General features: G+C 36.9%; 1 long non-coding RNA gene across 4 annotated transcripts; it reads right to left on the bottom strand.

Moving 5' to 3' along the window:
• Positions 1-38,096: 38,096 nt before the first annotated feature.
• LOC141609003 (uncharacterized) lies at positions 38,097-45,516 on the bottom strand. Of its 4 annotated transcripts, none has more exons than XR_012527120.1 (6): positions 45,223-45,516; positions 41,363-41,430; positions 40,899-40,990; positions 39,527-39,592; positions 39,353-39,418; positions 38,097-38,462 (listed from the first exon to the last, which is right to left on the bottom strand). It is a non-coding gene; the product is annotated as an uncharacterized LOC141609003 (long non-coding RNA). The 4 variants fall into 4 exon arrangements; XR_012527121.1 differs by having other exon boundaries at positions 39,527-39,598; positions 40,899-40,963; XR_012527122.1 differs by having other exon boundaries at positions 39,506-39,592; positions 40,899-40,963.
• Positions 45,517-72,089: the final 26,573 nt, after the last annotated feature.

Below are 72,089 nucleotides of genomic sequence, written 5' to 3'. Positions count from 1 at the left end.
GGTAGAGTAGTTCCCTTCATTCTCTATTGCATGAATTTCATCTTCGACTGGAGAAATGAGGTGTGAACAATCTATGGTAGATTCTTCACTTGTAATCACCAGAATTCCAAGAGGATTCTGAGTGTTGTTAGGCTTACCTCCAGGCGGTATTGGTAGGCGACCGTCTTCAATCATATCTTGAAGTACATTTTTCAGTTTGTAGCATTTCTCTGTATCATGTCCCTTGACTTTATGGTATTCGCAGTATGAATTCTCATCCCAGAACTTGGATTTCTTTTCTGGTTCGGGTGTAGGGCCTATGGGTTGAAGTTTACCCAGTTTCATCAATCTTTTTAGAGCGTTGGAATACGTGTCCCCTATATTTGTGAATTTCCTTGGTGGGGTACTCTTCTTAGATGGCTCGAGAAAGTTAACTTCATCAGTTTTGCTAGTAGATCCTTAAGAACGAGTTGTTGAGCCGTTATATCCACGACCTACCGTTTTGGACAAGAGTCCTTTACGGATGTCATCTTCGATCCTTGTTCCTAGTACGGTTAGGTCTTTGAAGGTCTTAATGTTTTGGTACCTCAAATGACTTGCATAGATGGGCTTTAGGTTGTCCACGAATTTCTCCACGAGAGTAGCTTCATCTGGACGTTCATTAAGTTGAGTACTAGTCTTCCTCCACCTACTTAGAAAGCCGGTGAAACCTTCTTTGTCATTTTGGGTAAGAACCTCTAAAGTGCGCATGTTGACTTGGATTTCAACATTATCCGCGTATTGTTTGGCAAACTCAATTGCGGCATCATCCCAGGTAGCGATCTTCTTATGTTCTAGAGAATAGAACCATTGTTTTGGGATGGTGTCAAGAGATGAAGGAAAGATCCTTAATAATATCTCGGGTTTAATGTCTTTGATAGACATATAATCCTTGAAAGCACAGATGTGGTTCAAAGGGTTTTCATGCCCCTTAAATTTAGGGATATCTGTCATGTTGAAGTTGGTTGGCAAGTTGGAACTCACGGCTTCATATTTGCGATTATTTTCCCTATAAATGTCATCCCCTTTGAGATACATCAATTGTTCTTCCAAGTATTGGAGTCGTTTCTCAGCTGTAGTTATACCTATGGAAGGGTTTTCATCCCCGAAGTAATTCACAAATTCATCAGACACTTCACTTTCTCGAGGAGGCATCCTTGTTTCCACGGCATATATTCGGCCCTCGATTGTGTCAAGGCGATCGTATACTTGGTCTTGAGTGACTTGGAGCGAGCTAGCACAGCTAGGATTTGTTCATTACCATTCTGGAGTTGGTTAAAGTTCACGTCGCTTGTTTCAGGCATCTTGGAAACTGAGTAAGAGATCGATGACGAATCAAAACACGATCGACCATTCTAGCACACTTACTTGAAAATAAATGTTTTGACTTGTGAAGTGGGAGTGTGCCACTTGTGTCAAGTGAGTTTTGAGGAAATGACGAAGTTTGAAAATGTTGGTCCTAGTCAACTTTAGTGTAGTTGTAGGAGTGGACTCGAACTGAGGTTTTGAAATGGGTTTTATGGCCCGAATTTTGACTCGACAATTGAAGAGAGTTTCGAGTGGTTTTGCGCTAATGTTAGACCTAAGTTTCGAAATTTTTACATTTTGAAAGAGGTTTTGATTTTACGAAAATCGTCATGGTTTTGTTTAGAAATAGTGATCACATATGGTACAAACATTATACAAGCATTATAACGGGATGCTGAGTGCATTTAGAAGGGTTATGGTTTAAAGGGTGGGTTGCCATACCGAACAATCAAACCCGAGGTCTGTGGAGAGGCTCGTACCAAACAAGAGTAAGGCCGATTCCTAGTCCATTTCCTCAAGTAGTGAAAGTCCTTGATACGAAAAAGAGTAAGTACCATGGTATGGATGACGTCAATCGCTATCCATCCTTAGGCCCAAATAAGAATTAGGACCGTTTAGACAGGACGATTGGTCGAATGGGTTGGGTTGGGCCTAAGAAGGCCGAATGAAACGATCTAGGAAGACCGAGTTATGAAAACCGACAATTGTCTTGTACAAACTATTCCCTAACCTTGTTCAAGTTTCACCCTTTTGGCTACACGTAAGTGTATTACCCCCAGTGGAGTCGCCAAACTGTGGACGCGGGCCCACGGGGGCAAAAAGCGAAGCAAGCTTTTCACTCTTTGGTTTATTTGCATTTGTGGAGTCGCCACCAATTTATTGTGGAAAATTGGAAACCGTTCGAATACCTCGTGTCATGTCAAGATACAAAGTAGTGACATGAATACTAAGCACTCGTTACCCTTAGCATTATATGTCTAGAATGACTCTCGTGGATGCCAATGAACACGGATGTTCACAGAGATCTGGAGTAAGGGGTGAAGGTACGTATTAGGAAGCTCTTTTGATCGAACACCTAATCCAGCCCGCCTCGATAGCGGCCACTACTAATGATTAGGGAAATTGTCTATACACGATATATTGTCGATTATATGCATGCAATGCAACATCAATTAGATTAATCCTAGCATGTGAGAATTAATACTAAGTCGGTGAACACGTAATTTAACATACAATTAATGTCGAGGTAGAAATTTAGGTTAATTGCATGTGAAAGCATACAAGCAATACAATAAAAGAAATACAATAATAATACAATAAAGGAAAATTACAATAATTACATCGGATTTATGATTCATGTCGAAAATACATTTAAACGGATGTTTTAGAAAAGAAAGAATTAATAAATAAACGAATAGATTATTAGGTGATAATGCGAATAATAGTTAATTAAATACGTAAGCTAATAACTAAGTCAAGGCAAAAATGGGAGTTCAGAGAAAGAGCTTAACCCGGAACAGGCGCAGCAGAGCTGCGTCCTTTGGAAGAGGCGCAGCAGTAGCTGCATCTGTTCCTGGGTTGAGTTATGGCTGTGAAGCCGGAACCGCAACTCGTTAGTGTTAATTGGTGAATTTAATGATCGATTATGAATAATTGACTCGGATAAAAGTGATTAACATATTCTTTACATGTGATTGAGGTCATAAAAACGATAAAGCATCAATGAAAACTGATTAGAACGAGTTATACAAGATTAAAAGGATAATTACGGATTAACAAACTAAACAAATTAATTATATTAATCAAATTAATTAGATTAAACAGGTTATTAATGACGAATTAATGATGGTGACGATATCAAACAGATGAAAATATACCAATGACGAATTTCAGAGACTCAATGTGGATAAATCGAACCTCGAAAAATCCGAGTTGATTTGATGACGAAAACCCGCAAATATGAATTATAAGGGATCTAAGTCGGGATTTAAAAGATGAATTATTTACATGTTAAAATTATCATACTCAAATTATTGTGTCGATGAAACAAAGAATAATTGAAAGACGAAACAAGAAACGAACAGACGATCAAAAGACGAAGGAAGAAGAAAGGAAGCAGGAACTACGGCACCCTCACAAAGAGGCGCAGCAGGTACTGCGTCCCTTCAAAGAGGCGCATCAGTTGCTACGTCCTTTCTCGACGGTTGTCTTCTGATAATCCGTAAAAAGGGTTTTTAAACCAGGTTTTACAAATCGATTTTAAGAATACTTTCGACATAAATATTACAATAATGATTACAAAAATAAAGAACAATAAATAAAAGAAGGATTTAAACCCTCCGACTTACATGTTTGACGAAACGAGATGAACTAAGTTAACGTTTAGTGATGCTCGACTCGAATGTACGAAGAAAGTGCCCTCTAAGAGGAAATTTAGCAAATTTGATTAAGTTGATTGATGTGGAGTTGGTCAAATTGGTCGGTCGGGCAAAACGAGGCTGGTACTCAGAAGGATCCGAGCTTACGTGGTCGAAAGTTCAAGCACGTAGACCCCAAAAATTAAGAACGTGGTCTAGAATGCAAAGGGAGAAGAGAAGGGCGGACACTCGCGTGAGAAATATGAGGAACGAAGGCTCCTATTTATACTAATCACACGGAGGAAATAGGGTTTTCGGAGAAACTTTGGAAGTGAATCTCGAAAAGATACGGAAAATACGCAGAAAAGGAATGAGGAAGAGGCGCGGCAGGCATTGCGTCCCTTGGAAGAGGCGCAGCACCTGCTGCGTCCTTTCCTCGGTGGTTTCCTCCTGCGGAAGAAAGATTTCCGCGTTTCTATTATGGAATAACGGATTAATCTCGTTTGCTTAATATTTTGAGTGAATATTACGGGAGATATTTTACCAACGATTAAAATATTGGAAAATATGAAATAGAAATATCCGGAACATTCCAGAACATTCTGACTCGGTTTTAGAAAATGAAGACGGTTTTTTGACCCGGACTCCAAATGTACTCTAATTACTGTCAAAACGACCGTATCGGCACGTAGATGACAATTAAGAGGTAGACACAAGTGTTTGAGAGACCACTTGACGATAAACTTACGAACTGTCACAAATCGTTCCGTATACCAAACATGCGGCGCAATCATCACCGGGTGGTTTGCGGGAGGTGCAGAAATGAGGTATCTACACAAGCATCGTGTAAAGACAAGACTAGAAGGCCTATATAAATAATAAAGTAATGGGAAATGTTGAGAAGATCCTTGCATCCTCAACAAAATCCTTGAGGATTGTTGGAGAAAGAAAAGAAGAAGAAGCTCACTGGCTTACAATCCGGGCGTCAAAGTGCACGGGACGAGTGTCCTGGCCTGCTTCAATCCGAGCGTCCTCTCGCCAATCCGCTCGTCCTGGACCCTCACAATCCGAGCGTCGCCCTCAGCAAGCCGCTCGGATTCCTCTCCAGTGCAGGTCGTCCCTCCCTCAAGCCGCTCGAGATGAGCATATTCTATGAAGACTAGCGAAGCGGAGATGAGCATCTCCTTCGAGAGGAGCACTTTCTCAACTTTTCTTAAGGGTCTTAATCGTCATTTAAGCCCTTAGTAACCCTAATTTATGTACCTAATACTTAGTATAAATACCTCATTGTACTAATTAGATTACACATCCTTCTTATGCTCTTTTTAGGTTCTAATCTCATCTTAATCTTGTAATCAACTTTTAATTAAGCATTAATACAAATCTCATTTCCTTAATTTCTCTATTGTTCATCATTTATTTTAGGTAATTAAAGATTATTTGGGTATTATTGGGAGATTGACAACCTTCCATCAATAATCAAGTACTTCTATTATTCTTTCTTATTATTTTGGAATCATCATTAGGTATAATTCTCTTAAGCCCTTTTTAATTATTGTTAATCATTTCCATTCATTCATCATGTTTTGCTTTGTTAATAAGATTGACAACCTTGTTAGCATGTTAAACTTGATAATGAGTGAGTAGTCTCTTAACTAGGGTTAATGGGGAATTAGGGGAAACCAACATGGGGGATGATTCATACTTAATCTAATATGTTCACATAATTTATTTGCTTGCTTGTTGTAATCTCAACTTATGCACATGTTATGTTTGATGAAATGCGAGCCTATGAATCCTTGCATTTTTTATCCATCACTTACCTATTCAATAAGACTTGTAAGACATAAACCAACTTGAGTCTCATTAGACCATGCATATAGTTGAGTAGGGAGGATTAAGTCAACTTGTAGCTGTTGTACAATCTAATCGATTCGGCTTCGGGACCCAAACCTTCCTAGGATTGTAAGATATAAACCAACTCGATCCTATCACAACAATAATTGGTTGCTTATAATTTGAGAACATGTTTGTATGATCAATTCCCATGTATCCCCTATGAACTCATGACACCCTAGTGCTTTTAATCAATTGTTTACATCTCATTTTAATCATCTTGCTTGTTTATTTCCATTGTTATTTAGTTTAGTGATCTCTTATCTCAACCCAAATTGTGACACCCTTAGACACGACCATTTGCAATCAAAAATCCTACATCGATACCCGTCCCTTGGGATCCGAACTTTACTGACCTCTTTACTAATAGTAGAGTAGTTTGTGAAGTTATAAATATTGTTTTGGTCTAGGAACTCCTAACGACAATTAACCGAAAACGATAGTCCGACCAGCAAACGAATCAAATCCTTCAAGAAAACTGTTACCTTAAGGTAGACTTAAGTAATAACAAACTAGGACATTAACGCCTCCCTGTGGATTCGACCCTTCTTACCGCTAGCTATCTGCCAGTAATAATTTAGAATTATTTTGATATAGGTGATACGACTTTAGCCTTTTCAAATTTGACGTCGTTGCTGGGGACGCAACTATTTTCTGTTTGTTTTTGTTTAGTTTGTCTTTTGTCTCAGGGAACTTCAGTTCCTTGAGACCGTTCATATTTTTCTTGTTAGTTTTGTGTATGCCCAGGTCGAATAGGTCAGAGATTGTACCTTTTGATCTCGAACCAGAGTAGAATTTTCGCTATAAACGAAATTTTCAGTGAGAAATGAGTCAGGTGGATGACTTGATTACACATGACGCAAACTACGAGCACTTTACATTCGGAGAAAATCCGTCCTTTGAAGAGGACAAGCTCGTTTCTACCACTGATATACCAGTTCCTATCCCAGACGAGATGCCTACTTTACCCAGTCATTTACAGCCTATTCTTACATCCATTCCTAAAGGATTCAAGCTACCCATTACGGATACCCACTATAGATAATGGCACATTCGAGATTCGTCCCTCCTACATCAAGCTGGTGGAGCGAAATATGTTTGGTGGAGGTGTTTTTGAAGATTCTACTAAGCAAATAAAGAAGTTTACTGATTATTGTTGCTCCATTCCGCTATCTGCTGGAGTAACTCAAGACCAAATGAAGTATGTACTCTTCCCTTTTTCCTTGCGAGAAGGTGCGACCGAGTGGTTAAGAGACTTGGATATGGAGGCTCACGCTGTTACTGTTATAGTAAGTGTCCTCAACAATAGTGCGATCACATGGTTAAATCTCAAATTAAGTATATGTAAGGGATGATTCATTTATATAGTCCACTGATCAAGATTAATCAGTAATGATTGGCTAACTAGAGTTTGACATTGCTGTCGTTTGACGGTGGTGATCAGTTGATCCCTTATGGTCACACCTATAGGACAATTCCCTTAATAGAAAAGTTGATTAATTGTATATCGATACAAGTTAATCAATTCCTTAAATTTGAACAATTCATTTTGTGTGAGAGAATATTTATATCTTATTGTAATTTGATTAAATAAGATTTATTTTAGTAATTAAAATATTTTATTACTAAAATTCGTTATTGTTTGTGAAACAATTATATAAAGAATGATTGATTGATTATAATGGCAAAATGTTGTGAATTATATTTATATGACCCATTTTATTTATGTGATCAAGAATTACTAGACATTTTGTTATATGTAATTTGATTAATGTATATAATGATATTTATTTGATAAATATGCATTAAATTAATTAATAACATGTTACATACTACATGTGACATATTGTGTGACAAATGACAAATTGACAAAATAAAATGGAAGTCCATTTTATAGAGGGGCACCGGTTTTTGTAGAGGAAATGAGTTTATTTGTGTTTGTCAATATTGTATGGCAAACATAATGATCACTCTATATAATAGCCATATTCACCTTGTTTTTGGAGTATAGAAAAGGAGAAAGGTGAAGGCCATGCATTGGCCTTCTTCACCTCTCCAAACCGGCTCCCCCCTCTCCATATAGAGAAAATTGTTTCTAATTTCATTCATACAATCTTTAATCATTCTTATCTTATTCTCCCACATCTCTCTAAAAAATAGTTTTGAAAACTTTAAAAATTGTTCATCTAAAATTCTAATTTCCATATATCAGATTACTAGTGTAGTAATAAAGATATTATTAGAATTATTTAAGGATATTAGTATATTAATCTAGTTAGTTAATATAAGGGTTTTGTTTTGGGTGCAACAAGAGGAGGATCTCTATATTTGGGATTTAGGAGGATCACCCATAATACTTGACCTCAAGAACAAATAAGGAAGGTGTCCTTATTTGTGCCCTTATTTTCGAACCAAAAACAATGTAAGAACCATTGTTTTCTTATTTTATCTCTTATTTAGTTATGCATGCACTAGATCTTTAGAACTCATATTAAAATGTTAATTAGTTCACCATTAAAAAAAGTCTGATAATAGGTATATGAACCTAACAATTGGTATAAGAGCATAGGGTGTATCATGCATAATCGATTTATAGTTTTTTCGAGTTATTACTTATTAGTAACTTAATTAAAACTAAACAATTTGTGATTTATTAGATAAAGCCACGAAATCTTGATGAATATTGTATATTATGGTCCTAAAATGTATTTAGGTCATTTTTATGATTTATGGTATTTTATTGCCCATTTTATTGATTTTTAATAATTTTATTACATTTTTGTGATTAAAATGGTATTTAAAATGCTAAAAATAGTTAAACGTAGTCACTGACCTTGAAATTTTTATATGACCTCACATGCATATTTACTCATTGTATATAAAATTTCGTATAAATTTGATTTATTTTGCATGATTTATGATTTTTATGAGATAAAAATGAATTAAATGGAGGTAAAATGGTTAAATATAGTTAAACTTCGAAACAGTCCATAAAATTTTAATATATTATCACATGCATATTTTACTCACTGTGTGTAAAACTTAAGATGAACTTGATTCATTTTGCATGATTTATGAATTTTTAGAGTAAAAATAACATAAATAGTGACTATTTTAGCATAAATAGCTAAAACAAATTACATGGCATGAAAAAAGTATTTTAGGTTGTATTTATATCCCACTTATCAGATCTAAAGTTGTAAAATTGATTAGATTAATTTTTGTATAATTTAGATGTTTTATTTGATAAAACCGATAAATCGCAACTACATTTTTCTCGAAATAAATTCGAAAATTTTTAACCATGATTTTTGATATTATGAGTGTCATGGATATATTCCAGAATGTTCAAAAATTTAAAATTTGAAATTTCAAATTTGAAATTATTGTAATTTAATTTAGATATATTTCATAAATGTTATGATTTTAGGGTCAAAATGAGCATAAAACTATATCAAGTTGAATTATTGTCAAAAATTGAGTAATGACTAATTTTTGGGACCTAAGATTGTTAGGATAATTAACTTGGACTAAAATTAGATTTTAGTATTAATTTACGATTTTAATAAGTTAAATGTCGTGAATTTCCATGAAACCGGATTATATGATCGATATAAGTTAAATAGGGCGATTTGGCACATAATTTGGCAAGATAGACACATATTATATTGCTGCATAATTCATTGTTGAATGTCATATTTTATTTATGTAATTTTGAATTATGTAATTTTATCTTAGTATGGCCTTAGTTTTAATCGATATTACCCGTAATGTAAGGAGATATTAATTCGGTTGTAATTTAATGTGATTCGTATCACTTTTATTTTTACTAGTTTTTCATATTACAAATTTATAATAAGAATAACTATGTATTTTATTATTATTTAATTCCGAAGTTCCTTCAAGACGGTGCCATTCGGAAAGTCATTCCGACGAAGACAGTGTTCTAGGGAAGCGTGCCACTTGAAGATTCAAGGGACCAAAGGAGTTGGTTTCCGAATTTGTAATAGATTATTTGATTTTCTATTTTAGGATGGCCATACTGTGAACCCCCGTAATAACGCGGAAAATATAACTTATAAATTGCGGGATTTTAGGAAATTTTTGAAACTTTTAAAGTTTAAAGCGCGGGTTCATTAAAACCTAAAACATAATAAAGAATGCGGAAATAAAGATTAAATTATACAAACACGACAGACAGTCAAAAGTGAGGGAAAATATAACCCTCGAATGACAAAATGGTAAATGGTGAGTCTAAGCAATTCTAATAAACCAACTACTAGTCTAAGGTTTAGTTCTCGCTAGCCCACACGTCTTCCCCACGTAAGCATCTTCACAACCTGTCATTCATGTAAACATGAACGCCACAGTTAGTGGGGAGTAACTCAAGGTTCTCCCAGCCACAAAATGTCGAAACACAGATAAACAAGAACATATTAGAACATCATAGATATAACCATTTGATGCAAGCATTGAGACATGAGACTAACATTCAAAACACGCGTAGTAAATCAAATATAAGGCATATGATACATCCATGTGAGACAATCCAACCAAAACGTCATAAATGATAATAAAAATATAAACACGATAGAATATCATATGTCATGGATTAACAAGATTACATAATAATACATGTGAATGGAAACCTTAGCCATGCAGTTGAAAACCAAATAACATACAATACACGAAATGGGACTACTAACATCACATAATAAGCAAAGCATCCGGCTTAGAGGCTACTTTTAAAGCATGTCCGAGATACAAATCCTTAAGTACCTTGGCTCAGCGGTTACCTTTAAAACATGTCCAAGGCACGACCTCTAAAGTATATGGCTCAGCGGTTACCTTTAAAACATGTCCAAATACTACAAACAAGTGCCCGACTCAGAGGTTATCTTTAAAACATGTCCGAGGCACAACACATAAAGTATCTGGCTCAACGGTTACCTTTAAAACATGTCCAAATACTACAAACAAGTACCCGACTCAGAGGTTACCTTTAAAACATGTCCGAGGTACAACAAACAAGTATCTGGCTCAGCGGTTACCTTTAAAACATGGCCAAATACAACAAACAAGTGCCAGACTCAGAGGTTACCTTTAAAACATGTCCGAGGCACAACAAACAAGTATCTGGCTCAGCGGTTACCTTTAAAACATGGCCAAATACAACAAACAAGTGCCCGACTCAGAGGTTACCTTTAAAACATGTCTGAGGCGCAACAAACAAGTATATGGCTCAGCGGTTACCTTTAAAACATGGCCAAATACAACAAACAAGCACATAGGACGGGATTATTAATGTCACATTCATACTTATGGCTTGCATCTCACCATAAGTACGGATGGGAACATCAATCCCGATGATCATATCGCAACTAGAGGGCCTATGGCTCACCCCTAGTATCCGATAAAACCAAGACTCGGGGACGGGATGATTAATGTCACATTCATACTTATGGCCTGCATCACCATAAGTACGGATGGGAACATCACTCCCGACGATCATACCGCAACTAGAGGGCCTATGGCTCATCCCTAGTATCCGATAGGACCAAGACTCTCCTAACCGAACAATACTATACATTATCTAGAATAAGACTCACTACAAGTAACTATTTATATTAAATATTTCATACAAGTTTTATATTAATAAATATTTCACTTCATAATTTAACATGCCGGTTGAATATAATAAATAAAATATAACAAGTAGTAATGAATAGTTTACGTTATGTGAAAATTTACGGAATACAACAAATCTAATACAAGTTACAAAATGACCCCAACATTTAGGACCAAAAGAGCCCAACAATTTCGACCATAGGAGCCCAACAAATAAAACAGATTGAATCCAACAATTAAAGCCTAATATGTAAAAGAACGATATTTATGAGCCACGTTATACGAAATACGAGACAAAACATAAACAAACCAAAATCCGAACCACCCATAAGCACATACAAGTCAACAAGAGAAAACTCTAGTCATGATACGAATAAAAAGCATAAACAACCATCATACACGAAGGATAAATATATTTATAGAACTTGAAACGGTAAAACGGGCGCCATTTATTCATACGGACTCCGAATTGAGTGATTCCAGTGGCTAAACCACCTAATTTTTCGACGCCGGTCCATCTGTCATATTTTCAGTGGTGTTGGAGGTTATCTCGGTCAGGTATGACGTGTGGTCTAGGCTAACACGTGTGAGTTTGAGACGGGTTTCTAAGCAGGAGTAAGGCGGCAATCGTCCATAATAGTTACCCAAATCATACATGTATATACATATGAGACGTAAATTAACAAGTTGGCTCAAATCACCCAAGAGACCAACTCAAAAACAGTCCACAAAATACACCCATCAACAATCTATACACATGGTTTCTAGACAATTTGTGAAGCCGTCTTAAAACAAAATTTTAAGCATTAAAGGGTTGAAATTTCTCACATACCACCAACCCATTACATACTTGGACATACAAAGGAGGCGGGAATCAACTATTTGGTTCAAATTATCCGTGGGATCGACTCAAAAGCAGTCCACAAAAGTCACTCATCATCAACTTATATATACATGGTTTTTCTTGCAAATTCGTGAGGCCGTCTTAAGACAAGTTTTTAAGCATGTTACAAGACCGAATTCATCCAAACAAAAGACCATATTCATTCATGTATATGCACACAAGACGTGAGTAATCAAATTGACCCTAACCAACAAAAATTTCAGCTCACAAATCGCGTCCAAAAACACCCAAAATAGTCCTCTGTTTCACTTTTCAATTCCTAGTTTTGCGTCCGTTTTAAGACAGTTTTTAAGCATGGTATAAGGCAAAAATTAACCATACAAAGGACCCATATCATAATTGGATATACAATTGAGACGGAAGTAAAAGAGTTGGCTCGAATCACCAACCAAACATAGACCAAAACGAGCACAAAAATCGTCTCACAGCTCCTTGATTCACGTTTTTACTTAGCCATATTGAGTTACATTTCGACCCCCCATTAAAACAATGTTTAAGATGGAGTTTAACACGATAAATTCGAGTATACAAATGAGTAAAGTATAAAAAACCAATCTTTAACACATAAAGAGCATGAAAAACGACATATAAGACGAAATTTCGACACTTTGTCGAGTAACCTATCACCGTTACCTTAAACGCTCCTTATTCTTCGAATAAACGGTCCACAAAGCTTGAGTCTTCCACTGGGTCTTCGAAACCTTGAAAGATAAAGGAGGAAGTAAGGAGGAGAATGGTACAAAAATTAAGAGGAATGGTGAAGAAATGGGGTCAGAATCTGTGTTACAAGGTACGAAAATGGCGTTGTATATGCTCTGCTAGTTTGTTTATTTTCGAAGAAGGGATATGCATGGCTGCTACTCTTTGGGTTGTTTCCCAGGTAAATGGGAAAAAGGAAGGGAAATCAGGGGGTTTGGGATTGGTCAACAACAAATAAAAAAAATGAGGGGGGATTTAAATAATGGGTTATATTAGTTGGGTGATGAATTTGAGCACTGAGTTGTCGACCCGGGATAGGTCGAGGGTAGATTAGTCTCACAAGTGGAAAATGTGACGGGTCTATAGCTAGACGAAAATTCGCCTTAAACCTACTATAATTTAAGACGGAAGTTTACTATCATTAATATTATTATTATTAATACTATCCGACTAAAATACGTATTTTTATATAAAATAAGCTTTTATATATTACTTTTATAAAAATCGTGTTTAAAATAAATAAAATAAATTAATTAATTTTAAAATATAAAATAAAGTCATTAAACGGTTAAATAAATTATAAACGTAAAAATGAGAATTTCGCGGGTGTTACAATCACCCCACCTTTTAAAAAGTTTCGTCCTCGAAACTTGAAGGTAGAAAATGAAAGGTTATAAAGATAAGGCCAAACTTTTTGAAATCGGTAACTAAAACATTAAAAGGTTACGTATAGTAAGAATTAAAATTTCCTTCAAAAGTTTTAGGTAGAATTTTCCAACCGAACCCGATTCTCATCAAAGGAACGTAAGTGTTCTCATTGCGCATTCAAGAACATCCCATTCCCAATCGAAGATAAGGTCAAATATCAAATCATTTGCAGAAGACTAAAATAAAAAATTCTTTCAAAAATAATTATGAAGAGTTTTCAAAAGTATAAGTCTCTTTCATGGAACGAAATTGTTCTTGTCGTGCACACAAGAACGCTAACTTTCCAAGTCAAAGACAAGTTTTAAACAAAAATCATTCATCGATAAGTGCAGGACAAGTTATTAGACGCCTTTAATAACGAGTCCTAACATTCCATCAACGTTAAAAACAATCGAAAAAGGTAATCTATTAAAATTTTCCTTTTACAAAAGCCAATATAAAAATAAAAGTTCCACTTTTAAACTAAAAAAGGGAGTCAAATTCTTGAAAATATAACATTAAACTTTCACCAAGAAATCATAAACAGATCAATGTTAACCGAAATTTGATAAAATTTAAAGAAATTTCGGGTTTAGTAATTAAAATCATGATAATTAAATTTATATTCCAAGAACAAATATGGAATTAAATCAAATTTTCATTTTCAAATCTTTAAAATATGTAAGGTTTTGCAAAAGTAACATCAACTTTTAACAATGAATAAAATGGTAGCTTGAAATATTTAGAAATTGAATAAAAGAAAAGTAACTTAGACATCATAGATACCGGTATGCAAAAAGGATTCAACTTAACTAATTAAAAGAGTTATGATGAACTTCCCAGGGTAAGAGTCAAAGTAAGGTCAACAAAGATGTCAAAGGTAGAATTTTCATAAGCCTCTAGATTAGAAACAAAAGGGAAAGCACAACCAAAAGAATAGGAGATGCATGAACGATAAAGCTTATGGTCAAGGAAAGCGAAAGGTACAAAGGTGAGTTGAGAGGAAGAGTTACAAAAGAATTGCAAGGGTAAAATGGAACGAATGATATAAGAGAAACTCCGAAGGTAAATCAAAAGGAGTTTAGAAGAAGGATGAGTATCACGGGATAAAAGTAAGATAAGGTTGATCAAGGATAGAAAACACACCCGTAACGGTGTCGGGAGGAACGGCGGCTCCGACTTGATTCTCGACACGAACGACATCTCTTGGCTCAGCTTCCGGATCATGAGGAGGAGAAGTCTTCTTCTTCTCGGGGAAATCCTTGATTAAATGACTGGGCTTCTTACAAAGGTAACACTTCAAGGGCATATCAAAGAATCCAATTCCGGGGTGATAAACTTGCCTACACTTGAAGCACTTGCGGGTCTCTGCAGGGTTGTCTTCTAACGAGGGAGCTTGTCCACCTTGCACTTGTCCACTTGGTGCTTGTCCTCTTGGAAATGGCTTCTTCTTCTTCTTAGCAGATGATGAAGGTGAGGGCACAAGGGATCTCTTGCCACGGTCATTAGGACGATGATTGACTTGAGCATTGGCATCTTGTTGATTCCGAAGAATTTGAGTAAGAGCTTCCATGATAGTATTCTCCACCTTGGTTGGCCGCACCATCTTCTCAAGAGACCAAATAAATCAATCAAGTTAGCACCTAACAAATAGCATACACAAAGACACTACCAACTTAGGTCCTTAGTTCTACCCATCTCTCATTCATTATTTCAAGGTCAAGTTCAAACTAAGTTTGGGGTACACGTTTGTGCGTCGGGAGCAACAAAGGCTCTTATACCAACTGCGAACCCCCACAATAACGCGGAAAATATAACTTATAAATTGCGGGATTTTAGGAAATTTTTGAAACTTTTAAAGTTTAAAGCGCGGGTTCATTAAAACCTAAAACATAAATAAAGAATGCGGAAATAAAGATTAAATTATACAAACACGATAGTCAAAGGTGAGGGAAAATATATCCCTCGAATGACAAAATGGTAAATGGTGAGTCTAAGCAATTCTAATAAACCAACTACTAGTCTAAGGTTTAGTTCTCGCTAGCCCACACGTCTTCCCCACGTAAGCATCTTCACAACCTGTCATTCATGTAAACAAGAACGCCACAGTCAGTGGGGAGTAACTCAAGGTTCTCCCACCCACAAAATGTCGAAACACAGATAAACAAGAACATATTAGAACATCATAGATATAACCATTTGATGCAAGCATTGAGACATGAGATTAACATTCAAAACATGCGTAATAAATCACATATAAGGCATATGATACATCCATGTGAGACAATGCAACCAAAACGTCATAAATGATAATACAACTATAAAGACGATAGAATATCATATGTCACGGATTAACAAGATTACATAATAATAAATGTGAATGGAAACCTTAGCCATGAACTTAAAAACCAAATAACATACAATACACGAAATGGGACTACTAACATCACATAATAAGCAAAGCATCCGGCTCAGAGGCTACCTTTAAAGCATGTCCGAGATACAAATCCTTGAGTACCTTGGCTTAGCGGTTACCTTTAAAACATGTCCAATTACTACAAACAAGTGCCCGACTCAGAGGTTACCTTTAAAAAATGTCCGAGGCACAACACATAAAGTATCTGGCTCAGCGGTTACCTTTAAAACATGTCCAAATACTACAAAAAAGTACCCGACTCAGAGGTTACTTTTAAAACATGTCCGAGGTATAACAAACAAGTATCTGGCTCAGCGGTTACCTTTAAAACATGGCCAAATACAACAAACAAGTGCCCGACTCAGAGGTTACCTTTAAAACATGTCCGAGGCACAACAAACAAAAATCTGGCTCAGCGGTTACCTTTAAAACATGGCCAAATACAACAAACAAGTGCCCGACTCAGAGGTTACCTTTAAAACATGTCCGAGGCACAACAAACAAGTATCTGGCTCAGCGGTTACCTTTAAAACATGGCCAAATACAACAAACAAGCACATAAGACGGGATTATTAATGTCACATTCATACTTATGGGTTGCATCTCACCATAAGTACGGATGGGAACATCAATCCCGATGATCATATCGCAACTAGAGGGCCTATGGCTAACCTTTAGTATCCGATAGAACCAAGACTTAGGGACGGGATGATTAATGTAACATTCATACTTATGGCCTACATCACCATAAGTACGGATGGGAACATCACTCCCAACGATCATACCGCAACTAGAGGGCCTATGGCTCACCCCTAGTATCCGATAGGACCAAGACCCTCACAACCGAACAATACTATACATTATCTAGAATACGACTCACTACAAGTAATTATTTATAATAAATATTTCATACAAGTATTATATTAATAAATATTTCACTTCATAATTTAACATGCCGGTTGAATAAAATAAATAAAATATAACAAGTAGTAATGAATAGTTTACGTTATGTGAAAATTTACGGAATACAACAAATCTAATACAAGTTACAAAATGAGCCCAACATTTAGGACCAAAAGAGCCTAACAATTTGGACCATAGGAGCCGAACAAATAAAACAGATTGAATCCAACAATTAAAGCCTAATATGTAAAAGAACGATATTTATGAGCCACGTTATACGAAACACGAGACAAAACGTAAACAAACAAAAATCCGAACCACCCATAAGCACATACGAGTCAACAAGAGAAAACTTTGGTCATGATACGAATAAAAAGCATAAACAACCATCATACACGAAGGATAAATATATTTATAGAACTTGAAACGGTAAAACGGGCGCCATTTACTCATACGGACTCCGAATTGAGTGATTCCAGTGGCTAAACCACCTAATTTTTCGACGCCGGTCCATCTGTCATATTTTCAGTGGTGTTGGAGGTCGTCCCGGTCAGGTATGACGTGTGTCCAGGCTAACACGGGTGAGTTTGAGACGGGTTTCTAAGCACGAGTAAGGCGGCAATTGTCCATAATAGTTACCCAAATCATACATGTATATACACATGAGACGTAAATTAATAAGTTGGCTCAAATCACTCAAGAAACCAACTTAAAAACAGTCCACAAAATACATCCATCAACAATCTATACACATGGTTTCTAGACAATTTGTGAAGCCATCTTAAGACAAAATTTTAAGCATGAAAGGGGTGAAATTTCTCACATACCACCAACCCATTAAATACTTGGACATACAAAGGAGGCGGGAATCAACTATTTGGTTCAAATTATCCGTGGGATCGACTCAAAAGCAGTCCAAAAAAGTAACTCATCATCAACTTATATATACATGGTGTTTCTAGCAAATTCGTGAGGCCGTCTTAAGACAAGATTTTAAGCATGTTATAAGGCCGAATTCATCCAAACAAAAGACCATATTTATTCATGTATATGCACACAAGACGTGAGTAATCAAATTGACCCGAACCAACAACAATTTCAGCCCACAAATCTCGTCCAAAAACACCCAAAACAGTCCCCTGTTTCACTTTTCAATTCCTAGTTTTGCGTCCGTTTTAAGACAGTTTTGAAGCATGGTACAAGGCGGAAATTAACCATACAAAGGACCCATATCATACTTGGATATACAATTAAGACGGAAGTAAAAGAGTTGGCTCGAACCACCAACCAAACATAGACCAAAACGAGCAAAAAAATCGGCTTACAGCTCCTTGATTCACGTTTTTACTTAGCCATATTGAGTTATATTTCGACCCCCCATTACAACATGGTTTAAGATGGATTTTAACATGATAAATTCGAGCATACAAATGAGTAAAGTATAAAGAACCAATCTTTAACACATAAAGAGCATGAAAAACGACATATAAGACGAAATTTCGACAATGTGTCGAGTAACCTATCACCGTTACCTTAAACGCTCCTTATTCTTCAAATAAACGGTCCACAAAGCTTGAGTCTTCCACCGGGTCTTCGAAACCTTGAAAGATGAAGGAGGAAGTAATGAGGAAAATGGTATAAAAATTAAGAGGAATGGTGAAGAAATGGGGCCGGGATCTGTGTTACAAGGTACGAAAATGGCGTTGTATATGCTCTGCTCTGCTTGTTTGTTTATTTTCGAAGAAGGGATATGCAGGGCTGCTACTCTTTGGGTTGTTTCCCAGGTAAATGGGAAAAAGGAAGGGAAATCAGGGGGTTTGGGATTGGTCAACAACAAATAAAAAAAAATGAGAGGGGATTTAAATAATGGGTTATATTAGTTGGGTGATGAATTTGAGCACTGAATTGTCAACCCGGGATAGGTCGAGGGTAGATTAGTCTCACAAGTGGAAAATGTGACGGTCTATAGCTAGACGAAAATTCGCCTTAAACCTACTATAATTTAAGACGGAAGTTTTCTATCATTAATATTATTATTATTAATACTATCCGACTAAAATACGTATTTTTATATAAAATAAGCTTTTATATATTACTTTTATAAAAATCGTGTTTAAAATAAATAAACGGTTAAATAAATTATAAACGTAAAAATGAGAATTTTGCGGGTGTTACACATACTAGGAATTTATTATTTGCTTTACATTTCTTTTAATATGTTGCATGCATTGCCAAATCGCCATAACAACGCATGCATATCATATCGAGTTTTCGACCGTGTCAATTAAAATTATTGATAATTCGACCTTTTAGCTCACTTAAAATTGATAGATAATAAATTGACATGACCTCTCACTAATTTTAAAATTGAGATTAGCCTTACCAAATAGTAGGACCCATGAATCTCCGTGACAAGTAGGTTCGGGTTTCCCAAGGTGCCTTCATTTATCATTGGGTAAGTGGGGTAATAAAACGTTATTACACGCGAAATTTGGTTGGTCTCAACGGGATATTATGACTAGTCTTATGTTCCGGGGCTAGAGATGGGTTTTATGAAAAACATTGGTCGGACTTATCGTTTTCGGTTACTTGTCGTTAAGAGTTACCTAGACCAAAACAATATTTATAACTTCACAAACTACTCTACTTTTAGTAAAGAGGTAAGTAAAGGTCGGATCCCAAGGGACGGGTATTGGTGTTGGATTTTCGAATGCAAATGGTCGTGTCTAAGGGTGTCGCAATTTGGGTTGAAGTAGGAGCTCTACTAAGCTAAATAACAATGTAAGTAAAACAAGCAAGATGATTAAAATGAGATGTAAACAAATGATTTCAAGCACTAGGGTGTCATGGGTTCATAGGGGATTCATGGGATTTGATCATACAAACATATTTTCTACTAGATGCAAGCAATTGTTGTTGTGATGGGATCGGGTTAGTGTATATCTTACAATCCCTAGGAAGGTTTGGATCCCGGAGCTGAATCGATTAGATTGTACAACACCTACAAGTCGACTTAATCCTCCTTATCCAAATATATGCATGGTCTAATGAGACTCGAGTTGGTTTATGTCTTACAAGTCTCATTGAAAAGGTAAGTGATGAGTAAAAATTGCAAGGATTCATAGGCTCGCATTTCATCAAACATAACATGTGCATAAGTTGAAATCACAACAAGCAAGCAAGTTAATTATGAAAACATATTAGATTAAGCATGAATCAATCCCCATGTTGGTTTCCCCTAATTCCCCATTAACCCTAGTTAAGGAAACTACTCACTCATTATAAAGTTTAACATGCTAACAAGGTTGTCAATCATACTAGCAAGGCAAGACATGATGAACAAGTAAGAAAGATAAACAATAATTAAAAAGGATTAAGAGAGAATTATACCTATAAAGATGATTCCCAATAATAAAGCAAAGAATAATAGAAGTACTTGATGATTGATGGAAGGTTGTCAATCCTCCAAATAAACCCAAATAATGTTCTAATTACCCAAAATAAATGATGAACAATAGAGAAATTAAGAAATAATTAAGAAATGAGATTTGTATTAATGCTAAATTAAGAGTTGATTACAAGATTAAGATGAGATTAAGAATGCATAACAAGAACATGATAATCTAATTAGTACAATGGGGTATTTATACTAAGGATTAGGTACATAAATTAGGGTTACTAAGGGCTTAAACGACGATAAAGACCCTTAAGAAAAGTTGAGGAAGTGCTACTCTCGAAGGAGATGCGCATATCCGTTTTGGTAGTCTTCATGGAGTACGCTCGTCCCGAGCGGCTAGGCAGTAGAGACGGTTGGCACTGGAGCAGAATCCGAGCGGATTGGTCTCGGGACGCTCGGATCACAAGGCCTCAATACGAGCGTCTTGGGCACGGGACGCTCGGACTGTAGCAGGGGTGGACGCTCGTCCTGGGACTGCGACGCTCGGATTGCTCGGCAGGCACTTCTCTTCTTTTCTTTATTCAAAAATCCTCAAGGACTGTTGGAGATGCAAGGATCCTTTCATCATTGCCCAATCTACTTTATTATCTACATAGGCCTTCTAGCATTGCCTTCCCTTTTATGCTTGGTCATTGAATTCGATAAATTTAGCTCCATTTTGCCATAAAAATGCAAGGTTTGCACTCCTTTCCTACCAAGGGAATAAAACCTCAAAGAATATGCAAAACGAAAGACTAAAGATATTAAATGACCCAATTATGCACTAAAAAGCATAGGAACGAGGCTAATTTGGGGACTAAATATGCTCAAATATGAGTCACATCAAATAACCCAAACCGAACCTTTGCTCGTCCCGAGTAAAGAGGTGATAAAAACTAGGACCCTTATTCAAACTATGCTACTAATATAGATGATGTCAGACAATTAGCGGGTCTCACTCCGCCCCTTCAACTCACAACAAGACAACCATGAGGTAGGAAGCCCTCTTGCAAGGCAAGGTGGGGCTTGCCAAAATGGCGACACATCCAAGCATTAAAGCACACAAAACAAGTAATGGATGCATCTACAAAAATGAATAGCCACTTTCCTCATCTAAGTGGCGGAAATTATCTAAAGGGGAAGCAATTCAAGGGTACACATTCCATCATAGATACGGTTTCTTCAAACTACTAAGCCTAGAAGGATACCAATAAATCACCTCCAAGTTGTGTCAAGCTAGGGTACCTTTGTCCTCAATCATTAAATGTTATCGTCAAGAATAGACTCCCTATGGTGTTAGAAACACTGGAGGATCGCGGAATTCTCCTTCTTGCCTAGACAAGAAGAAGGGTCATCCCCTCTCTACCATGCACAAAAGTGGATACGATGGAAAAGGGATCAATAGTATTTGAGTTTCATTTGGGAGTTTCCTTTTTGTTGTCCCCCCCCCCCAAAATTTATTGTGGCATTTGACATTTTGAGAACATTTCTTTGCTATTTCTTTTGATGTTTGGCATTTTCAACACTTGACAATTTCAACTTTTGCATTTTCTTTTGAACATTTTCAAAGTCACCCCATTTGTAGGGAGCGTGCTTATTTTTGAAGCTTTAGGAGTCTATTTTTGCTCCTCTTTTCATTTGATGCAATTTGCAAACTTTTTGACTTTTCATTTCATTTCTTGAACTCAAATTTTTGAATAATGTTTGTGCCCATTCCCTTTTGTTGACAAAATATGGTAGAATATTGATGATGGATGGTTGCATGGTTTCAAGGGTCACATTGGAATAAACGGTAGCCAAGGTGTTATCACACCACAAGGTACTCTTGACTAGGCCTTAATCTATGGGTGAAAGGATACTAGCATGACACATCCTAGGGTGTTGGACGGTTTTACTCACTTGGAGATTTAGTTTTCGGTTACTTGTCGTTAAGAGCACCTAGAGCAAAACAATATTTATAACTTCACAAACAACTCTACTATTAGGAAAGAGGCAAGTAAAGGTCAGATCCCAAGGGACGGGTATTGATGTAGGATTTTCGATTGCAAGTAGCGGTGTCTAATGGTGTCATGATTTGGGGTTGAGATGAGAAGATCACTCAACTAAATAGCAATAAAAGTAAACAAGTAAGATGATTAAAAAGAGATGTAAACAATTGATTAAAAGCACTAAGGTGTCATGGGGTCATAGGGGATTCATGGGAATTGATCATACAAACATATTCTTAAATTATAAGCAAGCAATTATTGTGGTGATGGATTGAGTTGGTTTATATCTTACAATCCTAAGAAGGTTTGGGTCCTGAAGCCGAATCGATTAGATTGTACAACACCTACAAGTCGACTTAATCCTCCCTACTCAACTATATGCATGGTCTAATGAGACTCGAGTTGGTTTATATTTTACAAGTCTCATTGAAAAAGTAGGTGATGGTTAAAAAATGCAAGGATTCATAGGCTCGCATTTCATCAAACATAACATGTGCATAAGTTGAGATCACAACAAGCAAGCAAATAAACTATAAAAACATATTAAATTAAACATGAATCATTCCCCATGTTTGTTTCCCCTAATTACCCATTAACCCTAGTTAAGGAAACTACTCACTCATGATCAAGTTTAACATGTTAAGAAGGTTGTCAATCACATTTACAAAGCAAAACATGATGAATGAATGAAGATGATTAACAATAATTAAAAAGGGATTAAGAGGATTATACCGACTAATGATTCTAAAATAAAGCAAAGAATAATAGAAGTACTTGATGATTGATTGGAAGGTTGTCAATCTCCCAATAATAACCCAAATAATCTTCAATTACCCAAAATAAAAGATGAACAAAAGAGAGATTAAGGAAATGAGATTTGTATTAAGACTTGATTAGAAGTTGATTACAAGATTAAGAAGAGATTAGAATGATATAAACTACACTAAGGATTGATAAGAAGAACATGCTTATCTAATTAGACTAATGGGGTATTTATAGTGGGGATTAGGTACACAAATTAGGGTTTACTAAGGGCTTAAATGACGATTAAGTCCTTGAGGAATCGCTCCTCTCAGAAAAGATGTGAGTCTCCTTTTTGCCGGTCTTTCATAAATATGCGCATCTTTCATGGAGGGGAGAAAAGGACGTATGGGACTGTAAGGGAATCCGAGCACCCAAGGTGACGGGACGGGCGGAATCTGTGGTGGCTGGACGGGCATCTTGATGCAAGGACGAGCGGATTCCTCACGTCCTGGACGGGCGGATTTCGTCACAGCTTTCTTTTCTTCTTTTTTTCTTCCAATAATCCTCCGGGATTTAGTCGGGGATGCAAGGATTTCTTCATCATTGCCCATCTACTATAATATGTACAAAGGCCTTCTAGTCTTGTCTTCTCTTTGATGCTTGGTCATTAGATTCGATCAATTTAGCTCTATTTTACCATGAAAATGCAAGGTTTGTACTCCTCTCCTACCAAGGAAAAAAAACCTCAAAGAATATGAAAAACAAAGGACTAAAGATAGTAAATGACCCAAATATGCACTAAAACGCATAGGAACGAGGCTAATTCGGGGACTAAATGTGCTCAAATAATGGTCACATCAAATATCACCAAACCGAACCTTTGCTCTTCCCGAGTAAAGAGGTGACAAAAACTAGGACTGTTATTTAAACTAACTTAATAGCATAGCCGATATGAGACAATTAACGGGTCTCACTCCGCCCCTTCAACTCACAACAAGACAACCATGAGGTAGGATGCCTTCTTGCAAGGCAAGGTGGGTCTTGCCAAAATGGCGACACATCCAATAATTAAAGCACACAAAATCAAGTAATGGATGCATCTACAAAAGAATAGCCACTTTCCTCATCTAAGTGGCGGAAATTATCTAAAGGGGAAGCAATTCAAGGGTACACACTCCTTCATAGATGCAATTTCTTCAAACTACTAAGCTTAGAAGGATACCAATAAATCACCTCCAAGTTGTGTCAAGCTAGGGTACCTTTGTCCTCAATCGTTAAATGCTTTTGTCAAGAGTAGACTCCCTATGGTGTTAGAAACACTGGAGGATCGCGGAATTCCCCCTCTTGCCTAGACAAGAAGAAGGGTCGTCCCCTCTCTACCATGCACAAAAATGGATACGATGGATAAAGGGATCGATATAATTTGAGTTTCATTTGGGAGTTTGCTTTGTTGATGTTTTCCCCCCCAATTTCTTGTGGCATTTGACATTTGAGAACACTTTCTTTTGCCATTTCTTTTGATTTTTGGCATTTCAATACTTGACAACTTTTCAACTTTTTGCATTTTTCTTTTGAACATTTTCAAAGTCACCCCAATTAGTAACGAGGGTGCCTTATATTTGAAGAATATGAGTTTTCATTTTTGTTACTCCTCTTTTCTTTTGATGCAATTTGTAAACTTTTTCTTTTCTTTTCTTGAACTCAAATTTGAAAAATTTTTGTGCCCATTCCCTTTGATGACAAAAATATATGGTAGAACATGGATGGATGATGGTTGCATGGTTTCAAGGGTCACCTTGGAATAAACGGTAGCCAAGGAGTTATCACTCCACAAGGTACTCTTGACTAGGCCTTAATCCATGGGTCAAAGGATACTAGCATGACACATCCTAGGGTGTTTTACAAGTATTCTAACAAGCAAAGTCTTAAGAAGAAAAAGCATCTACTAGGGCCTATATACACTTGTCAAGCTTCCCAAGTAGACGGTTTCACAAAATTTTTTTAACATGCAAACTATATGCCATGATGCAACTAATAATTATAGATCCTAATACATATGCTTCTACCAACTAGTATGCCAAATACCTAAATGCAAGTCCTAAATTCAGATTGTTTATACCACATCAATCAAAATAAAGCCACATAATCATTAACATAAAGAGGAAAAAGGAGATTGGAAAGATCATACCATGCGATCTTCAATATCCTCATGTCTCGGATGTGGCGTAGTCAATCAATGTGAACAAGGATGAACAAACACAATATATACAAACAATATATACAAGACTACACTACAAAGGAAATGAACATGTTTTTGGAATTTTTAAATTTTCAATTTTTTTTGGATTTTTCGAATTTTTTTTTTTTGGATTTTTGAATAAAAGTCAAGTTAGAATTTCCCATCCCCACACTAGTATGGCCATTGTCCTCAATGGCCAATACGATAGGAAATTATGCAATCATGATGCATGATTTCTAAACTAAACGCAAACTATACTAAGATACACTACATGATGCATGGGTTTTTGTTATGGCGGAGAGCGTAATTTAGATTACCTCCCGATGCGTATGCATGGACTTCCCCAAACCAAAATAGACATTATTTCTAACGTCTTAAATTTCGGAGTAGTTCATGCACAAAGGATGCAATGCATGAAACTACAAATTGTGATTTTGGATTTTACATGTGAGAACAATAAAAAGAACTCCTTAATGGAGCCAAGGTGTTAGTCCTCCATGTTGCTAGGACTCCTCAAAATGAAAACAAATATGGTACAAGTTATCAAAACATCAAATTCTTTTCATGAAAATTGAAAATAAAGAGAGAGGATAAGGAAACTTCACTTAAGCTTTTGATGGGTGCCTCATGCCCGCTCCATCTAGCTATGAAGATATCTCTAGAGATCGCCATCATCCCCCTCTAGGTCACTATCCCAAACTTCCTTGGATGCATCACTTGCATTAAGGTCCATGAACTCATCTTCCTCGCTATTGAGCTCCACCGTATCCCCACCACAAGATCTATCGCTCCCTTCTCCTTCTTGCCTATTTGCTCCTTCATTTGTTTTTTCCGAGTTTGGGAAGAGAATGTCCATTTGGGCCCAAGAGGGGAACATTCCCTCCTCACTAACCTTCCCTTGTTGAACCAATTTGTGGAATTGAGGATAAAGAGCATAGTAGCTATCAACGGCGGCTTCATATTGACGCAAATGCATGGCTTGGAGAATCCCCGTCACAAAGTCATCTCGGGGGAGAATAAAGGGTTTAGGGTGGTTGTATGGTTGGTATTGAAAAGGGTAGGGAGGTATCTTGATTTTCTCATTTTGTTGTTATGGCTCTTGTTGTTGTTGGGGATTTGGTGGTGGTGGTGCTTGACTTGCTTGGGTTGGGTTTGCGGGGATGAGGTATGACGTGATCGGTGATAGAGGACCCCTCCTTAGTGAAATTCTTGGTAGACCGGTCATTGGCAAGTAGATTGGGTCACTCCCCTTTTGTTATCCATTTGATTCTCTTATCAACCCTCTCAAGGGTTATCCAATGATGTTGCACAAGAAGGAGTTCTTCATTTATCCTTGTATTCCCGGAAAGATGAGTGTACTCATTGTTATCATTGAATCTTGGATTGAAATGCTTTGCAATCCTTGTAATGAGCCCTCCATTGACGATATGTTTCATCCCATCGTCATCCCCGTTCCTAAAATTAGCCCACTTCTCAAGTAGTACGAGAGGCGCATTAAAATGGTATCCACCCCTTCCTTGGATATTGAGATACAACTCCATGAACACAAGAGAGAGTTCGTTCACAATTGCTGGGTCCCGGCGTGCAAGGATGGTGCCGGAAAGGAACCGGTAGGTGAGTCTCAAGATAGGGTTTTGAATGTGGAAAGCTAGACACTCCTTAATGTACATGAAATCTCGGCCGGTCATGGCCATAGGGGTGCAACACTATATTTCTTCGGTTTTGATGTCCGGGTAGGCGAGACATCAAGGCCAAGCACATTACCAAATTTCACTAGAGTTATCATTCTCGAAACACTTTCCAACCTAAATTCTATACAAATCGTTTTGTTCAAGGTTGTGATTTTTAAGAAGCTTAAAAATTCAAGAACAAGGGATCGGCAGGTTTGCTCGTGCATGTGAAATAGGGTAGAGAGACCAAACAATTCAAAAAGGGCTTCCATTTGATGGTAAATCCCAAGCTTCCTTAAAGTTCTATGGCATAAAAACTTTGTAGGGAGAATGTTCTTACCAAAAAGTCGGTGAAAAACGAGCCTTTGCACATCATTTACGAATTCAACATTAGAGAAGTCATCAAGCTTGGTAAGAGCCACAATTTGTTCATGTTCCCTCCTTAAAGTGTTGATGTGAGAAGTAGAAGAACTTCCTCTCACTCTTGGTCTTCTTCTATCCCTAAATAGAGATCCTCTTGGTCCCATTCTTTGATTGTAGAGTTGGAATTTTTGATTTGTTGAAGTATGGAGATGCTCTTTGTGGATTGAATCTTGCTTGTGAAACCCTAGAAATTGGGGGTTTTTGTTTTTGTGGAATGAAAGAGTGTTTGGGACATGTTTTGGAGTCATAAGAGAGTGGGTTTTTATAATACAAGTGGAAGGAAAGGTAATGTGTCACAAATTGTGTGGTGGGGGAGAAATAAAATTGTGAAAACCGGGAATAAAGACAGCAGGGAGACGAGCGGATTCGGCCTTGGGACGCTCGGATTCCCTCGATTTGGGACGAGTGGATTCCTGGGAAGATGCTTGGATTCCCTTACAGCGGATTTTTCCAAAATTTGAAGCAGCCAAGACGAGCGGATCTTGGTTAGGACGAGCGTCTTTGCTAAAGTTGGAGGAGCGTCTTCTCTGAGGGACGCTCGGATTTCCTTACAAGAAAGTACCCCAAAGTCATGCAGCAAAAAGACGAGCGTAATTTCGAAGAGACGGGCGTCTGAAAGAAGACGAGCGGATTGCCTCCCGAGACGCTCGGATTCTGGATCAGGATAAAATATCTGCATGTCAGCTCCTTTGGACGAGCGCCTGCCTCTCTGAACGAGCGGATTCTTGTCGTTTTTCCTTTACTCCGACAAAAAGCTTCCCCACACTTGAAAACTTAGTTCCTTCCTTCATCAAAAATAATTAGTGACCCTCCCTCACTTACTCTCATGGAAAGAATTATGTTTATGATAAAAGGAATTCAATAAAGTTAAAAATACAAGTCAGAAGGGTTAGTATATTTACAAGTGGTGGTTTAGGGAGGACTCCACCAAACTCTCCCTTTGATGATTTCTTCAAGGATGAGGAGGCCCGAGGTAGGTGACCTCGACCTCTCCAATAAATGCTCCCTCATAATATGACTTCAATCTTTGGCCGTTGACCTTGAATTTGCTTCTATCTTCCGCTTGGATTTCAAATCCATACTTTCCAACCTCGGTGATCACATAGGGACCCATCCATCTAGAGTTCAACTTCCCGGGAAATAGTCGATATCGGGAATTGAATAGAAGGACTTTATCTCCTTTGTGCAAGGCTTTTTGCTTGATCCTCTTGTCATGAAGCAATTTTGTCCTTTCCTTGTAGATCTTGGCATTCTCATAAGATTGTAGTCGGAATTCCTCCAAGTCTTGAAGTTGTATCATCCTCCTTTGACCACTTAATTTGAGATCAAGGTTAAGAGCTCTGATTGCCCAAAAAGCTTTGTATTCTAATTCGATTGGCAAGTGGCATGCTTTTCCATAAACAAGCTTGTAAGGAGAGGCTCCTATGGGAGTCTTATAGGCCGTCCTATAAGCCCAAAGAGCGTCATTAAGCTTTGTACTCCAATCCTTTCGGATCTTGCTGATAACTTTCTCAAGAATTTGCTTGATCTCTCTATTTGAAACTTCAACTTGACCGCTTGTTTGAGGATGGTATCCTAAACCGGTTCTATATTGAACACCATATTTGGTCAAAAGGGATGCGAGCTTCTTTTCATGAAAATGCGTTCCTCCATCACTTATGAATGCTCTAGGGACTCCGAACCATGGGAAGATTATTTTCTTGAAGAGCTTGGTGACCGTCTTTGCATCATTGTTTGGGGTGGCAATTGCCTCCACCCACTTTGAGACATAGTCTACGGCCACAAGGATATATTTGTTCCCATTGGATGTCACAAACGGCCCTTGGTAGTCGATCCCCCAAACGTCAAAGATCTCTACCTCTAGTATGCCTCTTTGTGGAATTTCATTCCTCTAAGAGATATTCCCCGTCCTTTGACAAGCATCACAATGAATGATGAACTCCCTTGTATCTTGGAACATCGTAGGCCAATAGAAGCCCGATTGAAGAATTTTTGCAATGGTTCTCCTTGCCCCATGGTGTCCACCGTAAGGTGATGAGTGGCATCCTTCCAAGATTCCTTGAACTTCCCATTGAGGGATGCACCTCCGGTAGAGCCCATCACTACACTCCTTGTAAAGGTTTGGGTCATCCCAAAAGTACCTTTTTACTTCGAATAAGAACCTCTTCCTTTGGTTGTAGTTCAAATTTGGAGGGAGTACTCTTCCAACAATATAGTTGGCATAATCGACAAACCATGGGGAGTTGTGCCTTTCAAGTTGTGTTTGAATGGCCATCAAGATATCGTCGGAAAATGAGTCATTGATCGGCGTTTCTCCTTGTTCATCGTCAAACCGGATCCTTGACAAGTGATCCGCCACTACATTTTCGGCTCCTTTCTTGTCTCTTATTTCCAAGTAGAATTCTTGAAGAAGAAAAATCCATCTCAACAACCTTGGTTTTGCCTCTTTCTTTATTAAGAGATGTCGGAGAGCACGGTGATCCGAAAAGACAATCACCTTGGATCCAAGTAAGTAGGAACAAAATTTGTCCAAAGCATAGATAATGGCAAGAAGCTCTTTTTCAGTGGTATCATAGTTCACTTGGGAGGGATCAAGAGTCTTGCTTATATAGTAGATAGAATGTAGAGATCTCCCTACCTGTTGGCCAAGAACCGCTCCAACGGCGTAGTTACTAGCATCACACATAATCTCGAATGGTAATTCCCAATTTGGAGGTTGAATTATCGGTGCCGAGATTAGTGATTCCTTGATTCTATTAAAGGCTTCAACACACTCATCAGTGAAATGGAATTGGGCATCTTTAAGTAAGAGTTGAGTGAGGGGTTTCGCTATTTTTGAGAAATCTTTTATGAAACGGCGATAAATACCTGCGTGACCGAGAAAACTTCTCACCCCTCTAACATTCACGAGAGGTGGGAGTTTCTCTATCACCTCAACCTTAGCTTTATCGACTTCGATGCCCTTTTCCGAGATTAAATGACCCAAAACAATTCCTTCATTGACCATGAAGTGACACTTTTTCCAATTTAAAACAAGACTAACATCCTCACACTTTTGCAATACAAGAGAGAGATTATGCATACATGAGTCAAAGTCTTTTTCATAAACGCTAAAATCATCCATAAAAACTTCCATTATGGTCTCTAGGTAATCGGAGAAGACACTCTTCACGCATCTTTGAAAAGTGGTGGGGGCATTACACAAGCCAAAAGGCATCCTCCTATATGCAAAAGTACCATAAGGGCATGTGAAGGTAGTCTTGTGTTGGTCATCCGGGTGTATAGGGATTTGAAAGAATCCCGAATACCCGTCCAGGTAGCAAAAGAACTTGTTGGAGGCTAACCTCTCAAGGATTTGTTCAATGAATGGTAGGGGGAAATGATCCTTTCTTGTTGCGGAGTTCAATTTTCGATAGTCAATGCACATACACCAACCGGTGATCTTCCTTGTGGGTATTAGCTCATTCTTTTCATTTGTCACTACCGTGGTACCTCCTTTCTTAGGCACCACTTGAACGGAGCTAACCCACAAAGAGTCCGATATGGGATATATGATTCCCGCATCACGTAATTTCATAACCTCTCCTTTGACAACTTCTTGCATGTGGGGGTTTAATCTCCTTTGAGATTGAATGGTAGGTCTATGGTCCTCCTCTAGATGAATTCTATGCATACAAAAGTTGGGACTTATCCCCTTAAGGTCATCTAGACTATAACCTATAGCCTTTTCATGTTGCTTCAATACATCAAGCAATTTTCCCAATTGGTTTTCATCAAGTTTGTCATTAATAATCACGGGTTTGGTCTTAGATTCATCAAGGAAAGCATATTTAAAATTTGGGGGAAGGGGTTTTAAAGTTGGAATTTTTACCTCACTTTTCTCCTTTGAAGGTTCATTGAGAACTTGTCAATTTCCATTAGACACTCTATTCTCATGGGATGTTAAACTTGTTCCTCAAGCTCATCAATCTCGTCATACTCGAATTCCATGACGAATTCTTCTTGCTCTTCGGCTTGTAAGATGTCTTCTAGGATTGATTGCTCATGTTCTATAGGTTGATATGCTTCCACAACGATGTTATGTACTAATTCGGATTGCTCATGAGTAAGTTCTTTGTTTGCTAGATCGGCCTCAAAAAGATCTACCTCCAATTCCCAATGCATATTTTTGGCCTCACTTGCTTCCAAGGCTTCCAATGCTTGCATGGGGTCTTTGAAGAAAGGTATACTTAAGTGGTCCTCAACAAAACAATCTATAATATCCATCTTGCAAAGTATCGAACAACTTGAAAACAATTAGAACAAACCTTGAGGAGTTTTACTTCCCCAAGGCAAAGAAAGACACAACTAATAACAAATTAAGAAAATCAAATCAAGTTAACACCGTCCCCGGCAACGGCGCCATTTTTGGTCGGTTTTACTCACTTGGAGATTTAGTTTTCGGTTACTTGTCGTTAAGAGCACCTAGACCAAAACATTATTTATAACTTCACAAACAACTCTACTATTAGTAAAGAGGCAAGTAAAGGTCGGATCCCAAGGGACGGGTATTGATGTAGGATTTTCGATTACAAGTCGCGGTGTCTAGGGGTGTCACGATTTGGGGTTGAGATGAGAAGATCACTAAACTAAATAGCAATAAAAGTAAAAAACTAAGATGATTAAAAAGAGATGTAAACAATTGATTAAAAGCACTAGGGTGTCATGGGTTCATAGGGGATTCATGGGAATTGATCATACAAACATATTCTCAAATTATAAGCAATCAATTATTGTTGTGATGGATCAAGTTGGTTTATATCTTACAATCCTAGGAAGGTTTTGGTCCCGGAGCCGAATCGATTAGATTGTAAAACACCTACAAGTCGACTTAATCCTTCCTACTCAACTATATGCATGGTCTAATGAGACTCGAGTTGGTTTACGTCTTACAAGTCTCATTGAAAAGGTCGGTGATGGGTAAAAAATGCAAGGATTCATAGGGTCGCATTTCATCAAACATAACATGTGCATAAGTTGAGATCACAACAAACAAGCAAATAAACTATGAAAACATATTAAATTAAACATGAATCATTCCGCATGTTGGTTTCCCCTAATTACCCATTAACCCTAGTTAAGGAAACTACTCACTCATTATCAAGTTTAACATGTTAACAAGGTTGTCAATCACATTGACAAAGCAAAACATGATGAATAAATGAATATGATTAACAATAATTAAAAAGGGATTAAGAGGATTATACCTACTAATGATTCCAAAATAATGCAAAGAATAATAGAAGTACTTGATGATTGATTGGAAGGTTGTCAATCTCCCAATAATAACCCAAATAATCTTCAATTACCCAAAATAAAAGATGAACAAAAGAGAGATTAAGGAAATGAGATTTGTATTAAGACTTGATTAGAAGTTGATTACAAGATTAAGAAGAGATTAAAATTATATAAACTACACTAAGGATTGATAAGAAGAACATGCTTATCTAATTAGACTAATGGTGTATTTATAGTGGGGATTAGGTACACAAACTAGGGTTTACTAAGGGCTTAAATGACGATTAAGTCCTTGAGGAATCGCTCATGGAGGGAAGAAAAGGACGTATGGGACTGTAAGGGAATTCGAGCGTCCAAGGTGTCGGGACGGGCGGAATCTGTGGTGGCTGGACGGGCGTCTTGATGCAAGGACGAGCGGATTGTGGCGTTGTTGGACGGGCATCTTGATGGCAAAGACGCTCGGATTCCTCACGTCCTAGGCGGGCGTCTTGCCTAGTTGGACGAGCGGATTTCGTCACAGCTTTCTTTTCTTCTTTTCTTCTTCCAATAATCCTCCGGGATTTAGTCGGGGATGCAAGGATTTCTTCATCATTGCCCATCTACTATAATATGTACAAAGGCCTTCTAGTCTTATCTTCTCTTTGATGCTTGGTTATTAGATTCGATCAATTTAGCTATATTTTATCGTAAAAATGCAAGGTTTGCACTCCTCTCCTACCAAGGAAACAAAACCTCAAAGAATATTCAAAACAAAGGACTAAAGATAGTAAATGACCCAAATATGCACTAAAAAGCATAGAAACGAGGCTAATTCGGGGACTAAATGTGCTCAAATAATGTTCACATCAGGTGTTTTACAAGTTTTCTAACAAGCAAAGTCTTAAGAAGAAAAAGTATCTACAAGGGCCTTATATACACTTGTCAAGGTTCCCAAATAGATGCTTTCACAAATTTTTTTTCTAAATGCAACTATATGCCATGATGCAACTAACGTATATTCAACTTTAATGCATATGCTTCTACCAACTAGTATGCCAAAAAATCTAGATGCAATCCTAAATTCACATTGTTTATACCGCATCAATCAAAATAAACCAGTCGGCAACAATCTGAACAACCTGGGAAGGGGGTCGATAATCAGTCGGGAGTAACTAGATGCTCTCCCAGTCATGTTTACAAAAATTGAATATAATCAACGATCATTAACAAATGAAATGTAAAACCAGTAAACATGTAAGATCATCTATACTCATGAAAAACCCAACAAAGCTTACCATTACTTATCAATCATAAACAGAATCATGCAAACCTAAACCATATGCAAGAACTGGACCATGTACACTTATAACCACTGTAGCACACGACTCATAAGAACTTAAGGCACAGTGCTAGCATCAAAGCATAGCGAATACGGTAACACACAATCCAAAGCAACAGAAGGCACAAAGCTAGCAACAAAGCATAACAAATAGAGCGAACGCCCGTTAGAGCGTATCACCACTACCTCTAACTTGTCAGAGCGTATCACCACTGCCTCTGACTGACGGAGCGTATCACCACTGCCTCCACAGTACTATGTATAGCGTATCACCACTGCCTATATGACTAAGACCTGGCCAGACCTCTCGATGCAATAACTGTACACCGAACGACACTCGGGACCCAGAATGTATAACTGACGATTCTGGCCACCCCCGAACATAGACCAAAATAAACCCCGCATCAACGGGTGGCGTTAGTTCATTCCGATAGTATATAACTGATACTACCGTCATCTATTCAAACTAGCAACAAACCAATGCACAGTATAACCGATTGTACTAACATGCGTGAACAACATCATGACTCAACTCATAGAATAGTATAACTGACCATCCTACTTATCATATGAACAAGAATAACCAAATATATATGCAAACACAATGTCATATAATAACTGAACACAACACAACAAGTGAGCAAGTACTAACCATACAATATTATAGTACTCCAGCTATAACTTTAACATTAACCATTCAATGTTATAGTAACCCTAACCACAACATGAACTCTGAATGCGAGGTTATAGTAACCTCAACTATAACTTCTACATATACGACTTGAAGTTATACTTACCTCAACCATAACCTTGACACGAAACTCAAAGTTATACTAGTTCCAACCATAACCTTGAGCCATAAATCTCAGGGTACGTTAGTTCCAGCTATAACCTTAACTCGCAATTCAATGTTATAGTAGATTCAGCTATAACCTGGATTCATATTTCCAAGGTTATACCTGTTTCAGCCATAACTAGAGTAACTACCCAAAGTTGGATTAACTTTAGCTATAACACTTGAATCATCATCAAGGTTACATTAGCTTTAGCTATAACTTTGGAGAGAACCCTTGGACGCCTATCATGCCGCCACTAGGGTTTGATTCGTAAACCCTAATTATGCACATGTCACCCATAATAAACACATAAACAACATACGATACATAATTAATACATTAAAACTTATACAAACATGCGAAAACATAATTAACATGATAATAAACAATCCAACACGTACCAATCATACAAGACAATCATTAAATCATATTAATTACATCAATTGGCATAAACACAATTAAAAGAAAACACCTAGTTACCTTTTTAGCAATTAATGAAAACCTCCATAAAGAAAACGACCAACAAAGTCTTGTCTCCAACACGTATCAACGTCCCCAAAACCGACATCAAAGATGCACGAATCCAAATCCATGAAAACACTATAAAAGACTCTTCTTCTTCTTTACCCATTAAAATAAGAGACCTTAAAGGTAGGTCTAAAGGTCCATACAAATAATTCTCATAAAAATATTTGGAGAATAATATGTTGTAGAGGTAAGAGTAAGGATTATGAAAATATAATTTGTGCATGAGTTTGGAAAAAGTAAAGATATTCAACAATGGAGTCAAAGCGAGAAAAGAATAACAAAAGAGAGAAATAGAGGAGGAAGGTGTGCGGCAGGAATTCACGCACCAAACAAATAAGTTAACCTAGTTGCCTGCTAGGTTAAATTCTATTTATAAGGCGATTATAAAAGGGTTAACAAGTGGGCTTTGGGTCCATTAGCTCATACAATGTATTATCTGATTACAAATTAGATTGGATATTATGAAAACGTAAGGAGAGCTTAGATTAGAAAAGTAGTTATAAAATTAAAATAGTAAAATCGTCCACGGACATTTTAACCCATTTAAAACTAGGTCAAAACGAGAAATAATAAAATAGAAAACAAAGACGATAAATATAATTATTTTCAAAATACATTAATATACTTCGAAATAATGAATTTAATAAAATACTTTTATATAAAAATATTATTATAAAATACGGGGTGTTACAATCCAACCCCCTAAAAAGAAGTTTCGTCCTCGAAACTTGAAATTCAAAGATAAGATCAAAAGAAGGTAAGAATTACAAGTGATCATCAATAAAAGTCATCTCGGAATCCTAACCGTTGCGCACTCTGATCCATATCAACAAGCTTAAACCAAAGAAAAGATCATAAATCATCAATGGTATTATCATCTCTATTCACTTTAAAAAATCTCAAAAGTAACATCAAACTCAAACCATCTAAGTCCATAAAGATCATTAAGCCAACATCTAGTCCTCATATTTCAAACACTCATCCAATTACCATTAACCATCACATCATATATGCCCTCTCAAAGCTGTGAACTCATTACTATTACCCAAAATCCACATAAGCTTTAACAAATACTCCAATTTTAGTTTTCCATTCACCACAAGATCTGACATTAACCAAAACCCCAAACAAATAATCTCTAAACAAAGAACATCTGTCGAATCAGAAAACTCTTCCATTCACGAGTGTCATTAGAATCACTCTTACTCTAATATCCGCAAAACGAATAGTGCAAACTACCAACCACAACTTTTAAGCTCAAAAGACTTCAAGGATCTATGTCTGTCAATTAATCACTCATACTCTTAAATGAAACGCTTTTAACCCAGATAGAACAAACAAACATCTATATACCCTCAAACTTTCTAAGCTTTATTTATAATACCTTTAATACTCCTTCTCCAAAACTCTTTATGTTATCCCAATTAACACTCGCATACAATTATGTTACTAAGTTCTCAACCTCAAATAACTAAACATCATACTCGAAGATCTAACATTGCTCACCAAGGATCCAAATTTCGACTACGAGATGATCACAAGTATCTCTAAAGAGGAAATTTAAAAGTTTTCACATCACCATGAAAGAATAAATAACTTGTAAACCAAAATAAAACATTTTCGTGCAACAACACAAGGCAAAAGAACATATTCTTTTGGGAAGTAAAAGGTTAGAGAGAAATCAATGTGAAAAGAGTAATTACGAAAGTTCAAAGAAGAAGGAACTTGAGTTAAAATAAAGAATAAATCGAAAGCAACGATAGATGAAACAGATAGAGGACCAAGATAAAAGAAACCTTTGGTCCGAAGGCTCAAATAGAAGAGGTATGGTTAACACGTGCAAGGATGACAAAGATAGATGACTCCAAAACTAGTTTATCTATGCGAAGATGACACTTTAAGATAAAATGAATAAAGCAGATAACTAGGGTCTTACAATCCTCGTACAATCATCACCTAAGGTAACAATGTCTCATAACATCCTTTCGTCATATCTCCATAATACCTCAAGGCCAGCAACTCTCTATATAACTGTCCCTTTACAAACATTATATTCCTTAGATTGTCAACTTTCAAGATCATAAACTCTCACAACCATCAACTATCAAGTTCTTCCACTGAACTCAATCTAATCACACTTAAAGAATCAATCCAAAGCAATATCTATACCCTCAAAAGATGAACATCACTATACATTATAATCTTCGTCAACATGGCCGATCAAAAAGTCAATGTTAGAACACTTTAACATTAACATCTCACAAGTCCATAAATTATAATCCACCTCTCTCAAACAATCCTTTAAAACACACGATCCGTAAATAACTCCTCAACGGATAAATCATAAATTCCTTTATAACTCACTCATTGCCATTAACAATCCTTACTCCTCAACTATGGTATTCCAATTACAGACGAGTATAGTCTCCAAAATTCCCAACGTGCTTAATCTAAGTCCACAATAACATTCAAGTTATTACAAGCATTCACTACAACAAATCCCTTGCGTTCTCGACGCTTTTTTAGACTTTTCTCGACGCTTAAAAGCGTCGCCATTTTTTTTCATGACGCTTTTAAAAGCATGGTTTTTTGGGGCGTCAGGAATTTATGACGCTTTTTAGTGTCAGCCTTGTCTATGCTTTTTTGTGTCACGAGCATCGACGCTTTTTAGCATCAGGGTTTCTCTACACTTTTTGGCGTTGAAATTTAAATTTCTCGACGCCTTTTCCTGCCACTAGGAAAATTCACTACGACTACTCCTAACTTATTCAAGCAAATTAAAAGTAGCTAAATAATAGGAAAATAACATAGTTACGATCCATGAAAAATATCCCATTAAGTTTTATTATTGATAAAAGAAATAGCCGAGTACATGGTACAAAGTAGATGAATAATTATAAGAGTAAAAAATTCGGATTACAGTATATCAAACTATTAACCTACACTCTTCCGAAAAACACATGAAAAATACACATTACACTATGATATGGCAGGAAACAAGTAAGTTTAAATTACTTCAAGCTCTTATATTGCATCTCTGATCTCCAAAATCCAAGAACTTCCCCATCTAACTATGTAACAATAATAGAAAACTGGCATATTTTCTCAAAAATAGACCCAATGTGCTTCACTTGAAATCTTCCATTACTCCATAGTTAAAGCTTCCAAACCCTATTCAGACTGATAGCTGCATGTTAAATGAATACATTACTATTGCTCCAGTCAAATGAATACTTTAGCTAATCAGCTATACGTCTAATCACAACAATGCAAGCGAACAATCATCAATTTATAACCATGACCCATTCACAATTTCGAACCAGGAAGACAAAGTAATGAAGTATATATCAAATTGACGAGAAACACTTTAAAATGACATATAAATTGTACTAAAATCTCTAGCAACTCTATGTCTACACTGCGCCAACACCTATAATGGGTTTTAGTGTGCCTTGGAAATAGACAGTAGAATGCCCCTTAGAGTAGTACCATGAGATATTGAGTAGTAAACTACATGATGCTCTAAATTCGGTACAAATATCACTTCAAAGATAACATATACTTTCATCACCCTAAGGTTAGTTTCTTCTACTACATATAGTACCATATAAGAGAGGGCAAAATATGTAATTTTTACCGTATTGCAAATGATTGAGACGCAAAGAGTAATTGAGATATTAAAAATCAAAAAGAAAAGAATGACACTCAAAGTACATGAAATCACTCATCCAATTAGAGATAGTTAGACCGGAAAATGACAGAGACAATACCTTCAGTTTGTACTAAACACAATCTGAATCAACAAGAACATTCCATCAAAATGGAAAAAACATCTTGGGAGACGATTTTTACATCAAGTAGGAAACGGGAAGAGGGTTCTATTAGTAAACTACATCAAGTAAAAAACACCTTTAATTTTATCAAAATTCATTCAGTTTATCATAGCACCAAAGTGCACAGCTGCATATAAAAATCATTTATACACCTTCTTAAGCTAACTCTTTGTCAATTGTTCAGGAAAAAACTTAGAACCTAATTTTTCCAGAGTTATTATCAGGAAACTGAAGCATATCTAACCTTTACTTGCTCATGTAGAAATCTGATGTATTCCATCGCCTCTAATAGGACAGAAGCCGTTTCAGTCTGCGGTAAAATTTCACACGGAAATATTGATGTACTAGTGATAAGAACAGTCAGAAAACAGCAAGCAAAAGAAGACAACTAAAGTACCATGATTAACATGAATCATACTTTGCCATAAAGAGACGCAAGTTGCTGAAGCATTGTTATCTTTTCACCGAGCTTTTCTTTTCTTTCCTGTGTCTATGAAATATGAGTCTTATGCTCTAAAAATAATTTCACAATCGTATTCAAATTTGGCAAACAGAAAGAACATGTCCATGTAAAACTAGTGACAACGCCTACCCTTCCCAACATTTGTAAACAGTTGCATGAAAATACGTAGTAGTTAATGCAACCAGTCAAACAATAAAAATTAGCTAAAAGCTAAGTCTCATTGAGTTAAGGAGAAATGGAAGATGACAGACAAGGCCTGGGAGTTTTGTAACATATACTTCTCCACAAGCAATTCCGCCGAAACATTTAGCACTTTTCTCTAGTTTTCACATATATGACAATCTGGAAAAGGTGTAAGAAGCATCACCAACAGGATCAGGATAATAAGTATTTACACATAGAAACAATAACCAACACCCAACAACAACAACAACAACATTAGCCCAGTGCCTCAATGGCTTCCGCAAATTGCGGAGTAAGGAGGGGTCAGATGTACGCAGCCTTACCCTTGTGTTAGAAACACAAAGAGGATGTTTCCGAGTGACCCAAGATGAAAATTACGCCGCGAACTGCATCGAAGGACTGCAACTTCACAAAAGAAAGAAGCGGAGCCACTTTAGTGAGCCATTTTGCTTTACTCCATCATAATCCAGAACCAAAGAGTAATGAGTTTTTGGCTCCATTGGAAATATGGAAAAAACAATAACCAACACCCAAATCCCCAAAATTAGGCGTCAAAATTGACACAATGAGTAAGAAGCATTTAAAAAGTGTAGAAAAGTAAAAAGAGTAGAAAAAGAAGGTAGAAATAGTAGCTCAAATTAAGATTACGAAATACTATTTTGGCAGGAACAGTCATAGATTCGATAGATATCAAGAACATCAGTCGCAATCAGTGATTATGACTGACATTATTAACTACTCCGTATCTAAATCATATATTCCTAGATATTGTTTTAATTCCTCCCAGCAGCTAAATTACAGAAAAACTCAAATGACACGGTTGTAGTGAACTCATTCTATGTCACAGACTTCATTCAACGATAGCAAGATTAAGTACTGAAATAATCAAGCAGCAGACATCAAAAACATGTTACCGTTGTAATGTTATTAATACACTCTGTCCATCCCCTTTATATTGTTCCCATTTGATTACGTTTGTCAAATGAAGCCGCCTTTGAGCGGTGATGTCTAAATCATTTGTTTTGAAACTTTTATTCTTTGTGAGGGGTATTCTAATCAAAGGTAAACAAATGAATGGGACGAGTAAGTATTTGAAGAAATTAAGGTATGTAGAAGTAGAGTAGAAACTAAGATAAGAAATAACCTGAAGTAGTGGAAACAACGTCATCATCATCTTGAGTCTTTTAGGCCCCAAACAAGGGTGATATTCTACAGAAAGCAGACAATGATAGCTAACTGGAAGTTGAAGAAAATTAACAAGAAAATAAGTGAAGAAAAGAAAATATTTATGATAAGAAACAATAGCTCAAAAATTACCCCAGCGAAGAAGAAGAAATTGAGGTAAGAAGAGTTAGAAGAAGGATAATTGTTAGTGGTACAAGTGAGATAGTTGAGGGATTTGTGGTTGAATTTCAAGATAAAAGTAGGGTGAGCAGCACATTAAAATATATTATCAGAACATTGTTGAGTAAGTATCAATCGCATACATGAGACAAAATTATTATGTGATGTCAAAGTAACAGGGCTTACTTGTTGTAGCTAAAGTAGAAAAAAAAGATAAGGTTTTAATAATAAATGAAAACTAAAATAGGAATTTGCAATACCCACCGTAGAAACTACTGAAGTAGCGTCCCTGTCCAAACTTTGGTCCAAATTCCAATTATCCGGACCCTGCCCTGAAATTAAACACAATCAACTAATAAATTAATATTCAAAACAAAGAACAGTAAGACCTGACACAGTAACCACTGATGATAATCATAATTAAGGATTATCAAATACTTTCCTTGAGTATTTAACTATGACTCTTCCAGATACAATTTTTTAACGAATGACTCTTCTTATTGAACTTTTCCTACAGAACTGTATGATCAGGTCTATAAGAGATAAGTAACACATAATGCAATGCTTTGAGACTGAATAATAACAATTTAATGTGACATCACCTATGTTCTGAACTATTGCATTCATAATGTCACAGAAGATAGAGATACGTATATGGTATACGACTACACGCAGCCGTAAAGGCATTAGTAAGATCATAGGTATAGGAATTGACATTGACAGGAATAGCAATAGAAAGATTCATTTTCATTCTACTAGCATAATTAAAATCTTTTCAAAGACAGGAAAGTTTTGGAGGGAGAACGTCACTGCTATATCCATTTTCATTCATTCTCATTTTTTGTCTTTCTCCATTACCCTCCCCTTTCCTCTTATGTATCCAAAAAAATGAATTAAAGGTAGCAATTGGGAAGATTAGGTTTCAGAGCTTTAGTTCCATCCAAAAAATGAATTAATGGTAGCAGAAATGAGTATGAAGAATCAAATGATCAGCTTTCCTGAGTTCAGGTCTTCTAATTGACACTTGACAGTGACACTGGAAAACAGGATTGATTTAGAAATGCTAACAACTGCAGCTGGAACATAAGCAAGGGGGTGTGATGTCAGCAGGGGCGGCCAATGAAATGTTGAGGCCCTGTTCCAAATATTACGCGGTGGCCCTTTTGATGATTATCTCGTATTTTTTTGTCATAATAAAATGAGACGCTTAATATCTGAGGAGGCGTAGTATTCAAGCTCTCTAATTATGTGCATACAAATAAAGCACATCAATGTGGATTTTAATTATAAAGTATAATCGGACTCGTATTATTTTGGTTAACACAAATCATACAATAAAACGGTCTCACATCCTGAGTCGGGTTTTTTACATGATGGGATCTTCTCACGGTATGACACCCTCTCATTCAATAATTATTGTTTGGTTAAATTCATACAAATGATTTTTAAAAACCTATGAACGAGAACCATTAAAGAGATTAAAAGAAAGAATGAAAGCAAAATGATAAATTTAGACTAACTAATAAAAGACTAGCTAATACAAGACTACTCTCATATGCAGGAAAGGTACAACTCATAAATTCAATAATCTTTGGCATTGAAAACTTTTGGTGAGCTAGTGTCTTACTGCCTAAAGGTGTGATTAAAAAGTTGAATAAGATATGTAAGGATAGTCTTTGGAATACTGGAGATCAGAAGAGGCACATGGTGTTCAAAAGTTGGAACAGTATGTGTATGCCTTGGGAGGAGGAGGTTTTAATTTGAAGGAAATGCTCTTCTGGAATAAAGCCTTGCTAACTCAATGGTCGTGGAAGCTTCACCAAAACACTGAGGGGCTTTGGACTAGATGGAAAAAGCTTACACTTTTAATACAAATGATGTCTGGACAGCAAGATGCTCACTCTGAATCCATCAGAAGCATACTTAGCATAACGCGGGACTGGATTCAAATCGCAGGGTCTGCTACAGCAGCAACTAAACTCATAAATAATTGTGCTATCAATAGTAAGTTAGTTGTAAGGAAAGCTTATGATCTGCTCAGGACTAAGGGTGATACATATGCTTGCTTTCAAGCTCTAAAAGAAGCTGTGATTAAACCCAGCCATAAGCTCATCACGTCCCTTGCTGTGCAAGGGAAATTAGCCACAGTTGATGTGTTAGTTTGAAGGGGAATATATCTAGTAAACAGATGCGCCGTGTGCAAAAAGGAGGCTGAGAGTCATATCCACCTTTTCTTCGAGTGTCCTATCTCTGTTGCTATTCTGCAGCAACTACTGAAGTGGCTACAGGCGTCTACTAACGATAAGAGACTTAAGGACATGCTACTATGGCCATTGCAAAGGAGGCATAAGGAAACCTGGGCTAATACTTGGATAAAGGGTACCATAGTCGTAGCTGCTCACACCATTTGGTCAGAGAGAAACGAACAAATTTTCTTGGACAGAGAAAGGCAAGTAGAGGGGCTTGTAAGAGAGATTAAGGGGCATGTGAGTATTAGACTACTTTACCATTATAAGAGTGATCTTCACACTATCATTGTAAATGTTCTTAATTCTTAGACTAACATCCTAGTGGCTAGTCCTTGTAAGAACATTTACTCTTATTTTATGATGAAATAAAAGAGGTAATTTCTTGCAAAAAAAAAAAGACTGAAAGAATATTATGATTTAAAAAAAAAACAAGACTGAAAGAATATGTGAATTGGCAATATTATGATTTTAAAAAAACAAGACTGAAATAATGTCTGAGTAAGTCATCCAATAAATGAACTGGCAATTTATATACAAGGTTAAGTTGCCCGTGGAAGTGAAAGGCGAACAATCCAAATAAAGGATGTAAAAGTAAAAGCAATGAGAGTCGATCCCGAGCCGTCAATTGAACACTTACACTATTTACCGCTACCAGTCTGCCAAAGAAACCCTATATGTTAATAATGGACGTTTAAATTTGATTTAACTTAATGGCTAATTTTTTCCAAATGAGGTCCCAAACCTTGTTGGGCCCCGGTACTGCGAACTGAAATGCTCATGTTACAGGCCGCCCCTGGAAGTTAGTGTGTCAGATATTAAAACATGTCCATAACAGCTGGAAATTGGGACAGATATCCCTCAACTGTAGGCACATGTTGTAAAGGGAGATGCAACGCGATGTAGGAGTATCAGACACAACGCGGTGTAGAAGTATCACAAGCATTTACTCTCACACACTACCTTGGACCCTTCTTGATCTGGTTAATTCCACAAAACGACACTCTAACACCTGATACATATTCATACTTTTTACATTTGAAAGATAAATTATCATAAAATACAAGGCCCTAAAACATACGAAGTAATTTATAATAGTGTACGACTACGGACAAACATCAGCATAATTGCATCAAAGCACAAAAGATGAAAACTTTATACTCAACAGAATCAAAGTAACTACAATGGAGATTTAATTCAATAAAGGGTTTCCTCCAATTATAAAACTATCCTCGGAAGGCTTGCCTAATTTTCATCAACTTCAGCTCCTCTATGCTCGCATCTTTTATCCCATAACTAATCTTAGCTTTAGTGCAGAACAATTCCGAAGATCAAAACTTTATACCCTTACCACCAAATGAGGATGTTTGACACACACAAGCTTACCATATAGAACTGAGGGAAAGAGAAATATGACTAAATTGAATGGACTACATAACAAAGACGAAAATGTAACCTTATGAACTTTCAATGCTAAAATTCATAAGCCTCTCAACGTAAGAGACAAAGACTCAAGTATTCAACAACAAGGCTCCAAAATTTATTGATTTTCCAGACGTTTTCACTTTTAATCAACTTAAAGATTCAATCTTTACGAGAAACTGTGAAAAAGTAGGTAATTTTTCATCTGATGAATATGGGTATTCGGGTGAAGTAGTGAATGTCAACTAGGGCTTCTCTATGGTACTGGAAGTCTATAATATCGTAATCTGAGTTTTAATTATAAACCCGACTAGCCGTTTTCGACATCATCGTTCTTAATGTGAAACTAACAGCGATAAACAGTACACAAAGCAAACAACGATGAGCAATACACAAAGACCGGCGATGACGATAAAACAACAATTGAAAGCAATAATAAATTGATTAATTATGTACCTATTTAGCTGATGAGAATGATGATCAATGAGAGTCGCAATTTAGTGTGATAAGCAATTGCGAGAGATGATGAATATACGATAACCGAATAGTAACTGAATTAGCTATTGATTAATTAATTGATTACGAGAATTGGGGGAGAATACTAGGTCTGCAAATGAATTAGGATTTGAAATGAATTTTTTGGGAGACAAATTGAGGAGATGAATTAGGCAGTTAGGCGGTTCAATTTTTTTGGGGGAAAAAACAATAGTTTGGGGAAGGTGAATGTATAGCTCAGCCGCGAGAATGAAATTTTTCGTAGTGCTTAGCGGTTTTTTTATTGAAAATAATTATTAAATTATTAAATGGTCTATGAGGGGGATAAATGGGTCAACGCTTTTAAAAGCGTCGACCATAAAGCGTCGAGAATGCAAGGGATTTGTTGTAGTGATTTTTTTTTTCTCGATCCAAAAATAACTCACATAACTTTTCCCTTGACACAAGACAAAAACCCAATAATTCTAACTATTAAGAGCATAAGCCTCAATATTCCCAAATATTACCACAAGAGAAATATATTCATCGTCTCTCACTTCTAGTAAAACTATGAAACCACAATCATACATCTGCCACATATCATCCACTCTCTATCATCAATAAGGATTTCCTCAAGCACATAAAAGAACCTAACAACCACTTATCCCAAAGGAAACATTGTCGTAACAACTTCTATTCCCAAAGTAAACTTCATCTCAACAACCTCTAATCCCAAAGAAAACTTCTTCATTACCAAACTCATAATAAACACGCTCTTCTCTTTCATACTTGAACATCTCAATCTGTCAATCAATCCTAACTTTATTCCTCAAGAAACCGTAAGGGGATCAACCTCGAAATCATCTCAAACAAGGACAAAACCACCAAATGATCCAAAAGGATGAAAGTACGATAAGAGTAAAGCTCGGATTATAAAGGATTAAAAGTTTTGACCGACATATAACTAAAATGCATGACACGTAACATGCAAAGGACATTTTCAAAATTGACCGTCTTTAAAATCAATAAGGCATGCTCGAAAAGTCATACACGAATAACATTTTATACGATTAATGAAGAAACAAAACACTAAGTCATAAACAACACAATACATAAACTATACATTTAATATAATTAATAACAATAAACATTAAGATATAAACAAACAAATACATGAACAAAACGTTTAATACAATTAATAACGATATGAAATATTAAGTCACAAACAAGCAAGTACATATACAACACATTTAGTTCACTTAATAATGATAGGAAAAACATTAAAGCATAAAAAAAACAAGTATATGAACAATGTTGGGAAATGTGTCCTCAATAATAGTGCGATCACATGATTTAAATATCATTATTAAATCTCATTTTGAAGAATACAATTGGGAAGTAATTTTGTTACTGTCAACTGGTCAACATATATCGGTAATGATTGGCTGACTAGAGTTTGACATTCGTCGTGTGACGGTGGTGATCGATTGACCCCTAGGTCATACCTAAAGGTCAATACACTTAATTGATTATTTAATTAATCGTATAACGTTACGAGTTGATTAAATTACTTGAAAATTGACGGACAATTTTGGAAGTAAAATTTACGTATCATATTGAAATGTGATTAAATGAGATACGGTCTGAGTAATCGAATTGTTTCATTACTCGGATTAAATTATTGTTTAAGGAAACAATCGGAATTGAATGAATTTTTGTAAATGCGATTTATAAATTGGTAAAAATATTTCGGCACAAGTAATTATGAAATTACTAAATCAATTTTTGTATGTGACGTATTTTATTAATACGTTGATTTTTAATATGTTAAAAATACATCACAAATTATGTTACATGTGACATGTTACATATTGAGAAATTGACAAAAATAATATGGACACCATATTATGATATGTACCGAAATAATGGGGTATTAGATTAACATTGTGTTGATTAATTTATTAAGTAAACATAATGATTATCTACTATTCTAGCCATGCAAGCCTATGAACATTGTTAAGAGCAACAACTTCATGCATTGGCTCACCCCAAAAGCCCCCCTACCACCCGTTTTTGAGAAGAGGAAACCATGATGGTTTTCTCATATTTTTACCTAATAATATACAAAATGTTTTGTATAATATTCATTTCACTTGTTCATCCAAAATTTAGAGTTTTAGAGAGACAAAATCCTCTCTTCTTCTTCCTCCCATAAAAACCGAAAATATTAAGAGTACATAATATTTTTGGGTCCATTTTCTACTAAGATTAATATTATACTAGTACTTATAATATTAATTAGATTAAGTGTTAAGCCTTGGGTATAAAGCTTGGGGAGAGATCTTATACTTAGATCTTGTTCATCCATAAGGGAAAGCTCAAGATCAAAAGAGAAAGGTGATCTCTTTTGTGCCCTTAAATCCGAAATCAACAATGTAAGGACATTATTTCTCCTCTTTTATATTATTGTTTGCATGCATAAAATCCGTTTTAATTTTATGACAAATTAATTTAGACATATATGAGTATGTTAATATGTATATGAATCTACATTTCCTTCAATCGGTATCAAGAGCCACGGTTGTTTGCATGCAAATTGGTTAAAAGTTTTTCCGAGTTATATGAATAACAAATAAAACTTGTAAAATTTGTGTTATTATGATATATCACGAAATTATTACATGCATGTTAATATTTCTGGTCCTAAAGTGTTTTAGGATATTTTGGTTAATTTTTCGGATTTTTATTGTTCATAATTTACAATAATGGCATTTAAATGTGATTTTATGAGTAAAAATGTCATTTTTGGTCTAAAAATAGCTATACTTCGAATTTTCACTTGGTTTTTGGATATGTTGTCACATTTATTATTTTGAGATAACCTGTAAATTTTCATAATTTTTGGACTAGTTATGCTCGAAAAATGAATTTTTCATTATTAAATTCGGATTTAAGTGAAAAATAGGTTAATATGAGTTAAATTTCGAATCTGGTCATAGAAACTTAATATGTTGTCACATGAAATTTTACAAGATGTGTGTAAAATAATTGGCTATAAAGAAGTCTTTTTGCATGATTTATGAATTTTTGAAGAAAAATAGCATAAATAGTGACATTATTAGTGGAAAATTAATAAAACATAATCTATGACTTAGGAAAAACGTCTAATGTTGCATTTTATTATATTTTTCAGATCTAAAATTGAAAAGTTAATGAAAATAATTTTTCCATGTTTTTATGATTATTTTATTATAAATCGATAAACCGCAACATTGTTTTTCCGGAAAAATTTCGAAATTTTTAACCTAAGATTTTGAACATTATGAGTGTCATGGAATTTTTCCAGAATGTTCATGAGTTTAAATTTCAAATTTTGAATTTATTTGAAATTTTGTGGTTTATTTGAAGTTTAATAGCTTATTTTTGTAATTTTTGGTCCATTTATGAACAATTTTATAAAATATGGGTTAATTATGGTCAAATTATTAGTGAAGACTAAATTTTGAGTCCTAAGAGGTTAGGGTAATTAACTTATGCATAAATATGAGTTTATGTATTTTTGTGATTATAAAATGTTGAAATCACGCAAATCCAAAAAAAACCGAGTAATATACGATATTGGCTAATTAAAAGGCGATTTAGCATAAAAATTGAGCATGTTCTTACATATTATAATGCTGCATTTTTCTTTATGATTGTCATAATTTTAATTTATGTAATTTTGAATTATGTAATTTTACTTAGTATGGCCTTAGATTTAATTGATATTTCCCGAAATGTATGGGAATATCGATTCGGTTGTAATTTTTATTGTGATCTCGTATCACCGTTTTCTAATTTAATAGATTTATTTTATTTTAGTTGCAAATGTATAATAGGAAATTATGTAATTTATTATGTAATTTTATTCATTCCGGAGTTCCCAAAGACGGATTTCTTCAAGAATGGGGATACATAAAGACGGTGTTACCTCGAGATGCGTGTCACAACCGAAGTTCAAGGGACCAATGGAGTTGGTTTCCGAATATGTAATAGATTAATAGTTTTTCTATTTTTAGGAAGGTCATACTAGGATTTATTTATTCTTTATGCTTGCATTTTATTTTATGTCACATGCATCGCTAAATCGCCATAACTAAACATGCATTGTCTTCTTTTATCGAGTTTATCGACCGTGTCAATTAAAATTATCGTAGTTCACCGCTTTAGTTCACTTAAAACGTGATAGATAATGAATTGACATGACCTCTCGCTAAAACTATCAATTGAGACATAGCCTTACCAAATAGTAGAAACCATGAAAACCTATTTCGCGAGGGAGTGCGCTCGGCCCCACCGGGGTACAAACCTTGTTACGTAGGGGAAGTCGGTGATGAATGTTAATCCACCGAATTCATGTTGATGAGGGATGTATCGGCCACACCGTGCCCAAGTTAATGTGGGTTTGGATCATGGACACATTTATTCGAAATTTGGATTGAACTCAACAAAAGTATTTGATAAGGGATGTATCGGCCCCACCGTGCCCTTGTCGATGTGTTTTGGGCTATAGATAATGGTTAATGTAATATTATCGACCAAGAGTTCTAAAAGTAGAATCGATTAAACGTTAATCCACCGAGTTATATTGATAAAGGATGTATCGGCCCCACCGTGCCTAAGTCGATATGAATTTGGGTCTTGGAATCATTTATTATAGTTGGGTAGAGGTCACTATATAAATGTTCATATCTTGTTAATTTTGCAAGTATGATTTAAAAAGACAAATGTTAATATTTCCTTTCCTCCATATTTGTAGTGCATTACAATGAATCCATCAAATGCTACCGCACCAATTACTATTGAGTCATATCACCATGTTCTTGACGACGTATGCTCCAACAATAATTTCGATACAACTAGAGAACTTCATTTCGGGATAGGATCGGATGGAAACCTTAATTTCATCACCTCTTCTAAACCACCCACTACTACTAGACCTCGTGTGAGTCCGTCTCAGGAAGACTACCTCATGCAAGCTATAGGGTCTTTGTCTCTGGAAGATAAAGATGCCAAAGCTAGTGGGAGCTCTAGCAATCAAGTTCTTGCTACAAAGGGCAAGAGGTTCAAGAAGAAAGGAAAGAAAGTCAAAAACTTCAAGCAAGTTAATGATAAGTGCCATTATTGCTATGACATGGGACATTGGCTTAGGAATTGCCCTATGTATTTGCGAAATATAAGGGAAGGACTCATTACTCCAAAAGGTACAATTCCTAAAGAAATTTATGTTATTGATATAAATTATACTTCCACTACGACATGGGTACTAGATACCGGTTGTGGTTCTCACCTTTGTAATCATTTACAGGGTTTAAGAGATGTGGAGAGGCTTAGCAAGGGAGATGTGGATCTACGCCTTGGAAATGGAGCTCGGGTAGCGGCCGAATCCAAGGGAACTTATGTTTTAGCTTTGCCAAATGGATTTGAGTTGTATTTGCATAATTGTTTTTATGTACCTACACTCTCTAAAAACATTATTTCAATCGCCATGCTAGACGTGGACGGTTTTTGTTTTGCCATTAAGAACAATTGTTGTACTATTTCTAGGAATGATTTGGTTATTGGCCAAGCTACTTCCATCAATGGCATTTACATTTTAGAGACCTCAAATCCGACAAGAGATATTTATAACATTCAATCAAAGAAACTCAAAACAAGTGACCCAAGTGAAGCGTTCATTTGGCATTGTCGATTAGGTCACATAAACGAGAATCGCATCAAAAGATTAATTTCAACTAATGTGATTACACCATTTGATTATCAATCATATGGTACATGCGAATATTGCCTAATTGGCAAAATGACTCGTAATCCTTTTAGTGGTAAAGGGACACGAGCTAGTGAGCTATTGGGACTCATACACACCGATGTATGCGGACCAATGAGTATCACCGCTCGTGGTAATTATGACTACTTCATAACCTTCACCGATGATTTAAGTAGATATGGGTATATCTATTTAATTAAACATAAGAGTGAAGCGTTTGAGAAATTCAAGGAATTTCAAAACGAAGTAGAGAACCAATTGAATAAAAGGATTAAGGCACTACGATCCGATCGTGGTGGTGCATACCTTAGCCTTGAATTTGATTCACACTTGAAAAGTCGTGGTATTATATCACAACTTTCTCCACCCGGAACACCTCAACTTAATGGTGTTGCCGAAAGGAGAAATCGAACCTTACTTGATATGGTTCGATCCATGATGAGTCAAACCGAGTTACCGAACTCGTTTTGGGGATTTGCGATACAAACCGCAATTCGATCTTTGAATAATAGTCCCACAAAGTCCACCGAAAAGACTCCATGCGAGATGTGGACGGGTAAGATCCCAAATATATCCTATATGAAGATTTGGGGATGTGATGCTTACGTCAAAACTAAGAACGACAACAAGCTTGCCCCAAGATCCGAAAAATGCACCTTTGTAGGTTACCCCTCGACCTCTCGAGGATATTACTTCTACAAACCTCAAGATCATAAAGTGTTTGTGTCTTGCGAGGCTGTCTTCTTAGAAAAAGAATTTATTTCTAAGAGACATAGTGGGAGAAATTTTGAACTTGATGAAGTTCAAGAGCCACAAACCGAAATAGAGACGCAAGAAGATGTTCCTTCGTCGTCTAACGCGGTTGTACCTCCTCCACTAAGAAGGACGGGCCGAGTTATTCGCCATCCCGATCGATATGTGGGACTTATCGAGGAAGATGGAACACTCGATGTGTTGCTTATGGAAAGTGACGAGCCCGCCACCTACAAGGCCGCAATCTCTAGTCCTAATTCCACCTTATGGCTTGAAGCCATGAAGTCCGAAATGGATTCTATGCTTGAAAACCAAGATTGGGACTTGGTAGATTTGCCTAAAGGGGCAAGACCCCTCCAATGCAAATGGATATTCAAGGTCAAAAATGGCATAGAAGGACATGACAATGTCTACAAAGCTAGGCTAGTGGCAAAAGGATTTACCCAAGTCCAAGGTCTCCATTATGATGAGACTTTCGCCCCCGTAGCCATGCTAAGATCCATACGGATTTTGTTAGCGATCGCTGCATTTCATGATTATGAAATTTGGCAAATGGATGTCAAAACCGCGTTTCTAAATGGGCATTTAGAAGAGGAGGTGTACATGATACAACCCGAAGGTTTTGTTGATTCTAAAAATCCTAACAAAGTGTGCAAGCTTAAGAGATCCATTTATGGTCTTAAGCAAGCATCAAGAAGTTGGAATCATCGATTCAATGATGTAATAAAGGAAAATGGTTTCACTCGAAATGTTGAGGAACCATGTTTATACATGAAATTTAGTGGGAGCAATGTTGTGTTCCTAATCTTGTATGTCGATGACATACTACTCATTGGAAATGATATTCCAATGTTGTCTTCTGTTAAGAAGTGGTTAGGTAACCACTTCCAAAAGAAGGATTTAGGAGAGGCACAACGCATATTAGGTATCCGGATCTATAGAGATAGATCCAAGAGGATATTGGCACTGAGTCAAGAGTCTTATGTTGATAAGATTCTTCGACGATTCAGCATGGACAAATCCAAAAGGGGTTTGGTACCTATGGTAACCGGAACGATATTGAGCAAGACTCAATGTCCCTCCGAACCCCATGATGTTGAACGCATGAAGTTGATCCCTTACGCTTCATTTGTTGGATCAATCATGTATGCCATGATATGCACACGTCACGATGTCTCGTATGCCTTGAGCATGACGAGTAGATATCAAGGAAATCCAGGTGAGAGTCACTGGATTGCTGTCAAGAACATCCTTAAGTACTTGAGAAGAACTAAGGACTCTATCCTTGTGTTTGGAGGAGACACTGAGTTGCGTGTTAATGGATACACAGACTCAAGTTTTCAAACAGATAGAGATGACATGAAATCACAAGCTGGTTTTGTTTTCATGCTCAATGGTGGTGCCGTAAGCTGGAGAAGCTTCAAGGAAGTCAGAATCGCGGATTCGACAAAGAGGTGAGTACATAGCAAGATCGAAGCTGCCAAGGAAGCTATGTGGATCAAGCAATTCACGGAAGGACTAAAAGTAGTACCTACCGCTAATGATCCCATCACTCTCTATTGTGATAATAGTGGGACGATCTTCCAAGCTAAGGAGCCAAAGTCTAGTAATAGATCTAGACATGTACTTAGAAAATATCATGTAATAAGAGATTTCATTGAAAGAAAGGAAATTGCGATTTGTAAGGTTGGGACGGATGACAACATAGCCGATCCGCTCACCAAGCCTTTATCGCAGCTAAGCATGATGGGCATGTTACGTCCATGGGACTTAAACGTGTACCAAATTTCGGTTAGATTTTGAAATGAAATAAAAGTGTTGTTTTTGTTCATGTTCATAATCACATTTGTCTTTTATCTTTAATTTATACTTTGTTACATCCATACGGGTTGTAGAGACAATTGAACCCCGTTAAAGTGAACACGGATTAACATAGTATTTGCCCATAGTCACTTGTATGAGGTGACGTCTCGAAGTGACTAGAGTGTGAGGCGATTGATGGCAAGTTCAAGTGCCATAGAGTCATGTGAGATGACTAGTCGATCACATAGGCAGACTGTTAGGAACATTTTGTCGGGCCTTATGACCGCTTATAGAGTTCTGGCAAATTTATATAGCCTGGTCGTGGCGAGAGCTACTATAGTATTCAAATGAGTCGATTCTTTTGACTAAAGACTATTCTCCTAAGATGGCACAGTTTCAGATTAACTTTGATTTGTGTTACTACGACCTTCGTAAATGGGGTCAAATGGGCATATTTTGGGTTATGATGGCTGTGGCTAGTCGAAGGGAATGAGTGCAATAGGAATTGTCTACCCCTATTCAGGGTTATAACAATATCTCAGGGCCACTCGAGGAGTAATGAACTGGAAATGCGTGGCCACGCTCGGAAGGTATCCAGAGTGGATAAATCCGGTCAATCAGTTATTCTCCAGATCGAGGAAACCACTCCCGATATGATCACTTGCAAGTACGACCTGAAAGACACCTTGCATTGAGTGGGAGATAGTAATAGGACAAGAGAATTGGTGACGCACACTTGTCGAGGACAAGTGGGAGATTGTTGGGAAATGTGTCCTCAACAATAGTGCGATCACATGATTTAAATATCATTATTAAATCTCATTTTGAAGAATACAATTGGGAAGTAATTTTATTCTTGTCAACCTGGTCAACATATATCGGTAATGATTGGCTGACTAGAGTTTGACATTACTGTCATGTGACGGTGGTGATCAGTTGACCCCCTAGGTCATACCTAAAGGGCAATACACTTAATTGATTATTTAATTAATCGTATAACGTTACGAGTTGATTAAATTATTTGAAAATTGACGGACAATTTTGGAAGTAAAATTTGCGTATCATATTGAAATGTGATTAAATGAGATACGGTCTGAGTAATCGAATTGTTTCATTACTCGGATGAAATTATTGTTTAAGGAAACAATCGGAATTGAATGAATTTTTGTAAATGCGATTTATAAATTGGTAAAAATATTTCGGCACAAGTAATTATGAAATTACTAAATCAATTTTTGTATGTGACGTATTTTATTAATACGTTGATTTTTAATATGTTAAAAATACATCACAAATTATGTTACATGTGACATGTTACATATTGAGAAATTGACAAAAATAATATGGACACCATATTATGATATGTACCGAAATAATGGGGTATTAGATTAACATTGTGTTGATTAATTTATTAAGTAAACATAATGATTATCTACTATTCTAGCCATGCAAGCCTATGAACATTGTTAAGAGCAACAACTTCATGCATTGGCTCACCCCAAAAGCCCCCCTACCACCCGGTTTTTGAGAAGAGGAAACCATGATGGTTTTCTCATATTTTTACCTAATAATATACAAAATGTTTTGTATAATATTCATTTCACTTGTTCATCCAAAATTTAGAGTTTTAGAGAGACAAAATCCTCTCTTCTTCTTCCTCCCATAAAAACCGAAAATATTAAGAGTACATAATATTTTTGGGTCCATTTTCTACTAAGATTAATATTATACTAGTACTTATAATATTAATTAGATTAAGTGTTAAGCCTTGGGTATAAAGCTTGGGGAGAGATCTTATACTTAGATCTTGTTCATCCATAAGGGAAAGCTCAAGATCAAAAGAGAAAGGTGATCTCTTTTGTGCCCTTAAATCCAAAATCAACAATGTAAGGACATTATTTCTCCTCTTTTATATTATTGTTTGCATGCATAAAATCCGTTTTAATTTTATGACAAATTAATTTAGACATATATGAGTATGTTAATATGTATATGAATCTACATTTCCTTCAAACAACAGAGGTAATATAATCAATAACAATGCGAAACATTAAGGCATAAACAATCAAATCCTTAATTGTTTCTACCCCATTTACTCTCACTCATTTACTAAGTCATTTATTTTAGTCATTAACTACGCGAGAGTTAGGAGCGTGTTCGCTCTGATACCAACTGTAACAACCCGGATTATAAAACAAAAGGAAAATCATATAGAAAGTAAATATCAGAGTACGATACTGATAAAAGGGTCAAGGTGGCGGAAACACCTAACCAATCCGGTTCGCTACTAAATCAAAAACAACTAATACATTATTCAAAGGGTTCTTAAAACATAAAAGAAACTCCTAATTTATTATTAAACTCGCTTCGCACATTCCCCAAGCAAGCATCAACCAGTCGGCAACAATCTGAACAACCTGAGAAGGGGGTCGACAATCAGTCGGGAGTAACTAGATGCTCTCCCAGTCATGTTTACAATAATTGAATATAATCAACGATCATTAACAAATGAAATGTAAAACCAGTAAACATGTGAGATCATCTATACTCATGAAAAACCCAACAAAACTTACCATGACTTATCAATCATAAATGGAATCATGCAAACCTAAACCATATGCAAGAACTAGACCATGTACACTTATAACCACTGTAGCACACGACTCATAAGAACTTAAGGCACAGTGCTAGCATCAAAGCATAGCAAATACGGTAACACACAATCCACAACAACAGAAGGCACAAAGCTAGCAACAAAGCATAGCGAATAGAGCGAACGCCCGTTAGAGCGTATCACCACTGCCTCTAACTTCTCAGAGCGTATCACCACTGCCTCTGACTGACGGAGCGTATCACCATTGCCTCCTCGGTACTATGTATAGCGTATCACCACTGCATATATGACTAAAACCTGGCCAGACCTCTCGATGCAATAAATGTACACCAAACGACACTCGGGACCCAGAACGTATAACTGACGAATCTGGCCACCCCCGAACATAGACCAAAAAAAACCCCGAATCAACGGGTGGCTTTAGTTCATTCCGATAGTATATAACTGATACTACCGTCATCTATTCAAACTAGCAACAAACCAATGCACAGTATAACTGATTGTACTAACATGCGTGAACAACATCACGACTCAACTCATATAATAGTATAACTGACCATCCTACTTATCATATGAACAAGAATAACCAAATATATATGCAAACACAATGTTATATAATAACTGAACACAACAAAACATGTGAGCAAGTACTAACCAGATAATATTATAGTACTCCAGCTATAACTTTAACATTAACCATTCAATGTTATAGTAACCCTAACCATAACATGAACTCTGAATGCGAGGTTATAGTAACCTCAACTATAACTTCAACATATACGACTTGAAGTTATACTTACCTCAACCATAACGTTGACACGAAACTCAAAGTTATACTAGTTCCAACCATAACCTTGAGCCATAAATCTCAGGGTACGTTAGTTCCAGCTATAACCTTAACTCGCAATTCAATGTTATAGTACATTTAGCTATAACCTGGATTCATATTTTCAAGGTTATACCTGTTTCAGCCATAACTAGAGTAACTACCCAAAGTTGTATTAACTTTAGCTATAACACTTGAATTATCATCAAGGTTACATTAGCTTTAGCTATAACTTTGGAGAGAACCCTTGGCCGCCTATCATGCCGCCACTAGGGTTTGATTCGTAAACCCTAATTACGCACATGACACCCATAATAAACACATAAACAACATACGATACACAATTAATAAATTAAAACATATACAAACATGCGAAAACATAATTAACATGATAATAAACAATCCAACACGTACCAATCATACAAGACAATCATTAAATCATATTAATTACATCAATTGGCATAAACACAATTAAAATAAAACACCTAGTTACCTTTTTAGCAATTAATGAAAACCTCCATAAAGAAAACGCCAACAAAGTCTTGTCTCCAACACGTATCAACGTCCCTAAAACCGACATCAAAGATGCACGAATCCAAATCCATGAAAACAATATAAAAGACTCTTCTTCTTCTTTACCCATTAAAATAAGAGACCTTAAAGGTAGGTCTAAAGGTCCATACAAATAATTCTCATAAAAATATTTGGAGAATAATATGTTGTAGAGGTAATAGCAAGGATTATGAAAATATAATTTGTGCATGTGTTTGGAAGAAGGAAAGATATTCAACAATGAAGTCAAAGGGAGAAAAGAATAACAAAAGAGAGAAATAGAGGAGGAAGGCGTGCGGCACGAATTCACGTACCAAACAAATAAGTTAACCTAGTTGTGTGCTAGGTTAAATTCTATTTATAAGGGGATTATAAAAGGGTTAACAAGTGGGCTTTGGGTCCATTAGCTCATACAATGGATTATCTGATTACAAATCAGATTGGATATTATTAAAACGTAAGGAGAGCTTATATTAGAAAAGTAGTTATAAAATTAAAATAGTAAAATCGTCCACGGACATTTTAACCCATTTAAAACTAGGTCAAAACGAGAAATTATAAAATAGAAAACGAAGACAATAAATATAATTATTTCCAAAATACATTAATATACTTCGAAATAATTAATTTAATAAAATACTTTTAAAATAAAATATTATTACAAAATACGGGGTGTTACACACTACGTCCTATATCACATACCCAACCTATATGTGAGCTGCCCAAAACCGGACTCAATAACCCATGTTACTGCCACCCCAACTCGAGCCAGCCACCGCCGTGGTCACCATTATCCCACGGTGACACCAAAAGCGCACCACAAGCACCTAAACAGCGACGATACCGAAAAACAAAGCACACACGACTTCCTACTAGTTACTACCACACACACTACAAGAGGCCACCAATAAAACCACCCAACCCAGCTACCACTAAACTGTACCAAAACGCTTCCCAAAAACCCTTAACCACCAGCCAAACCGCCCCCACAAACCTCAACAAGCACGCCCTAACCAACTCCTTTAAACCCGACACAACCAACACAAACAAGCACTCACCACCCTTACCACTACCATGACAACCAGTGGCCACCACCGTGTTCTCCCCTGACCCACGGTGGTCCCACCAACCACCTAAGATAGACCACGGTTAAGGTACAAAACAGTCACGGATAAAATACACCACAAACATCACACAACAACCACTATCTTGACATCCACCGTACCAACAACCACCTGGAACCAATTAGACACCACCACTAGAATCGCCCATAGCCAACATAACCAGCCACCCATGTCCCAGGTCAAGTTGACTACTAAATAAGGTAAAAACTCCGTCTTAGTAGCTCACAACATCCCCCTTTTAGACGCCTAATCCGCTACCCACGCTAGACAACAATGGTAAAGGTTGGTATTACTAAAGTAACGACGGTCAAGGGTAACTACTAAGGTCATCGGCACTATTCACGGTGGTCCATACGGTGTATGAACGATAACTAAATAGATTAAGACGATATAAACATAAATTACGACGATCTTTACCTTTTATCGCTAATTGCTCCTTCCGTCTCTTAAATCTTCTTCTTCTATCTTTTGTAAATTACTTTTCAGATTTATTATGTATATATAGTCTAGGTTTAGGGAGCATATGAGGCCAATTAGGAAACTATTGCCTTATTCTAATTATTATAGAAATTACCTATTTATATTATACTTATTATATTATTATTAAATCCCGCTTCAAAACTCGACTACTACTCATACTAGGCCTAATACAATCAGCCCATATCTATTTTACACGGCCCAAGGTTTAATTGGCTTTAAGTCTAATTCCCAACTTGCTTACTTACTTTATTATTAAATTAACGTCATATCTGTAATTATTATTAGAAATGACATTATTTAATTATTTAAATTACATAAATTATTCTCATAAGTTATTATTAAATTACGGGGTATTATATTTTGTGTCCTTGGTAGGAGAGGAATGCTAACCTTGTATTTATGGAGCAATTTAGAGCTAAATGGATCGCATCTAACGACCAAGTAACAAGGAGGAGACCGACACTAAAGTCCTAAGTAGATAGAACAAGTAGAATGCACAATGATGAAGACCCCCACAACCCCTCATTAATCACCACGGATCTTGAGGCAGTCAAAGAAGAGGAAACCAAGCTGACCCATGATATGGGCGTCCCAAGCACAAACCGAGCGGCTCATACTCAAGTCGGGCGGTTCCCTATGCAGTATGAGCGTCCAATGTAGGGAGGTCATGAGGCTCCTTAAGGACATGCAAGGCGTTAATCTTGTTCTTAGGGACTTAGTCGTCATTTAAGCCTCTAGTTACCCTAATACTTGTACTTAGTATAAATACCCTATTGTATTAGGGGATTAATCAACAATTCCTAATTTAGTTTTAATTGAGATTATTAGTATTAATCAAGTTGTAATTACACAATTTAATCTTAGCTTAATCAAATCTTAATCTTTCTTTAATCATTCAAGTGTTCTTAGATTTAGTTGGGTAATTTGAAGACTATTTGGGTTTATTAAAGAATTGACAACTCTTCATCATTCATCAAGTTTTGTTCTATTATTCTTTGCATATTATTTGGATAATCCTAAGTTGGTATAATTCCTTTTATCCTTTGCTTAATTATTATTTATTTCTTTACTCATACACCATGCTTAACCTTGTTAGTATGACTGACACCCTTATTAGCATGTTTACCATGATCATGAGTGAGTAGTCTTCTATCTAGGGTTCATGGGGGATTAGGGGAATTAATCATGGGGGTAGATCCATATTTAATTTAATATGTTTTCATATGATTGCTTTCTTGTTGTAGTTTAAACTTATGCACATGTTATGCTTGATGAAATGCTTGATTTACTTGTAAGATATAAACTAACTCAAGGCTTGTTAGACCATGCATATAGTTGAATAGGAAGAAACTAAGTCGACTTGTAGGTGTTGTAATGTCTTGACCGACTCGGTTCCGAGACCCATATCTTCCTAAGGAATTGTAAGACATAAAATAACTCGATTCCACTACAACAATAATTTGTCTGCATCTATGTAAACTTGTATGTATGATCTTCACCATGATTCCCCTATAAACCCATGACACCCTAGTGCCTTAATCAATTGTTTGTAAACTCTATTTGTTTACTAGCTTTGTTTTGCTTTCATTTCTTTACATTTCATTGTTATGTAGTTTAGATTGAAAACCTCAAAATCAACCCAATTTGTGACTCCCTAAGACATAACTCTCTACAACCAATAAATCAATACAATACTCGTCCCTTGGGATCCGACCTTTACTTGCCACTCCACTAAGAAAAGTTAGTTCAGATTATAAATATTGTTTTGATTGGTTAGCTTAGACGATAAAGTTTAGACCGAATCAAGTACGCTCGAAAAGTAAGAATTAAGAAGAGAATAGAAAAGAAAGGAATTTAAAATACGAAAATACGTCAGATTATAAGTGATAATGAAAAATAACAGTCGATTAAAAACTAAAGCCAAACCTACGTCTGAACGAGATGAGTTCAGAGGTAGAAAACACCTGATAATGGGCGCATCATCTGCTGCGTCCCTTGGAAGAAGCGCATCAGACCGTGCGTCTGTTCTTGATTTGGGTTCTGACTGTGAAAGTCAAACTTGTTAAATCGTTATTGTTCGTTGGTTAGCTAACGTTGATTATTGTTATATAACTAGAGTAAAAGTGATTTAATCGTATTACATGTGTATGAAACCGTTATAAATTGAAAAAAGACGAATTAAAAATGAAATATTACAAGTTATGGTTATTTACGATGTCGGAATCGATTTACATACAACACTTTAATTAAAAACGATTGAAAGCAAAAGAAAAATAAAAACCTAAAAAATAAAGATAAATATGTACAAAAGATGAATTCCAGGGACTTGACATGGATGAATTGAGTCTTTAAAATCCGGGTTTTAATTTATGACGAAAACCCACAAATATTAGTTACCGGGGATTTAAATTGAAAATTATTAAAAAGGAAAGACAAAAATAAAACATTTAAACTGAAAATATGGAAATTGAAAGAAAAAGAAGAAAACAAAAGAAAAGAAGGAAACAGATACTCGAGGAAGAAGAAGAATAAGAAGAGAAGCAACCTCTGGAAGAGGCGCAGTAAATGCTACGGCTATTTCAGAAGGCGCATCTACTGATGCGTTTCTTCTCGGTCGTCTTTTGTTTCTGTTTTGAAAAATAGGTTTGAAAGGATGATTTTGAAAGCGGTTTTGAGCATACTCGTGATATAAATTCATACATTAATTAATAAAAAATAAAATACGATAAATAAAATTGGGATTTACACCCCCAGACTTACATAGTTGACGAAGCGAGATTAACTAAGTTGCCGTATTAGTGATTGTTCGACTCGATATAATATGAAAGTGCCCTCTTAAGAGGATTTAGAACAAATTGATTGAGTTGATTAAAGTGTTGTTGTCAAATTGGTCGGTCTATGCAATGGGACTGGTACTCAGAATGATCTGAGCTTACGTGGTCGCGTAGTGCAAGCACGTAGGCGTCGAAAAGTAAGAGCGCGATTTTAGAATGTAAAGGGAGAAGAGAAGGCGGAGGCCTCTATTTATACAAATCATGTGAAGGAATTATGTTAAAAGTACGATTTGGAAAGAAATCCGGAAGAAATATGAAAACTAGAGAAAAAGTAGCCCAGGAAGAGGCACAACAGGAACTGCGACCCTTCCAAGAGGCGCAGTACCTGATGCGTTCTTTCTTGGGCAGTTTCCTCCTCAACAAGAATGATTTCCGCGGTTTTATTTAGGAATTAGGGAAGATGTATGCCTCCTTATTCTGCAAGGTAGATATTTTCGTGATAAATGATAAAATTTAGGAATAATACTCCCGAAAATTCCGACACGGTTTTAAGAAGGTTTTAGAAAATGGAAGCGGTTTTTGGCCCGGACTCCAAGTGAACTCTACTTACTGTTAAAACGATACGGTTGAAGTAACGAAAATTTCTGAGAAATTCTGTGAACCACTGAGCAAACTTGACGTTATAAAAGAGAGAGATTTTCCGAGAACGCTTGAAGTAACGAAAATTTCTGAGAGCATCTAATAATAATTATCTTGGTTGAAGGCGTGACTTTCGAAAATCGCTGAAGAATAATTGACTTGGTAGAAGGCGAGACTTTTCGAGAAACACTGACGAAACTTGATTTCGTAAAAGGGCGAGACTTTCTGAGAAACGCTGAAAAAGGGGCAGGACTTTCCGAGAGCTGCTGACAATACTTTACTTTGGTAGAAGGCGAGGCTTTCCGAGAAACGCTGAAGAATAATTGACTTGTAGAAGGTGGATCTTTCTGAGAACTGATGGATAATAATCGTCTTTAGAACAGGACTTCACGAGAACAAAATGCTTGAGATTTAATTTATTTGATAGAAAACGAGACTTGTATTTAAAGAATTACATGAGCTGTATAGCGGTAACAAAGTTTCACTAGGGAATAAAATGTTGACCCCGCTGGGGAAAATTTAGACCAATAGGGTGAAGAAATACGGCCGTAGGAAATATACGGAGTAAAAATAACCCCAGCACTAAAGGAAGTATCCAAAAGTGGGAAAAATGGGGCTTGGGCCCGCAAATAACGAACCCGCAACGAATTAAAGGAAGAGCTGCTGTGACACCTGCTAGAGAATAGGCACAGCAGGGAACAAGCCTAGGGAAGAGGTGCAGCAAACACTGCGTTTTCTCTCGAACATGATCGTGCCTGAGTAAAACAGAACTCAGCACAAGTTCTTATTCATTTAAACAAAACTTCTCTTCTTCTTCTTCTTCTTCTTCTTCTTCTTCTTCTTCTTCTTCTTCTTCTTCTTCTTCTTCCTCTCGACAAAACCCACATACCCAACCAAATATCACAAAAAATTGATCAAAATCCGCCACAAATCATGACAAATCCAGGTACGTATCTCGTCCTTACTTTAAATTGCATTTGTAACTTGAACTGGATAGAAAATTTAGGGTTTTTATGCCAAAAATAGTCGCAAATTTGGGGGTTCCATCGCAAATGAATTTGTCCCTTGATATTGATATTAAAAATACGTAATAGAATATGCTAGGAGCATAACCATATATTCATTTCGAATTTTCGTTGAGTTTTGATGAAGTGAGACCAAAATAAGACGATCCTTGCTAAACCGCTTTCAAGGGCTCGAAAATGGCCTTCAACTAGTTAAATTTTGATGAAACTTAATGTTTTGGAACCCTTAGATGATGGGTAAACTTCCTATCATGTCGGAATTTTGGTTTGGGACAGGTCTTCCGGGACACTTTTCTTATGGGTTTTGGCCATAGTAGCGAAATCCCGCCGAAATTTCGCCTCGTAGCCATGACTAAGTTTAGCTTAGATACGTGGGAATGTAATCTTATCACTTTTGTCGAATTGTTTGATAGTAGGGCTCGAGAAAATGCCTTGGAAAGACGGCTTAAAACGGCCTCTAAATGCTTTGGTTTGCTTTGATTTGCAGGGGACGTACCTTCTACCTTGGGACGAGACCCTATGGAGGTGGACGTTGATCACCTTACGACCATGGTGGTTCCAATGGGGGAAATGGAGGAAATGGAGGAAGAGGAAGAGGCGGTCAGAAGGGCCAACGTGAGGAGGAGGGGGCGTCAGCTTTTGCCTGCGCCTCATTAGGCTAATAAATGGGATGGCCGATATCTCATTTGGGCAGCGAAAAGTAACTTGTTGTTCCGTGCGGCATGAAGCATGGTGATATTTCAATCTTTGTCTTGCATTGCATTATATCTTTCTTTATATTATCTGCTTTTACTTAGCTAATAAACTAATAAAATTTTTGAAAATGCAAGAGGCCGGGAATATGAGGTCATTTTCCGGGTACACCACCATGAAGGAGGCCTATGAGAAGCCGTCAGAGCAAGAGAAGGCGATCATCGAGCATGGGGCCTTTAGATCCTTGGTGAGGGGATGGCGAGAGATTAAAGGGAAGAAGATATGGGCAAACATGTGCCTGATTCAAGCTTTCCTGGATCGCTTCTGGGATACGACCTCATTTTTACCATATGCCTTTTGGAAAGATTGGGGTTACTTTAGAGGACTACAACATAATCTTTGTCTTGCCTAGTGGAGAGGAGCCGATAATGTGGCCTACGACGGCCTTGAGAGTGGATTTAGCCGAGGGTAGGGGTTTGATCGGCTAGAACCTAGCCAAGGTTTGGCAAGGGTACCTAGCTTGGTTCTGAGTTCTTGCGTCAATGAATACTTTGACGGTAAGACTCCATCGAGGGTACAGATGACTACAGGTGGTGATATGGTGCCTCCTCCATCGTGTACAGCTGAGCAACGAGCCCAACTGCGGCTCTGGTGGTTTTTGTCTTCAATTTACTTCGGAGACAAAGGGAGAGGTTGTCGACGAATCTCCTTCCTTTCCTTAATAACTAGAGTAGCCTGGGTTGTTTGGACTGGGTTACTCCTAACTTTGCGGTCCTCATACAGTATATGAGGGCCATGGTTCATCCCGAGCTGATGGAGAAAGGAACTTCTCATGCTACTGTCGGTCCAGGTTTCATTTTGGAGGTATGAAAGTTCCTTTACCTTTTTTCATTTTATGAATTTGTTGAATTTTAGAAATGATAAAACACTTCACAAATTAATGATCATTTATTTAAAATAGAAAGTGGATAATAATAAAGGATCATTTTGAATATGAATCGAGGTAAATATTGTGTAAATTTATTTGAAATGAATTTGAGTTGCTGGAATGAGAGATTATTTGAAGTAAATAACAGATAATGAAAGATCATTCTGAATAGGAATTGAAATATTGGAGCATTCAAATGATTGATCATTTTTGAAAAAGAAAAATGGATTTTCGGGAAATTTTGAATTGAAATAAGGGATTATTCTTGAATGAACTAATAAATTATTAATAATGAATGATCATTTTTCTTTTAGGCATGGTTGTACTCATACTTTCTTGGCTTCGCTCCCAAGAGGCTTGTGAACGTGGCGAGAGAGTACCCCATAGTTAGAGACTGGATCATGTGTCGGCAGAAGAGCAAGCGGTCTTCTTATGACACCTTAGGAGGGGTGTCAATGCTGTGCAGCTTGACAGTGTAAGCACTTTTACCTTTCATTCGATTTTAGTTGCCTTTTTTTCTAATAGCAGTGATGATATGAATGACCCCTGGTATCCATTTTAATGGGCGCCGAGACCTTAGGAGGACTACGCTGGCGCTCCAGCTTTCGTAGCCGACGTTCTCCGATCAAGGAGCTTGAGTAGGCTGATTCTTGCGACGCCTATGGGACCTGTGTAGTACCTGGGTGAGCGGTTGGCCCGACAGTGCCTTCGTGACGCTTTTGTGGTTCCTATCGATCCTCCACGGGCGATGATTAGGGAGCCATCAGAGGCTGAGAGGAAGGGTGATGCGACTCCGCTAAGTGTTCACAAATTAAGATGTGGTCGTTGGTCACGGTCGAATCAAAACACAATTTATAGCTCCACAAACAACTCTACAATTAGTAAAGAGGCAAGTAAAGGTCGGATCCCAAGGGACGGGAGTTGAAATGAGATTTCTATTGTAACTAGTGGTGTCTAAGGGGTGTCACAAATTGGGTTGATGTAGAAGGTTACTAAACTAGAATAACAATGAAAATAAACAAGCAAGATGAATTAAAGGGGTGTAAACAATTGATTAAAGGCACTAGGGTGTCATGGGATCATAGGGGAATCATGGGATATGATCATACAAACATGTTCTCAAATTATAAGCAAGCAATTATTGTTGTGATGGATTGAGTTGGGTTATATCTTACAATCCTAGGAAAGTTTGGGTCCCGGAGCCGAATCGATTAGATTGTACAACACCTACAAGTCGACTTAATCTTCCCTACTCAACAACATGCATGGTCTAATGAGACTCGAGTTGGGTTATGTCTTACAAGTCTCATTGAAAAGATAGAAGATGATGGTAAATGCAAGGATTCATAGGCTTAGCATTTAATCAAATATAACATGTGCATGAGTTGAGATCAAAACAAGCAAGCAAATAAAACATGAAAGCATATTAATTTAAGCATGAATCATTCCCCATGTTGGTTTCCCCTAATCACCCATTAACCCTAGCTAAGAGATTACTCACTCATTATCATGTTGATCATGCTAGCAAGGTTGTCAATCATACCAACAATATGAAACATGATGAATAAATGAAAGTAATTAGCAATAATTAAAAAGGGATTAAGAGATTATACCTACTAATGATTCCAATAATAAAGTAAGAATAATAGAAGTACTTGATGTTTGATTGAGAGGTTGTCAATCTCCCAATAATAACCCAAATAATCTTCAATTACCCAAAATAAAGGATGAACAAGAGAGAGATTAAAGAACTAAAACTTGGATTAAAACTTGATTAATACTTGATTACAATATTGAAGAGAGATTTGATTGATATTAACTACACTAATTATTGATAAGAAGAACATGCTCCTCAAATTAGACTAATGGGGTATTTATAGTGAAAATTAGGGAGGATGCATTAGGGTTAACTAAGGGCTAAACTAGTAATTACACTTTTTAAGTTGAGCAAGGAGGACCCGATATTTTTGGAGAGAAGGGCTTCTCTTTTCGTAGCTTGAAGAAGACAATCCGTGCTGTGAAGAAATCCGGGCGGAATAGGGTCGGGACGGGCGGATTGCACCGTTGGAATCCGAGCGGATTCTGGGGAATCCGGGCGGATTGTTGAGGAGGACTCCGAGCGGATTCAGGCAAGGACGCTCGGATTGTGCTGGGGCTGGATGGACGGATTGTTGACAATCCGCTCGGATTGTCAGTCAGCATAGTAACTTCTTCTTTTCTTCCCTTTTCTTCATAAATTCCTTGGGGATTTCCTTGGGGACTCAAGGATCTTTCCTCAACATTGCTCTTCTACTATGATATGTACAAAGGCCTTCTAATCTTGTCTCTCCTTGATGCTTGGTCATTGAATTCGATCAATTTAGTCTCATTTTGCCATGAAAATGCAAGATTCTTACTCCTTTCCTACCAAGGGATCAAAATCTCAAAGAATATGCAAGACAAAGAACTAAAGATAAGAAATGACCCAAATAAGCATTAAAAAGCATGGAAACAAGGCTAATTCGGGGGCTAAATATGCGCCAATTATGGTAAGATCAAATATCCCCAAACCGAACCTTTGCTCGTCCCGAGTAAAGAGGTGACAAAGACTAGGACCAATACTAACCTATCCTAATAATATAGCCGGTATGAGACAATTAGCGGGTCTCACTCCGCCCCTTCAACTCACAACAAGGCAACCATGAGGTAGGATGCCTTCTTGCAAGGCAAGGTGGGTCTTGCCAAAATGGCGACACATCCAAACATTAAGCACACAAAAACACATAATGGATGCACCTACAAAAAGAATAGCCACTCCCTCATCAAGTGGCGGAAATTATCTACAAGGGAAGCAATTCAAGGGTACACAATCCTTCATAGATGCAATTTGTTCAAACTACTAAGCCTAGAAGGATACCAATAAATCACCTCCAAGTTGTGTCAAGCTAGGGTACCTTTGTCCTCAATCGTTAAATGCTTTCGTCAAGAATAGACTCCCTATGGTGTTAGAAACACTGGAGGATCGCGGAATTCCCCCTCTTGCCTAGACAAGAAGAAGGGTCGTCCCCTCTCTACCATGCACAAAAATGGATATGATGGATAAAGGGATCAATAAATATTTGAGTTTCACTTTGGGAGTTTGCTTTTGTTTTTGTTTTTCCCCCCAATTTCTCGTGGCATATAACATTTGAGAACACTTTCTTTGCCATTTCTTTTTGATTTTTGGCATTTCAACACTTGACAACTTTTTTGCATTTCTTTTTGAACATTTTCAAAGTCACCCCAATTAGTAACGAGGGTGCCTTGTATTTGAAGCTTAGGAGTTCTATTTTTGCTCCTCTTTTCATTTGATGCATTTTTGCAAACTTTCTTTCACTTTTCATTTCATTGAACTCAAATTGATTTCTTTTTGTGCCCATTCCCTTTTGTTGACAAAATGTATGGTAGAACATGGATGAATGATGGTTGCATGGTTTCAAGGGTCACCTTGGAATAAACGGTAGCCAAGGAGTTATCACACCACAAGGTACTCTTGACTAGGCCTTAAACCATGGGTCAAAGGATACTAGCATGACACATCCTAGGGTGTTTTACAAGCATTCTAACAAGCAAAGTCTTAAGAACAAAAAGCATCTACTAGGGCCTATATACACTTGTCAAGCTTCCCAAGTAGATGGTTTCGCAAAATTTTTCTAACATGCAACTACATGCCATGATGCAACTAGCATATAAACATCCTAATGCAAATGATTCTACCAACTAATATGACAAACAATCTAAATGCAAGTCCTAGATTCACATTGTTATACCGCATCAATCAAAATAAAGCCACATAGTCATTAACATAAAGAGGAAAAAGGAGATTGGAAAGATCATACCATGCGGTCTTCAATATCCTCATGTCTCGGATGTGGCGTAGTCAATCAATGTGAACAAGGATAGAACAAACACAATATATACAAGACAATATATACAAAGGAAATGAACTTGTTTTTGGGTTTTTCAATTTTTTCAATTTTTATGATTTTTGAAATTTTTCAATTTTTTTTGGATTTTTGAATAAGAGTTAAATGTTAGAATTCCCATCCCCACACTAATATGGGCATTGTCCTCAATGGCCAAAATGATGGAAATTATGCAAAGATGATGCATGATTTCTATACTAAATGCAATCTACACTAAGCTATGCTACATGATGCATGGTTTTTGTTATGACGGAGAGGATAATTTAGATTACCTCCCGTTGCGTATGCATTAACTTCCCCAAACCGAGTGAGACACTATTGCTAATGTCCAAGGATGGGTATAGTTCATGCACACACTATGCTATGCATGAAACTAATTTGTCATTTTGGATTTTAAAAATGGGAACAATAGAATGAGAACACCTCAATGGTACCGAGGTGTGAGTCCTTTGATGTTGCTAGGACTATTCCAACAATGATCAAAATTAAATAAAATACAAAGGGAGAAATAGACAAACCATGAGAGTGTAGGAGTCTCCAAGGCTTGCTAATCTTCCATCATGCTATCATCATCACTTCCCTCATGAGAAGTGGTCACATTGCCGCTTTCCTTGTCATTTACTTCTTCACTTTCTTCCTCATCTTTATCTTCATCATCTTCACCATCCTTTTCTCCCTCACTTGCTTCTTCCTCAATATTATCATCAACTTCCTCATCATTTCCAACAACCTCATTGTCACCAAAAACGACCCTAGATGCACCCGAAAATAAGACTTCTCTATCCGCCCAACTAGGCAAAGGACAAGATGGATCAAGGAGTCCTTTCCTAGCTAAATGTAGGAGGGGTGGATATTGAGCCAAATAGGCATTTTTCCGATCTTCATAGGCTTGCTTGTGCATTGCTTGCATGAGAAGAGTCACATAGTCTTTCCCAACTTCAACTCCTTCCGGCTTGAACTCTTCATATTCAAAGGGGTAAGGTGGTATGACAATGGAAGAGGAGGGCATTTCAAGATCACCCTTTTGTTGTTGAATGATATACTCGGCTTCTTCGGAAAGGGGAAGTAGATAATTGGTCCGGTGGACGCTTAGACGACAAATCTTCGAGGGCAAGGTGAACGATCTAGCTTCACTAGTTAGCCATCCATACTTAGTGTCAAGGGGGTTTTGGGCAACCCACTTGAACTTGTGAATCATAGTATGCATATCAACAAGATGGCCACCCTCCTTTGCTTTGTACTTGTTATCCTTATTGAAGTTAGGATCAAAGTGCTTAGCTAGGACCGTGACTAGGCCGCCATTGACAATAACGGTCGTGCCCTTCTTCCCACTATCGATGTTGAGCCATCTATCTACCAAGAGCCTCAAAGAATTGTAAGGCTTGGTATGAATTCTTCCGATATTCAAAGCCGATTCAAGGAGAATAAAATCAAGTCTTGTGAAATGATTGGTGTCTTTCCTAGCAATTATGGTATTTCCCACAACCTTGTGCCATACTCTTATGCCCGGATGGTGGACCAAAAGAGCACGACTCGCATGAAAATCCTCAAATTTCTTCCCGGAGATTGCCTCCCAAAGAGGCTCGGGGACATATTTTCCATAATGCTTAAGATAACGCGATTCATCACTAAGACCCAAAATTTCACCCAATTCCTTAAAGGTAATGCGTCTACTAACATTAGCTAGACGAAACTCGAGATTTTCTCTATTCTCAACTTTGGTGACTTTCAAAGAACTTAAAAATTCCAAGGTAAGGGAGGGGTATGTCAATTCCCTTGTTTCAAACAATTTCTTTAACCCCATGGCATTGAAAAAGGCTTTTGTTTGTTCAAGAACACCCAATTTTTGTAAGGTATCTTCACATATGAATTTGGTGGATTGTAATGACTTCATAGCAAACTTGACAAAGGTATTTCTATGGGTATCGGAAATAAAAGTTACCTCCGGATAATGCAAAAGTTGATTAATTACCGGAGTAGAAGGTGTTGTTGCTCCCATAGAAGGTTGTTCTTGTTGTTGCACTTCCAAGTTTGGTGTTGCTACCACCATAGCCAAAGCTTTCTTTGTTTGAAGAGCCTTTTGCCTTTGTGAGAGTGCCTTAGCCTTTGGTGCCTTTGTTGCTTTTGTTGCTCCCTTAGTCCTTGCCATTGATGAACTAACCAAGAAAAGAGTGAAAAATCTTCACTTCGTAGTATGCCCAAATCGATTTGAAGGTGAAAGGCTTTGCCTTTATGAAAACAAAAATCGACTCAAAGGTTGAAGATTTTGTTCTTGGTTTTGATTTTTGTTGAAGAAGGAGTGATTAATTTGTTGTTGGAAGGGTGGTTTGATTTGTTTTTGTTGAATGTTGTTGAGGGTTTTTGTTTTTATGATGGAGAGGATGAGGGTTTTGATGTTGCGGGTAGTGTTTATGAATGAATGAATGAATGAATGAAGGTGGGAGGGGTTTTAAAGAGGCCGAAAATTTCGAATCTGCAGGGGCAATCCGTGCGGATTCTGCCCAATCCGTGCGGATTCTGCTCTTTTTGAACTTTGCAAAACTCGCCTAAAGACGGGCGGATTTGTGACAATCCGCTCGGATTTGCTGAACACGGGACGGGCGGATTTGCTCAAAGACGGACGGATTTCTGTCCAGAGAAATTTGCTTGTTTTCCTCAGCTGCAAAGACGGACGTCTTTCTCCCAAGACGGACGGATTCTTCAAGACGGGCGGATTTTCAGAAATCCGCTCGGATTCTTTAACAGTCAAGAAAATTTCAAAATTCTGCTCAGTTCCAGACGGGCGTCTTTTCTGCAGGACGCTCGGATTACATAAGACGGGCGTATTCTTGGGAATCCGCTCGGACTCTTCCTCTGTGTACACGGATTCAGTTCCACCCGTGCACAGC

The sequence above is a fragment of the Silene latifolia genome, chromosome 10 (genome assembly GCF_048544455.1).
Source record: "Silene latifolia isolate original U9 population chromosome 10, ASM4854445v1, whole genome shotgun sequence".
Lineage (NCBI taxonomy): Eukaryota > Viridiplantae > Streptophyta > Magnoliopsida > Caryophyllales > Caryophyllaceae > Silene > Silene latifolia.
Note: the sequence above shows the minus strand (reverse complement) of the source record. Positions and strands in the feature narration are given on the sequence as shown.